The 70957-nt window shown below is 47.9% G+C and overlaps 2 protein-coding genes across 4 annotated transcripts; one reads left to right on the top strand and one right to left on the bottom strand.

Moving 5' to 3' along the window:
* Positions 1-15518: 15518 nt before the first annotated feature.
* On the bottom strand, positions 15519-26162 carry LOC124250198 (atherin-like). Its single transcript, XM_046682034.1, has 5 exons — positions 26065-26162; positions 25466-25884; positions 21853-21932; positions 20426-20490; positions 15519-15797 (listed from the first exon to the last, which is right to left on the bottom strand). Exons 1-5 carry the CDS (start codon positions 26160-26162, stop codon positions 15752-15754), a joined length of 708 nt encoding a protein of 235 aa, XP_046537990.1. The 3' UTR covers positions 15519-15751.
* A 1242-nt stretch (positions 26163-27404) lies between these two features.
* On the top strand, positions 27405-48869 carry IRX5 (iroquois homeobox 5). 3 transcript variants are annotated; one of them, XM_046680304.1, is made up of 5 exons: positions 27405-28145; positions 29211-29616; positions 29790-30569; positions 37630-37824; positions 38973-39330. In XM_046680304.1, exons 1-4 carry the CDS (start codon positions 27897-27899, stop codon positions 37773-37775), a joined length of 1581 nt encoding a protein of 526 aa, XP_046536260.1. In that variant the 5' UTR covers positions 27405-27896; the 3' UTR covers positions 37776-37824; positions 38973-39330. The 3 variants fall into 3 exon arrangements, with proteins under 3 accessions (XP_046536260.1, XP_046536262.1, XP_046536261.1); XM_046680306.1 differs by lacking the exons at positions 37630-37824; positions 38973-39330 and adding an exon at positions 48825-48869 and having other exon boundaries at positions 27406-28145; XM_046680305.1 differs by lacking the exons at positions 37630-37824; positions 38973-39330 and having other exon boundaries at positions 27408-28145; positions 29790-31129.
* The last annotated feature ends 22088 nt before the right edge of the window (positions 48870-70957 follow it).

The raw sequence follows: 70957 nt of genomic DNA on the forward strand, positions 1-70957 counted from the left end.
ATTGACATGGCTATCCGGTTTGAGCATTTTATCAAGTATATGCCTTTACTGTCTACTGGCCTAATTTATGCATTGCTGTACTGCCTACTACTCTATTGACCTTTGTAGTTTTTCCCGTGGCTGTGAAGTCCAGACAGTACTCCAGACCACGGACATGGGGACCCTCCAAGTCCCTAGCCTCATTTCAGTTTAGGAAAAGCTATAGTCTACTCTCTCCAGCTCCAAAATCCACACAGCCCACCAAAACACAGCAGGACGCTGCTGACATCACACAGCTGTTCCACCGCAAGGCTTTAGTCCCCAGGTAGCTTCATAGTAATAATCTCATGTGTCTGTCTCATAAAGACCTGGTTGAGGATGAACTTTACAAACACACTCCACTCGTATAGGACATTTCAGGCCTCTGCAGCTGACGGGCGAGTAGTGGCAGATTACTCATTGTTTATGCTATTTTGGAAGGGAAAAAATTTCTAGAGATTTAGAAACTCTAAAGGTAAGCCTTAGGTTGTTTAGAGACAGGGCAGAAGAAGGGGTCCATTGTCTCTCCTTTGAGCAGGAGTTGGCAAACCACAGCCTGTAAATGTTATCAGAATGCTTTTGTAGAAGTGTCATCGGAACACAGCCACACCCACTTGTCTATGGCTGCTTTTGTGTTGCAATGACAAAATAGTTACAACAAACACTGCGTGCCCCACAAAGCCTAAAATGTTCACTATCTGGCTCTGTATAGACAAAGTTTGCCAAGCCCTACTTTCCCGGGTCTCTCTCTGAGAAGGATGGGAACCCCAGGAAAGCTGCCTCCACCCTGGATGGCTACCCTCCCCCACCCCCAACCACAGCCTCTCCCACGTCTCCCCAGCCCTGAGACGTCCAGAAGCCAGCATCACTGTTATTTGGTAGTTACTCCTACCTAATGGCCTAAAACACACCCCCTTTCCAGTTGTGGGATGCCCACTGAAGACACAGGGCCATGAAATTATCAGAGGTGTGGATGAATTTCTAGCTTCCAGCTCCACACTCACTCAACACTGACCGAGCACCTGGGCCTGCCCCTCCTGTTCATTTGACATCAAGTACAGGAAAGCCCCAATGAGGAAGATGGTAGAGGATGTGTGGGTTTCACCAGACAACAGTGGGGGGGGGGGGGGGGGCCTTCCAAACAGAAGAGGCAGCAGGTACGTAAGCATGGAGGTGGCAGTGCATGCTGGGGTCTGCTCCAGGAAAAGCAGCCGCTGGCTGTGTGAGAGCTGGACCCTGGAGAGGTGGGAACGAAGCAGAGGAGACCGCAGGTCAGGCGGTGAGTACTCTTGTGTATGGTGCTGAGAAGTGAGGAGCGTTAGGCAGGAGGATATTTCTAAAGGATTTAAGCAAGGGCGTGGTATGGTCAGATCTCCGTGTAGATAGCTCTGACAGCAGGGGTGAGTCGGGGGGGGATGGCTATGTGCTCCCCCATCCTGCTGTACCCTCCCCGCCATGTCCACTCTGGAAACCCCTCAGCAGCCCTCCCTCCACGCTCCAGGCAGTTGGACTGTCTTCCCTGGGGAACTCAGGGAACCTCTGGACAACAGCAAAAATGGGATCATTTCCACCTCAAATCATTTTTCTCGACTGCCTCCTTGTCCCACGCTACTCCATCTATCTGTAGCGAAGGACCACTTGTTTGTTGTTTCTTGTTTCTAATTTCCAATCTTCTGCAGACAAGTATTTTTGTAAAATACAAAATCCTGCACGTGGATATCATGGCAATGTCAAATTGCTATACAAGTTTCTAAACACTCTCTCTTATTTTTGGTATTTATCCTGTCACAGGCTGATAAAAAATGTTTGTGTGAATGAATTCAGTAAAGTTACAGGATACAAAATTATACAAAAATCAGTACCATTTCTATACACTAATAATGAATTTTCTGAAAAAGAAATCAATCCCATTTACATTTGCATCAAAAACAATAAAATACTTAGGAATAAATTAAACCAAAGAAGCAAAAGGTGTCTACTCTGAAAACTAGAATACACTGATGAAAAAACTCGAAGATGACACAAGTAAATGGAAAAGTGTCCTGTGTTCGTGGATCGGAAGAATTAATATTGTTAAAATGTCCATACTACCAAGAACCATCTACTGATTCAATGCAATCCCTACCAAGATTCCAATGGCAATTTTTATAGAAATAGAAAAAAATACTCCTAAAATTTATATGGAACCACAAAAGACCCTAAATAGCCAAAGAAATCCTGAGAAAGAAAACAAAGCAGGAGGCAGCACTGATTTCAAGTTACACCATAAAGCTGTAGTAATTAAGACAGTGTGATACTGTCATGAAAAACAGACCAAAGGAACAGAATTGACAACCCAGAAATAAACCCCAGCATATACAGTCAACTCATATCTGACAAGGGAGCCATTGTGAAGTTCGGGCAAGAGGCACAAGCTCCCTAAAAGGCCGAGACCTAATCCTAAGTCTACAGAACGCTTCCCCTCCCCCCACACCCATCACAACATATTAAAGGCCGACTTACAACAGGTCCTTCACCCAGTACATCGTGTCTGGCTGCCAAGAAAAAACTACAAGGCACACTCTAAGGCAAAAAACACAATTTGGAGAGACAGAGCAAGCATCCGAACCAGACATAGCAGAGATGTTGAATGGGAATTTAAAACAATTATGATCAATATGCTAAGAATGCTAATGGATAAAGCTGAAGGCATGTGAGAACAGATGGGTAACGTAAGCACAGAGATGGAAATTCTAAGAAAGAATCAAAAAGAAATGCTAGAAATCACAAACACTGTATCAGAAATGAAGAATGTCTTTGAAGGGCTTCTTAGTACACGGAGGAAAGAAATCTCACAGCTCAGGAAAGAGCCTCTGAGGTTGAGGATATTGCAGTAGAAACCTCCAAAACTAAAAAGAGAAAAAGACTGAAAAAACTGGAACAGAATATCCAAGAACTGTGGGACAACTACAAAAGGCGTACCTATGCATAATGGGAATGCTAGAAGGGGAAAAAGAATAGAAGAAAGATTTGAAGCAACAATGACTGAGAATTCCCCCAAATTAATGTCAGACACCAAACCACAGATCCAGAAAACTTAGAGAACAATAAGCAGGATAAATGCAAAAAAAAACCCCAAAACCCCAAAAAACTACACCTGGACATATCATATTTAAATTGTAGAAAAGCAAAAATAAAGAAAAAGTCCTGAAAAAAGCAGAGGAAAACATACCTTACAATAGAGGAGCAAAGATAAGAATTACATCTGACTTCTCAGAAACTGTGCAAGCAAGAAAGTAGAGTGAAATATTCAAAGAGTTGAGAGAAAAAAAACACCAATCCAGAATTCTGTGCCATAAGAAATTATCCTTCAAAAGCAAAGAAGAAACACTTTCTCAGACAGACAAAATGTGAGATAATTTACTGCCAGTAAAGCTGTCTTGCAAGAAATGTTAACAAAAGTTCTTTAGAGAGAAGGAAAGTGATAATAGGTTAGAAACTCAGATCTAAACATAAACACAAAGAAAGGAAAATATTGGAAAAGGAATAAGTGAAGGTAAAATAAAAACTTTGATTTTCCTTTTCTTAATTGATCTAACAGATAATAGTTTTTGCAAAACAATAACAGGAACAATATATTTGATTGCGTATGCGTATATATATGCTTATGTATGCATACATATAAGTGAAATACATGACAGCAAAGACACAAGAGACAGAGGGAAGAATTAGGATTACTTTCTTATTACAAGGTAGTCGCACTACCTGTGAAGCAGTACAGTGTTATTTGAAAGTGGACTTGTATTAGTTGCAAATGTATATTGCAAACACTAGGGCACCCACTAAAAAAAGTAAAACAAGAGTGTAACTGATGCACTAAGAAAGGAGAGAAAATGAAATAATATAAAATGGTCAATTAAAACCATAACAGGCAGAAAAAGAGTAGAAGACAAAAATAGGAACAAAGAACAAGGGCAATAAATAGAAAACAGTGACAAATATGGTAGATATTAATCCAGCTATATCAATAATCACTCTAAACATCAATGGTCTAAAAACACAAATTAAAAGTTAGAGATTGCAGGAGTGGATTAAAAAAAACAAGACCTAAGCATATGTTGTCCACAAGAAACCCACTTTAAATATAAAGACATATAGATTAAAAGCAAATGGATGGAGAAAGATGTACCATGCTAACACCAATAAAAAGAAAGCAGGAGTATCTATAGTAAATTCAGACAGAGCAGATTTCAAAGCAAGAAAAGTTATCAGGGCTAAAAAGGGGCATCACACAATGACAAAGAGGTTGATTCTCCAAGAACACATACCGATCCTTAATATGTATTCATCTAACAACAGAGGAAATACTGATTCATGAAATACTGGGGCAAAAACTGATAGAACGGAAAGGAGAAATACATGAATCCACTATTACAGTTAGACTTCAACACCCTTTTATCATAAATGAATAAACCCAGCAGGTGGAAAATCAGTGAGGACATATTTGAGCTCAACACCACCATCAATAAACTAGATATAATGAACATCTATTGATTACTTCTTCCAACAACAGCAGAATACACATTCTCTTCAAGCTCACATGGACCATTTACCAAGACAGACCACGTTCTGGGCCATAAAACACACCTTAACAAATTTAAAAGAATAGGAATCATACAAAGCTGCTCTCACACCACAGTGGAATTAAACTAGAAACCAATAATGGAAAAATCGTTTAAAAACTCTAAATACTTGACTATTAAACAACGTACTTCTAAGTAACACATAGATCAAACAAGAGATCGCAAGAGAAATTTAAAAATATTTTGAACTAAAAAATGAAAACACAACTTACTAAGTTTTGTGGGAGGAAGGGAAAGCAGTGCTTAGAGGGAAATTTATAGCCTTGAATGCATATGTTAGAAAAGAAAAAAGATCTAAAATCAATAAAATAAATTTCCACCTTAGGAAACTAGAAAATAAGAGCAAATTAAATACAAAGTAAACAGAAGAAAAGAAATAATAAAAAGTAAAGCAGAAATCAATGAAACTGAAAGGAGGAAATGGATGAAACCAAAAGCTGGTTCTTTGAAAAGGTCAATAAAAGTGATAAGTCTCTAGCCAAGCTAATGAAGAAAAAAGGAGAGACGACACAAATCACTAGTATTAGAAATGAAACAGGAGACATCACTACAGATCTGATGGACACTAAAAGGCTAATAAAGGAATACTATGATTGCCACGCTCACAAATCTGATAACCTAGATGAAATGGACAAATTCCTTGAAAGACACAATCTGCCAAAACTCACACAAGAAGAAACAGACAATCTGAATAGTCCTATATCTATGAAAGAAATGGAATCAATAAATAATAACCTTCCAAAACAGAAAGCACTGGGTCCAGATGGGTTCACTGGTGAATTCTACCAAATATTTAAGGAAGAAATTATACCAATTCTCTACAGTCTCTTTTGGAAGACAGAAGCAGAGGGAATACTTCCTAATTCACTCTATGAGGCCAGCACTACCTAAAACCAAAACCAAAGACATCACAAAAAAGAAAACTACAGACCAATATCTCTCATGAACATAGATACAAAAATCCTCAACAAAATATTAGCAAGTCAAATCCAACAACCTATAAAAGAATTATACACCACGGGTGTATAAATATACACCATGGGTGTATAAGTGGGATTTATGCCAGGTATGCAAGGCTAGTTCAACATTAGAAAATCAATTAATGTAATCCATCACATCAACAGGCTAACGAAAAAAAAATCACATCAATATATGCAGACAAAGCATTTGACAAAATCTAACATTCATGATAAAGACTCTCAGTAAACTAAGAATAGAGTGGAACTTCCTCAACTTGATAACCACCACCTACCAAAAAAACTGCAACTAACATCATACTTAATGGTGAGAAACTACAAACTGTCCCACTAAGATTAGGAAGAAGGCAAGAACGTCCCCTCTCACTACTTCTTTTCAACATTTTACTGGAAGTCCTAACTAACAAAAGGAGACAGGAAGAGGAAATAAAAGGTATACAGAGTGGGAAGAAAGAAATAAAACTATGCACACAGAAGACATGATCATCTATGTATAAAATCTGAACAAATCAACAAAAAACTACTAAAACTAACAAGCAATTATAGCAAGATAGCAGGATACAAGTTTAATATATAAAAGTCAATTGCTTGCTTACATACCAGCAACGAATAAGTGGAATTTGAAATTAGAAATAAAATATCACTTACATTAGCACCCCCAAAATGAAATTCTTAGGTATAAACCTAACAAAGTATATACAAGATCTATATGAGGAAAACTACAAAACTCTGATGAAAGAAATTGAAAACTTAAATAAATGGAGAGATGTTCCATGTTCATGGACAGGAAGGCTCAATATTATCAAGATGTCAGTTCTTCTCAACCTGATCTATAGATTTAATGCAATCCTAATCGGAATCCCAGCAAGTTATTTTGTGGATACTGACAAACTGATTCTAAAGTCTACATGGAGAGGCCAGAGACCCTATTTTGGGTCAACACAAGATTGAAAGAGAAGAACAAAGTTGGAGGACTGACACTACCCGACTTCAAGACTTACTATAAAGCTACTGTAATCAAGACAGTGTGGTATTGGTGAAAGAACAGACAAATAGATCAACAGAGCAGAATAGAGCCCAGAAATAGACCCACATAAATCTAGTCAACTGATCTTTGACAGAGGAGCAAAGGCCAAGCATGGAGCAGAGAGAGCCTTTTCAACAAATAATGCTGGAGCAAGCGGACATCCACATGCGAAAAAAGGAATCTAGACACAGACTTTATGCCTATTATGAAAATTAACTCAGAATAGGTCACAGACTCAAATGTAAAACATACAAGTATAAAGCTCCTGAAGGACAACAGAAGGTCTCGGTGACCTCGGATTTGATGATGACTTTTCACATACCACCAAAAGCATGATCCATGAGAGAAAGAATTGAGAAGCTGGACTTCATTAAAATGAAACATTTCTGCTCTGTGAAAAACAACGTCAAGAGAATAAGAAGACAAGCCACAGACTGGGAGAAAACATTTGCAAAGACACATGTGATACAGGACTGTTATCCAAAACATACATACTACTCTCAAATCTCAACAATAAGAGAATGATCAACCCAATCAAAACATGGGCCAAAGACCTCAACAGACATCTCCACAAAGAAGATATGGAGATGGCAAATAAGCACATGGGAAGATGCCCCACCCCATATGTCATCAGGGAAATGCCAATTAAAAGAATGATGACATACCAATACCTACCTATTAGAATGGCCAAAATCCCAAACAGTGACACCACCAAATGCTGACAAGGATATGGAGCAACAGGAACTCACATTCATTGCTGCTGGGAATGCAAAGTGGTACGGCCACTTCTGCAAGACAGTTTGGCAGCTTCTTATAAAACTAAATACTCTTACCGTACAATCCAGCAATGACGATTGTTGGTACTTACCCGAAAGAGTGGAAAATTTGTGTCCACACAAAAACCTGCACACAGATGTTTATATCAGTTTTATTCATAATTCTCAAAACTTGGAAGCAACCAAGATGTCCTGCGTTAGGTGAGTGGATAAACTGTGGTACATCCAGACAATGGAATATTATTCAGCCCTAATAAGAAATGAGCTACCAAGCCACAAAAAGACATGGAGGAAACTTAATGCACATTACTAAGTGAAAGAAGCCAATGTGAAAAGGCTACATACTGTTTCATTCTAATTATATGACAGCTGGAAAAGACAAAACTGTGGACAAAGAAAAAGATCAGGGGTTGCTAGGATTAGTGGGAGGAAGGGATGAATAGGAGGAGCTCAGAGAATCGTCAGGGCAGTGAAACTATTTTGCACGATACTGTAATGGTGGGCACACATTATTATACATTCGTCCAAATCCACAGAAAGTACAACACCAAGAGTGGACTATAGCGTAAACCATAGACGTTGGGTGATGATGACGTGTCAATGTAGGTTCATCAATGGTAACAAATGTACCACTCTGGTGGGGGATCTCCTTATTGGGAGGCTGTGCATGTGTGGGGCAGGTGATATCTGGGAAATCTCTGTACCTTCGCTCACTTTTACTGTGAACCAAAACTGCTCTAAAAATAAAGTCTATCAAAGTAAAGAGCTGTGTTCTGTCACAGTCTATGGACCACATTTAGAGTTGTACTGTAGACTGTGGACTTTCGAGGTACAGAGACCTTGATTCCTCAACCCTGTGTCCCCAAGTATCTCTGAGAACAGACTAAGGTGGGGGATTTTGAGAAATTTTAGAATAAAGAATTGACCTAACCTGGTAGAGTCTATGAGAGTAACACTGACCTGATTTGGTAACTGGGGCAAGAGTGATGCCATGAACCAAGATGAAATGTTCAGCAGGGCAGAGACAGAAGGTGGCTCAGGGCAGAACAGACAGCGGAGGGGTGATCAGGAGCTGTCCCACTAGACAGCTGAAACTGAGACAGGGCTCAGGCAAGGGAGCAGTACTGAAGCAGAGGGCAGCGCCCCAGAGAGCAGCAACCTTTGAGGGGCACACCAAGGGAGGGAACCTGCAAAAGCGACAGTCAGGGGCCAAAGAACCCAGGGACAGCAGCATCTCAGAAGCCAAGGACACTGTCACGTGCACAGAGAGGTTAGGTCGGGCGAGATCTAGGCCTTTAGATAACTAGAAGACCAGAGGGCATGGGGACGAATGGCCAGTGAGAGCGGACAAAGCTACCATAAGCACATTTCTACAAACGCATCCTTCTGCAAGCTCGGCAGTTAAGACGGAAAAGATTTCGAGTGGCGCTTAGAGGGAGAGACTAGGTCTAGAGGGCACTTGTAGAACTGGAGTGATTGAGGAAGAGAAATGAAGAGCGGGGATGTTAAGATCCAGAAGAGAGCTAAGAAATCAGGAGAAAATGGAAAAGAGAAAACAAGTGGTTAGCTGGACAGGAGAAGGGATACCCATTCCCCTGAAAAATGAGGGACAGTGGTAAGTAAGGTTGGGCACAGAAACGGTACAGAAATGTGCTGTGGTTTGCTCAAAAAATGATCTAATTTGGTTTTAAAATCAAAAGTCTGCAATAGTTCAGCTTCTCAATGGATGTCAAGGTTTTCAAAGTCAAAATGTGAAGGAAGTACCAAGTTTCAACTTCCTTCTAACTCTAAAACAAGCGTATTCGATCTCAACTCTTTTTGTCCTTATCCTTTTGGGCAACCAAACCATCTTAACTTCTCAGCCCTTCGGGAATAGCCAGGAGCGACTGTCCACACCCGCTCCAGGTTCCTGCCATGAGGAACAGTTCCACCAGCCCCACCTCATCAGGCAGAAAGTCCCAGGAGCCCTGACCCTTTCTTTTTCTTCCTCCTGTGAACATGGCAGTGTCCTCTGGAGGTATAAATGCTCACTATTATGGGATTCCGGAGTCATAAGTTGTCCTCATGAGGTATGTCAATTATATTAAGCAGACACAGACAGGAATATCATAAAAAGCTACCTTCAGGATTTCTAATCTACCAGCTAGACTCTAAACTCTGTGAGGGAGGACCACGCCCACTGTGGCCTCTACTCTGTGGCCCACACTGGCTAGTACCTAAGACCTAGTAGGTGCCAAGTAAGTACTTATGGAATGAATGTTTGAGGTAATAAGATCCAGGTAACAGTCCATACTAATCACTTAAGTATATGTTGTAATTCAAACTCATCAAGTTTCTAAAAACAAAAATATTCTCCAGAGCTTTTTTCTTGGAAATGTTTCACCTCTCTCTCTTTAAATCTCCAGGCACAATTGAAATTTAGTGCACTTAATTCACTGACATGTTTGGGGACAACTACAGCTAGGAACACTCACTTTCCTTCCTTTACACACTTCTGAACCTATGCTTTTCAAAAAAAGCCCTGCCCAGTAATATTGAACAGTTCATCTCAGACTTTCTTTTCACAGGATAATTACAACTGCATCATACAACAATAAAAAATTAACAATGAAAGAAAACACATTTTTTGAGAAATTTGCCCTTTAAGAGAAAAAAAAGTTGCACCAATACGAAAGAATGTTCCCGGCCTGCTGCTAGATTGTGAGTTGCAAGCCCCTTGGATATTCTAGCAGCACCTCCAAAGCAACTGCCCCGCCCACAGAGTGTCTTTTCCCCATCAGACCTGCTTCTCCTCGGCTCCCCGTCTCACACCACCACCGCCACCACCTCATTGCTGAAGGCCTCTGGACAGCCTCGTTGACACGGGACGCCTTTACCTTCGTGCGTCACCAGTCCTCACTCGTCTTACTTCCCGCATCTTAGTGTCCCCCATCAATCCCACAGCCTCGCCCCTTGCCCTGGCCGCTCTCTCGGCTCAGGCAACTGTTCTCTCACCTGAACAATTACTTGCAAAGATCACCTAACTGGTCTCTCACCGTCCCAGCCTGCTGGCCTCCACTGCATCCCACCCGCCACCCAAAAGTGGTATCTCTCAGCACAGAGCTCCTCAGGCGAAGGAAAGATGCAGCCCAAGCTCCCCGGCAGGCACACGAACGCCCTCTGCAGCCTGGCCCCTTTTCCTCTCTCTCTCCCACCTCTGCACGCATCCCTCCTGCAGCTCCCAAACTCCTCGCAGACCCCCAAATGCACCCTGCTGGCCCTTGTGCCTGGCCTGTGCTCCCCCGTGTGAAGCCCTCTTCCTTCAGGGCTCAATTCCAATGCCCCCTTCTCTGGGAGGCCTTCCTTGACCTTGCCCACCCTCTGTCAGGCTCGGTTAGGACTGTGCCCCCGTGGTCCCACAGCACCCAGCCTTTCCCTCTCAGCATGCTGTGCTGAAATGGTCTGTGTATGCCTTGTCTCCACTGTAGATGCTAAAGCTCCAAGCTCCACAAGGGCAAACACGGCATGCTGTTCACCATCTCACCTCCAGGCCTGAGCCCAAAGTGCACTTTGCTGAATTCAGGAAATATGCTGCATTCATATTTAATTCCCAGATTTATCACAATGCTAAAACACAGCAGGTATGCAGAAATAGCAATGAATAAACGAAACATTCTATTGGTTAAAACTCAGTTCTGAGATCAATACACTTTAACTTGCTACTTGTATCCATATTAACTTGTTACTTGTACTTGTATTTGGAGCCAAAATGTTTGTATGACACGTACAGATGGCAAGTAGACATTTATTTCTGACGTCTATAGAATAAAACATTACTAAGAATAGGATTGTGATAGAAGCATCTGTAAATTGAATTTCCAGAATTGGGGACGAGCATCTTCAAGTTGGCAGCATTTGCTTTGGAGTCTAAAGATCCTCATTATCACTTAACAGAAAGTCATTTCATCTTCCTGAGACTCAGTTTCTTCATGTGAAAAACAAGTCTTCTCCAGCTTCAAAAGCCTGCAACTGGAAGTAGCATGCTATTTTTATGCACTGAGTTTGAAAGGTATTTTGAATAAGAAGGCTCCTGGAAAAAATTACATAGTGTCCTAGCACGTCTTGCAGCTGACACTTATTCATACACGAAGTTTAAAGATGGCAAGTGGGTTAAGGTAATTCAGCAATAAGTTGCCCTAAACACATTTTGTGGAGAAAATATACATAAACAATTATAGACAAAATTATAAAGTGCCTGGTGTTTTAAAGGAATACACAGAGAATACAGCAATCACGGCCGAGTCAGGAAGTCTACTGGTAACCAACCTATGATTTGCAGGATTTGTAAAATTTTTTTAAAAAAACTGTCCAAAATTGCACCGTTTTCTTTTCCTTTTATTTTTTTAACTGCTAAACAGTATTACAAGATGATTCCACAATGCCTGGTCATTACATACACTCTGAACTTTCAAGTCACCAACCTTTCACAAAACACAATGCATTTTGGCCTCCTCATTGGCAACGCCATAGAGTTGAGGATATTGGAATCGATATTATTACATTTAAAATCCCGATTATCTTACTTTTGATGCCTTTTGTAACCACTTTGGTCAAATCTATGATTCATATAAATTCAAAGAAACTCTAATAGACCCTTCCATCTCTTCCTTTTTCCAAGGTCTCAAGTTAAAGGGACCTCGGTCATATTAGAGCTTCCTACTTCAGCCCCTAAAATTGCATGCATATTTAGAAAAGGCTCTTCTCTCTCTTACTACCTTGAACACTTTAAGAAAAATGCACAGAAATAGTTGTATTTTTTTAGGTTGCTCAAAATAGTTTCTTAGCAAAGCCATCAGCTCTCTATATAATCTTACAAATGTACTATTCTTTAGGTAACTTTTTATCTATATGAGATCTTGCAATTTTAACTTTGGAGCTCTTCCAAAAGAACTTTAAGTTCTTTTGTTATTTTACGCCTAAAATAAACAAAAATTTTCAAAAGTATTATGGTCTTATAGATAATGCATTTAAGACCCCAGAAAAGTATAAAACATCTTATTCCTTATCAAACATAAAAGGAGGAAAATAATATTCTGTCTTATACATAGACACATACAAACAGATCGAGCTTCATTACCTGAAATATACTTCCAAGCCCTAGTTTTAGGCGGAAGAGTATCCATTTGTTTTTTTACTCAAATCCACATATTTAAATTCAAACATTACTCAAAAAAAAAGCTTGCTGCATTTCTGGCAAGTTCCTAAAACATAGCAAGCTGTTAAATATACTTTGGGGCAGTGACATAGCCCTTTGATGCCCCAGGAAATTCTAGCCAGACCAGATTCCACTGCACTTCCAACCAACCACACTGCAGCTCATCTCCCCTTTCCGATGGGCGCCCTCTCCACATCGCACAGGCGCACAGCGCTCCTGCAGAATTCCAGCCTGCTGCTCTCTGTGAGGCCTGCTCCAGGGTCCCAGCTCCCTGGTCTCTCTCCTGAAGCATGAAGGCTCTGGATTTGTACTAACACATAATCATGTTGGTCTCTCTCTTTTTCTTTTTACTTTTCTCCTCTCCCCACCCCGCAAGCAAAGAGCCATGAAAACCAGGCTAAGAGAAGAGGGACTGTGTTGCTCTTCTTTACTGTTAGCTCCTAGTGCCTAGAACTGCTGGAACCTGGGGCGCTTCCATTGCTGCTTAATGACCAGTGACCACTGATACTTAAAGATTCCAAGTGTACACATATCTTTTATTTAGGTCATTTTTAAGGGCAAGGACTATTTTATTATCTTATGTCATTTATATCACTATGGTCATGACCACAGTGGGCTAAAGGTGAAATTACATTTAGAAGCATTGAAAGATTGAAAGAGCCTAGTGTCTCACTCAAAAAAGCTAAAGATTGATAATATTGGCTTTTGTTAGAAAGATCACCATAACTAGCTAATGATATCCAATGTTTCTAAAAAAGAAATGGAACTGCATCTTCGGTGAGAGTTCTAAAGTCAATATATATGGTAGAAAATAAGAGTAAAAATTACCCTTGAAAATCTTTCCAGTGGGTCTCCCTAGAAATATAGCACAGATGGTTTTGTACATACCTCACTAAGTCTCAGTAAGCATAACAGTATAATTTCCAGGTTTGGAACTAAGCCGTTTCTCCCATTAAGCATCTGTAAAGTAGTTGCATTTTCAGGAGCCATACTAGGAAAAGATACTTTTCGTTTCTTCTTTCCCTCTTTTTCCTACTAAGTGTATAGAGTTGAACTAAATGAGCGTTAAATGCAATTCTACTGAACACAAATTGTAAAGATAATGACTTAATTCTACACACAAAAACTATGGGGGAGAGGACAGTGACAAACGCTAGTCTCTCAATTCAGAAACTATCACAAGGCATTCTGGAATGTCAGGTCTCTGTCAACACCTGGAAAATCCCCCAGTTTTTCCAAGTAACCTGTCAGCTTTGCAACATCTTTTCTATAGTGTATGTCTCCCTTTATTCCATTACACAAACATTTTACCCCAAAAAGAAGCAATTTTTTTCAAAAGCACTACTCAAAAATAAGAACAGAATCTAGGTTGTGGAAAATGTTTTTGGATATCTGGCTACACGTTATTTAAGATAGTCTGTATGTTTTAAAATCATAAACAAATGCAGTTAAAGTAAAAATGCCACAAAAACGTGGATGTCCTCCTTGTCTCCGCTTCCACACACACAGAATCAAGGCGAGTTTCAAAAAGCAGTTCTCTATGTAATTATCAGATGAGCCACAACTGCACTCCTGGGCACTTATCCCAGGGAAATGAAAACTTACATTCACACAAAAACCTGTACAAGAATGTTTACAGCAGTTTTATTCATGATAGTCAAAACCCAAAAACAACACTGAAGCTCCCAACAGCCCCAATGGTGAACGGTTAAACGAACCGTGGGACAACCAGACCACGGAATACTACCCAACACTGAGAAAGAACAAACTCTTCATACAGGCAAGTCGAATCTCCAGAAAATTATGCTGAGAAAAGCCAAAATTCCAAAAGGTTACAAACTATATGATTTCACTTATATAACATTCTTAAAGAAACAAATTATAGAAATGCAGCACAGACTAGTAGTTGCTAGGGTTAAGGTGGGGAGGGGATGAGGGGAGGGCAGGAGAGAAGGGAGTACGCATTTAAAAACGCACTTCAAGGAGTGCTTGTGGTGATGGAAATGTTCTGTATCTGGACTGTATCAATGTCAACGTCCAGGCTGTAATATTACACTAGATATTGCAAGATGTTACTGTTGGGGGAAACTGGGTAAAGTGCAGGGGGACCTCTCCATTCCTTAGTACAACTGCATGTGAAACCTATAATTCTCTCAAAATACAAAGTTTAATTAAAAATAAAAACAGAAATACTCTAGCCTAATAAATTTATTTTGCCACATTGAGATCTGAGCTTAAGAATTCATCACAGCACTTTGACCCTTTGTAAAAACTACAGAAGTGGATGAAGTACAATCTGGGTCACTCACAAAACAGCAACTCCCAGCAGCGTCTACAAGCGTCATCAGCATCTGTGAGTCTGCCCAGCTCCCTCGCCAGGGGCTCTCTCCGGCCAGACAGACCCCTTTCTCAGTGTTCACACCACAGAAGCCGGAGGCCTGCCTGCCACAGAGGAGTCCTTCCGTGTTCCTACAGCTGCCACAAAGGCCACAACAAGGAATTTCCCAATGGCAAGGCAACCTGGCATTATTCTACCCAAATGTAAGAACTCTGTGAAAGAAATGGATGTCAACCTTCTTTATGTAAATCAAACATTCAAACACATAACAAATGCTCTGCCAATTAGGGCAATTTTTTCTGGTATCTGAGTTGAGCTAACAGATTTGTCTCAGGAAGAAATGTTCTATTCCAGGGAGACTAATATGGAGAATAAAATATATATACAGATGCCTTTCAAGTCTTTTTTCTCCCAAGAATATACCAGAGTCATGTTAGAAGGTGATTTTAAACCTACTCTAATAATATCAGATTGCCAGAAGAATTGCTAGGATGGAGAAAGGCATTTTTTAACCCTTTTTTTTCAGGTATAAACATTCGTTCAATCCAATAAAGACATTTTAGAAAAAAATTCAATATATAAAATTGATTTAATTTTTTCTATACTTTTGACTAAAACAGAAAATGGTGATACTCTACAATACTAAGCATTTCAAATAAAAGTGGTGATCAAGAAAAACATAACCTTCTTCTGCATGACAACTGAGGATTTTAATTGGAAAAATGCTGTAGTCTATAAATAGGAACATCCAAACATATTTAAACCACTTGAGCACTTGATTTTTCCATGTCCTTTGCATCTAGAATGAACAGACCACAGGAAATTTCAAAGACCGATAGCTGAATCTAAAAGGAAAAAAAAAAATCCATTTAGTTGTCACGATCACTGTCACCATCAATCCCTAATATCTTATACTTCACCGACCGCACTTAACTTCGCCGCGCTGCTTCATGCTAGGGGAAGACAAATCACTAATCAATTCTGTACACTAATTAAAAATGCTACCTTTAGGAGGCATTTTAATAACTTCGTAATAGGGGTGAGTATTTCCTCTAAATGCTTATTTTAAAACATTTTGATAACACATTAGTGAGGGCACACGGAACATTTGCAAACACTTAAAGCTACAGTCTCCATAAACTATCAAATTGCTCCCCAAAAGTGGTGGTACAATTCCGCAACTGGCTGAGGTCACGTGGAAAATAGAATTATATGCTAATTTGTTTCTATATTAAGTTATCATCGGAGGTCAGACCAAACACAGTAAAATGAATTCTGGAAAAAAATTAACTAAGTAGATCGGTATGTACCGTATCAAAGTCAACTATTTATCTTAATAGATACAAATACAAGAAAGACTTTTAAGACAAGGGCATTTTCTCCTTTTCAAAAAATAAATGTTTTAACCAACCCCAGGCAATAACTTGCATGATTTAAAAACACTTTACATAAATAGTTTTTCCCTAAAGGAGAACAAGGGCAGGACATTCTTTTCAAGGGGAGAAAAGAAACGGAGAAGGGCATAGTATCCAAAAGAGAAGAATTTCCCCAGAAAAAGCTTTACTTTATCTACACATTTATTAAATTTAATTCACGTAAATAGGTCTACACATGTACTGTGAAATGAACACACGGGATTAAAGGAACGATGGGGTCACGAGGTGCTGACTGTAACACAGTTATTATTTTACTTCAAGATAAACTGGATGACAACACAGATGCTTTCCTGAGCGTGGATTTGTCTGAAGAAATTTGTTTTATTTTAAAAAACTATTGAGGGAAAATCTTGGTCCCTTTTTCTCCCACAGGGCTAGCTATGGATGGGCCTGCTCCTTGGGCGAGGTCTGTGGACGCTCCATCCACTCAGAACTACACACTAAATGAACGGCTGAAGAATCTGGGCTACCGGTTTCATATATGATGATGGTGCATCCCTCATATTTTTATTTTCAAATATCCTTTCATAGAAAAAGGGAAAGGATTTGGGGAGGGGCGACAAAGAAATGAACTCCCACAGCATTTGAAACCAGGGGACCAGGAGATTTGCTCAAGCAGCCAGCTTCCTGCAGGACAGAAAGCAGGGGAGGGACAGAGAGCGTCTGTGTCATGCCCTTAGGCAAATTCCGGGGAAAAAGAAAACAGTATTTTTTGTTCTACAGTTCATCCTTTTTTCCATTAAAAGTATGTTTATATTTTTCATTTTATTGCAACATGTCCAATGCCACGCTCCAAGAGAACTAGCACTCACAAGGAGCCATCTGAATTTCCTTTAAATCACAACTCATTCTTAATTTCTAAAGAGACTTTACCTATTGCTTTTAGTAAGATTTTATTACTATTAGTTATAAAATATGCTAGGCTCCCATGAAACGTCAGTCTGACATCCTGCTCACATGCCTACTTTTCTGCTATATATCACCGGCATCGTTTACCCTATCTTGTCCTCACCGACTTAGATATGGAGATACATATTCAGGCATAGAATCTTCAGGTTCCTTGAGGGACTATAAAATAAAGCTATATACTTCCCTATCATTCTCATTTGAAGGACCTTATGTATTGGGATCTTAATCCATAAAAAGTTGAGAATTACATTAAAAAAGGGAGAAAATTCCGACAAAAATAAAAACATGCACTGATGCCTAAAACATCATGACGTAAGTACATTAATCTTCATTCCCACTGAGAGCAATCTGATGTCCCGGGACTGGGGACTATTCCACCATGAAATACGGCACATTAAATACTACAATAACCCATTTGAGATGTCTTAAGATAATTACTATGTCATCTACAAATGACTGTACATATAGTTCTATTTTAATATTCATTACTGGAGGTTCCAATGTAAAATACGTTGAAATGGAAAAAATATTCAATCAGTTAAAGATAAGATCAAGCAAACCAGTAGCCATTCTATGACTAAAGTAAGACTCCAAATAAGATTTGAAAAAGAATCGATAAAAGCAAGGGCAAAATATTTGGACCCTGGTTATCACAAACAACCTATCATTCCTGATGGTTTGCACAGAAGACTCCTCTCCACCAGCTAGCTGAAAAGAATGAAAAGCTTCTTAGAACCAGCTAAAAAGAAAGTCTTTACCATGCTCCTTGAAAAAGCTCATTTTCACATTACTCAGGCTTCATTATGCTAAATCAATATTCGTTTAGTCACTGGGGTTATTGACATATTTTAAAATAAAAGTATACCCTTCAGCTACTGCACTCATTACAGGTAATTTGTCTTGTCAGAGAGCAGGGAATATTATCCTAGTCTTTCAGGGGCTGACAGCCCATGGAAATACCTCCCCATGGTTACAACTGTAAATAATTTTAAGGTAAAATATTGAAAAATCAATGACTGTTTCCTACAATCTGTCACAAACAAATCAATCATAATCTGTACTGCCAGAGAGTATGACGTGAAGGAGACGGGAGCAGATGCAATGCTTGGCTGGAATCTCTCATTTCAGAATCACTTCACATAATGGTGTCATCATTTAAACACTTAACAGTCAGTGCAACTGCCACTGTAACATCCAGTTGTACAAAACCACAAGGAGGGGGAGGAGAAAATGCCATCACTATTATGTTAACAAACATTTAATTTAAATGGTTGCTGCATTAGTAAAGTCCAGCTGAAAACAGTTTTACCTGCCTCCTTTCACAGTCCTAAATTAATCAAAGCTGATTTTTTATGTACTACTGCTTAATAAATCAGCCCATGACTCAAAATTTGACTCTCTAAAGCACATATACCTTTTATTTTAAAAGTCCATTATAGAGAATAAAATTTGGAATTAATAAATAAGACACTTGGGTTGTAGAATATCTATAATTCTATCTATATAACACAGACAAAAGATAGTGTCATAGATGTCAAGATTATACTTTTAAAGTAGGTTTAAAGGTCTCAGTTACCCAGATATTAAATTTTATTCTTTCTTTATATTAATACACATTACATTTCAATTTTGCAATATTGTAGCATATTTTAAGATGACCAGCAAGACCTGGTCAATTCGAAAGTACCCTTGCATTCCATACACAAGCTGTACCGTAGACTGATATTTTAAAAGCTGGAGTAATAACCCAAGTATATGAGGTGTAAAAGTTGGTCAAGGTCATAATATTGAATTGTTTTGCAAATGTAAACTGCTTTCCAAGTAATCACTTTGATATCATCATTTTTTCTAGGCTCCACTTTAATGGCTTCCTCAGCTGCTTATAACCTCTGCCCAGGCATTAATGAAAGAATTTGAGCTTGGTATATTTCCCCTTGCTGCTGTGTTAACCAAAAACATTATTTGATTTAAAGAGTCTTTTTCCCGAAGGTTTTTGTTTTTAAATGTATATTGGCCTTTTGAATGGAAGAAACTGATTTTAGCCACCACATTGCTTACCATTTCCTAACTGTATAATTAGACACCATGAAGCCCTTTATTGTTCTATTAATATCCATCCAATAGATACAGTTCAGGGAGTAGTTATTTTTGTTTACTAGAAAAGTATATTGTTTTTCTTAAAAAGGAAAAAAAATAGATATAAATACGAGTACACAATTTAAGCCTGCATAAACATTCTTAGACACAGTAATTGGTCTTTTATAAAAGGGTTTTACTCTGTTTTCAATTTAACCTGCATATGCAATATGGCGACATAGCATAAGAAGATAAAAGCTTTTCTTATTGATACAAATTGAACGTAACTGTTGTTCCTCAAGACTCTTAGATTCATTCTTTAACACCAACATTAGGTTTTTGAAACTGAAAAAGCACATGGGTAAATATCAAAGACATCGTCCAGAATAAAGCAGCTTCCATTCCACGAGAATCCTGGTGACAGCTGCAAAGGAAGCAGCAAGCCAACCCAGCGAGAGGAGAGGGAAGTGTCACCGTAGCCCAGGATGACACGAAAAATGGACAGGGACCTAAAGCTGTGAACCCGGAAAAGCACCATGTGTACCAGCTCCCGGCCTCCAGCCCACGGGAGCCGCCCAGGCTGGGCCTAGCTCACTCCCTGGCAGAGCTCTGCAACCAGTTGTCCACCACCAAGGCTCCCACTCAGAGTCTGGCTGTGGCCGCCAGGAAATGGCCCTGCAGAGCGCAATCCCCCAGAGAAGGCACGAAGCCTGGGAGGGCGACCAGGACGGCTGAGCAACACGCTAGCTGCACGTACCGTACGTCCACCAGGCGGAAAGGAAAGCCAGCAGAACTGCGCGGGCCTCGATCACAGGCCGCGTTCTCAGAAAGCAGCTATTTTAAGGGTGCTGAGCACGCCTAGATGAGATTCCTCAGCTCTCCCAACACAGCCCAGAGCCCTCGAGAAGCAGCTCACAAACTCCGTGCGGGAAAATCACACCGTTTTCATACCCCGAATTTAAAGAAACTGCTGTGTACTAGATAAAGTTCTTATATGTAATAAAGGCTCGGGATTACAGAGGAAAGAATTCTTTTAAAAGAGATAATATTACCTCCCTATCTTCAGAATCTCCTCCTTCCACAGCCAGTACAGTAGCTCCATTATGAACTGTAGGTTCTTAAAAAGAAAAACAGCAATAGTTAGCTTCATCTTTCCCACCACTTCCTTCCTTCACGGAATTACAATTTAATTACCAATACTTCAATTGATTTATTCCTGAATGATACATTTCTCAAAAAGCATACTCTAGCTGTTTCCACTAGAGAACGTTTAGTACAACCTTCTCAATTAATCAACCGTGATCCATTACTGTTGAAAGCACGTTTTCTTCATATTTTCAAAAGAGTGGGGAACCCCACACCTATTTTATTTAAAAGAATTAGTTTTAATACTTTGAATACTATTAATACACATGAAATATGAATGAATAATAAATTTTGGTGGACAACAGATAAAAAACTCAACCAATTTGTTTACATGTTTAGATTTTTTCCTATGTTTATCCTTAGGAAGAAAAAAACCCCCAATCTTCCTGTCTTTGAAATTCAACTTTACACGTGGTTAAAAACAAAAAGACTGAGCTTAAAGGCAAACAAAGAGAAATCAGGTTGCTCACTGCTTAATATTTTCTTTCTATCTGTGCTGTATATTTTCTAACTTGCTGTAATGCTTGAGCTCTTGGTCAGACGTGAAACCTCTTCTCCATATGACTCAGTGATAGGGAACATAACTAGTTTAAAAACAATTACACCTTGCTTCCCAGTACATTAGAAATCACTTTAACGCCTCTGAAAGTATTCACAGAGAAGCATTCGGTCTACTGCAGGCTGTACTAACTAGAGTTGGCTTCCATAAAATTACTTTTTTTGGCCATACAACCATCTTTTTTACTTAACAAAATGTTCTCTATCACTACACCCAGTTCCTTGCTCTCCTCACTAGACAACATGAATATTCTGCAAAGTAATTTCTTCTCATAGCTTTTCTCATCTCACCTTATTTTGATGAGAAATGACAAGTTTTACACACACCTGGGCACTCTGTCACTAAGAGAGTTTGGTGCCTATGACTGAAGCTGATACTCCCACTAAATTTATTCTTAAAAGAACTGGGTAATGAAAATAATCAAAAACTGTAATTTGGTATAAATAGATTATTTCCTTTAAGTAACAATTCTGTTTCTATAAAATATCATAACCTTAGTCTTGATTTTTATGAAAAGCACTGAGTTTATAAATTTCACTTCCCAACGATATCATTAAAAATAAATTATTCACTGGATTTCCATGAATCAAAAATTTTCTATTTATGGAACCTTTGTTTAATGCATTAATAAAATTTTAATAATCAAAGGCCTCAAGTGACAATCTCTACATTCTGTACTTAGTCCCTATTACCAACATAAATACTTTGGTAAAACCAACACGGATGTTACTTTGGGTTTACTCCACACACAGCACACCATGTGCACACACTCACTTGTGGAGGAGCCTGGGGAGGTGCAAGGACAAATTTCAGCCAACATCTGGAGGAACCCCAGAGTCCAGAAGTGAACTTAGCTGAAAACATCCAAATATATTATAGAAGCATCATACTTATCACCTACACAGAAAATGGAAATTATTCTGTTTAAGGAAAACACAGAAGACTAGTTAAATACTTTGGGGATACTAGATATGAATATCTAATCTAATTTTCTCCAAGGTATCACTCCATATTACTGCAAATAAACAAATAAAGGCTGTATCAAGGTGTGGAATATCATTAGCCTGAGAAAAGGCTAGAAAAATGGATTATATAAATGACAACTGCAGGAGAAAATTATATTCCCTTCTCCCGAACAAATGTGAAGTGCATCCTTACTAATAAAGACGCAAACTCAAACTACATTAGAATATACTGGTTTTCAATTCTGAAGCATCTAAGTTAATTTGCCAAGCTGAACTGGTACTTAGATATGTTCTAGCTATAAAAATACTGCAGATTTATGCAGAAATAAGTCATGAGTATCACACTTTACAGCAATGCTGTGAAAGCAAATCAGAGTCATTATTGGATGAGAAAAAAAATAATTCCAAGATTTTATATCTTCTTGGAGTTGCATCAGCTGCTAGTCTATTAAGAACAATTATTCTCTATAAAACGGCTAACAATTATACTAAAAAGATGTTAAAAATACAGAAGCCAACACAATGTAGAAATTGAAGGAAATATACAAAGATACTGAGGTACCAGTAAACAAAACAGGCTGTGCTATCTCAGAGTTAAAGCATTATTCCAAAATATGATAGTGTTTTCATACTCTATTTTAAAGAACATGTTTAATTCACTCAGGAGCATATGATTTCACTTAATTGCACATTATCAACTGGAGAACACAAATTTTTCCTAGGATTTCTATAATGCAAAAATATATTCACAATTATTTGGCTTTATTCATTAAAACAGATGATAGGTAATTAGCTCATATTCCCTATTTCATTTCTTTGAACACAGCACATCAAATGTGAAAATACTACATGGATGACAGCAGAGGATGCTGATCTTTGCTGCTAGAAAAAGAGGTTGATGGGGGAGCTGGGGGATAAGTGAAACAATTATCTCAAAATTAATGCTCGTGTTTTAGTTTCACCAAACAAATCTAAATAAGTCTTTCTTTGATTTTGGTCTGCCATGTAATTCTAGCCAGCTAATTATCCTTGGACTCACAAATGAGCTGTGACTCCACACCTGGCTTGTCCGATCATACGCCTATGGCCTCCTCCACTTTCATTTCCTCTTGCTACAATAAGTTTCAATATTAAAGAAAAACATTCACACATCTTACATACACACTGATGGACAGCCAGCTTCCAGGAAATCGTGAGCTACAAAGAGAGGGGGGAAATCTTAACGCAATACTTATGTTAAAGGGTATTAGGTGCTGGGTAAGCCAACGGTAATATAATCAACCACATCCGTCTTGCTATTGTTTTTGCATTCAGAGATTTGAAGGACAGGACAGTAATATTATTTTAGTGCTCGCCCAGGTTATGATTCAGATCCCTATACTAATAAGAGGCTAAATGCACGGTCTTTCCTTGCTCATCAATTCAAATTGGCAGAATAATATTTTGGAAGAAATAAAACAGTTTCCTTCTATTTCTGGAAATAAAAAACAAGGCACTCCATAAACAAGGTAGCTAGGTACTTGATGATATGAAAAAAGAAACTGTTTTAGATCATTAAAACATTCCAGGAGACTGCTTTCCAAAAAATGAAGTGGCATAAATTTCTCATATATTTTCCTTTTTATTGTGTCCCTGTTTCTGCACATTAAGCATGCTTTCCTCTTTAGATTTACTCTGAACGCTACTAAACGTTTGCTTAATAACATGCTGCCCTACTTCTGCTTTTCTTTCTAAATTAGTCACCATTATTCCACAAAGATAGAGCACAAAGAAAGCCGACAAAGGCACTGCCAAAAAGCCACAAGTAGTATTAGTACATGCCAGAACGCTTAACATTAAACTATCATTTCTCTCTAAAAGTCCTGTTGCCAAAGTGCTCACAAAATCTGGAAGCTCAAAGACACGTTTCGAGTGTAATTAAATTCTCCAAAAGCAAAACTGTACAAAAATATGCCGCCCTTCTTATGTCACCATTTTATAGACAACATTTTCTCAGGATCTTAATTAAGATAACGATGCACACCTGTGTCAACATTCTCTGGCAAGACAGCCTTATCAATCATAATCCTTTAAGTACACGCCAAAACAGCAAAGCGATATGACAGGAACAATCTGTTGCCTTTCCTAGGGTGGTGGTGTGTCTCTCCCACAAGGAGGATGAGATCTGTAAAATACAGCAGCCCTACTTTTATGAGTCTTTAAAGTTTTAACTGTAAACAGTTATTACACTAAATAAACAGGAATAACCTCTTTTGCACTTGATTTAAACAATGACAACTGCACAGCCAAAACTCCAAGGGCAAGCTCTCAGCCATGTCTTGGCAATACAATTGTGGATCTTATTTGAAAGCTTTAAATTTTAAGAGTTGTGCATGATTGGATCGTTGCAGACATGACAAACCAATAAACCCTTAGCAAGTTTAAAAAAAAATCAGAATTGTTTGAAGTCCTACGTTAAAAACAACCAGGGCATACCTATCCCTAGTCTAAGTTAAAATGTTCAGAAAGATACAAATGCAATACTAAGCCAAAAAAAAAAAAAAACAAAAAAACAAACAGTCCTTTTGGTAACCTGGCATACGAGAGAAGAGAGCTCCCACCTCTGCTGGGGAGAAGGCTTCAGTGATCAGAGCCCAGGGAACTTCTGCTAACAAGTAAGCACGTTCCCAAACGGGAAAGCTGATGGACAAACTGGGAAGAAGAGGCGGAGAGGGGAAGATATCGTCACCACTACCAAAATAAAAAGTTAAAACCTCGTGCTGAGCAGCAAAAACGTGAAAGCTTTTACATGAAAACGGAGAAAACCCGCCAGATGCTATCTGAATCCCGTCTGCCTGCTAATGATCAGTTCTTCCCTTTCACGTATTAACACAAGTCTATCTCAGACGCCGGCGGCCGCGGCCAGCCGAGCAGCAGAGCCATCAATGTGCAAATAAAGCAGAAAATAGAGACATCCTTAAGAAATGAGTCTTAAATTTGACGTAGAGCGGAGGTGACAACCACAGCAACACAACCATAAATTCTCAATGCTTCAGTATCTTTCAGGATTCTCTCCAGTCCTCCCCGACACCAAAAAGAAGACAGTAAAAAGGAAGGGGTGGGGGAGAGGGGAGGGGGGCAGAGCCCAGCGGCCCAGAGTGGCAGGATGATGTAATGAGGATGTCTGTGTGACAGACTCGGATTCTCGGTGGCACAAACCTCCATGGCTCCATTTCAGAAACCAGCATCCTGGACGAGAGCCGAGAGGGTGAAGCCGCCGCGCGTGGATGGAGGGGACACGCCCACGCGCGCCCGCCCGGGGACCGCGACAGCAGGAGAGGCCCGCCCTGCACGCCCGCGGGCCGTGCCCACGGGGCGCCCGGCGGCGTCCATCGGGGCCACGCGGGGACGCGGATGCGCCGGCACGGGGGACGCGGGCTCACCTCTCCTCCGCCGCGCGGGCCGCGGGCCGCGGACGCTCCCTCGTGGCTGGCGCGAGCTCCCGGCGGGCGGCGCGCGCGGGCCGCTACCGACCGTTACCGCGAGGGGCTGCGCCGGCGGCGGCGGCGGCGGGCGGAGCCGAGGGCGGGCGCTGCGGGCTGAGGGGCCGCGAGAGGCGGGAGGAAGGAGCAGGGAGGACACGCTTGGGGCGCTGCCCGCGCCCGCCGGGCCTGGGCCGAGCCGGGAGACAGCCGCCACCGGCCGGCGGCGCGCTCCCTCCCGCTCGGGCCGTCCGGGCCGCGCGGCCTCGCCCACTCGGCCGACTGGCAGCCGCCTGCGCCCGGCCGTGCCCGCCGCAGCCACCACGGGCTTCCCGTCTCCATGACAATAGCGCGCCGACGCCCCGCCCCGCCCCTCGGCGCTACCACTCGGAGGGAAGGGGACTTACGTCGCCGGAGGGCGGGGCCAATCGAGGCCAGCGTCCAATTAGAGGTGGAGGTTGGGAGGGATGGGGCGGGGCGGACCAGGAGCTTCACGGAGAATGTCCGCTTGAGGGGCGGAGCCTGGAGGAGTGACGGCGGGGAGGAGTCAGCGCGCGTGCGTGAAGTCGCGCTGCCCAGCGAGTGCGAGGGTGCGGGGTGGGTAAGGGTGCGGGGTCTGGGGCTCGGGAAATAAAGCGTATCTCATCTGCGGAGCCATTGCGAGAAACTTTGTGTAGAGTCATGCTTGAGCGTGCGCGGGACCCCACCATGAAAGGCCACAATGTCCCTGATATACTGAGCTCCAGCGGAGTGCCCAACACTGTGCCAACCCCTGTCCTGGTTCACCAGCGCCCCTGTCTGTCCCGGAGTTCGAGTGCGTCTGTGGCTTCTGTGGCGGGTGGCGGCGCGAGGAGGAGAGGCGCGCAGAGGGTCTGTTTTGCATTCTAACTGCGTGGCCGTCGTGGGCAAGCGCTCTGCCTGTGACTCAGTTGTGTGTGTTTGCCTTGCCAGCGCCTCGCTGAACAAACAGTGGTTGGGTTGGGCACTGCTCGGCGAAGTGTTTGCAGTGGAGCGTGGGCGGGTGCGAGAGTGCGAAGGGGAAGGGGGCCCGCTCCCTCCACCGCCACCACAGCCTGGCCGGGCCAGCTACGGAGGGAAAGCCCTGAAAAACAGACAGCGAGGCACGGCGGGGCGGGAGCGGGTGTAGTGGGGTCCGGAGACCTACTCCAGTGTAGCTGCTTCGTCGTCTGGCAGCTCCTGCCACTACTTCTCCTCTAAAAAAAAATAGGTTACCCCTGTACTCCCAGGCCCCCCGGTGTCTTCTCCCTCGCCATCTGGCAGGGAGTTGGTGGAAAGGAGGCTGGGCCGCGACGTGCAAACGTCCAAGGCCTTGTCACTCGCCCACCTGCTGCTGCTGGCTGCCCAGGACTGTCATCCTGGACTCCCTACGCTCTGGACGCGGGCATCCATCCGGCTCTCCCAGGGACTTTCATTCCGGGTCTCTAACTCGCTCTCGGGCCCCATGGCTTGTGGGGAGAAGCCAGGGCGGGTGGACGGCGATCCGTCTTGGAGCTCAGCCTCCTGGCGAACAAGAAATCCGCTAACTCCGTGATTTACTGTGGCGAGGAGAGAGCAGCGCGTCCGCTGGCGCGCAGTCCGCGGCCTCGGTCCCTTTGTGCTTCGGAGCGGCCCGACCCGCGACCAGGGCCCGCCGTGCGTCGGAAGTGCCGCTCCACCCCAAATGAGCAGGGGAGGAAAGTTGGAAGAGATCGGGGCGCCTGGGATGTGATTGTCATCCTGGGGCCGGCGCTCGAGAGTCTGAGAGAGAGAGAGAGAAAGAGAGAGCGAGAGAGACGGGGAGGGGAGGGGAGAGGAGAAGAGGGGAGGGGGGAGAAAAAGAGGAGGGGGGAAAGGAGGGCTGCGGAGGAGAGGCGGGCGCGAGGGAGGGGCGAGGGGAGCGCCAGCGAGCGGGAGAGGGAGCCGGAGAGGAAGAGGGAGAGGGCGAGGCGCGCCTGGCGGCCGGGTTGGCTGCGGCCGCCCAGAGGCTCCTGCCAGTCCTCCCACCGACTACACCCCGGGAAGGAGGAGCTTCAGGCGCGCACAAGGCGTCAGAATCCTCAATTTCCAACTTAGCATCTTGGCAGGACCTTTGCGAAGCCAAAAGCAGAGCCCCCCAGTGCAAAGAGCGAGGGGGAAAAAGAGAAAGCAGCAAGGGAGGGGGGGAAACCCAGCCGGGGCGAGCGAGGCGCGCAGAGGAGCGGGCTCGGCGGTCGCAGCCGGAGGCGCGCGGGAAGCGAGCGAGGAGGCGCCGCGGGCCGGAGCCCGGAGCCGGGGCCCGAGGAGCGGCGGCCCGGGGCAGCCGGAGGCCAGGTGCCCGCCCGCTCGCCCTCGCAGGGCGCCGCCCGGCTCGTTGGCGGCCGCGGCGCGGCGCGCCCCATGCCCGTGTGTGGCCATGTCCTACCCGCAGGGCTACTTGTACCAGCCGTCCGCCTCGCTGGCGCTCTACTCGTGCCCGGCGTACAGCACCAGCGTCATCTCGGGGCCCCGCACGGATGAGCTCGGCCGCTCGTCGTCGGGCTCCGCGTTCTCGCCCTACGCCGGCTCCACCGCCTTCACGGCGCCCTCGCCGGGCTACAACTCGCACCTCCAGTACGGCGCCGACCCCGCGGCCGCCGCCGCCGCCGCCTTCTCTTCGTACGTGGTGAGTGAGCGGGCGCCGCGGCGGGCGAGGGCTGCGGGGGCCGCGCGGGGCGGGCGGGGACTGTGGGGCACACGGGCTCGGCGCCCCCCGGACCGCCCCGCCAGGCCTCGAGGCCCCTGCAAACTTGGGCGATTGTCTCGCTCGGCGTCGCCCGGGCCCCGGGCTCAGGAGTTGCTCGGAGGGGAGAGCCGCGTCTCGCTCGGGTCGCTGAGTTGGCTGGAAGGGGTTTTTGGGGAGAGCTCGCTGCAATTAAAGAGCAGCGTTTGGTTCAAACGTGAGCTCCAGGCCGCCCTGCAAATTTTATTTCACTTAATTTTTTTGGTTTTGCCATTTTGGAAAAGTAGCTCAAAAGAAATAGACCCGAAATCTGAGCAGAAGCGTGCTAAGTCGATGTAAATGTGTTTGGCCTCGCCTTTAATTAGTCCTCCAAAATGTTGCAAATCCGTAATCCTATCTTCGCAATCCGATTTGGAGGTATTAAATTTCTGAAAAGTCGGCCGCGCTGCGGTGCATCCGGGATTTTTCGGCCGGGTACACTTTCTGGGAAAGCGCCGTGGCTTCGGTTTTGGGTAACGTTTTTGGAGGGGTGGGAGTCCCGGGACAAGAGTTAGCTTTTCGTTTGCCTTTCTCTGTGGGGGAAAAAATGCCTTGACTTCCCTTGTTCTCCCGCCTTGCGCCTAACGTGCAGCCACCCGGGCGCGGAGCGCAGAGTCGCCGCCGCTGCCCAGGCCTCTCTCTGGGTGGAGGGCCTGGCCTCGGTGGCCGGATCTGCGCACGGGGGACGGACGTGCCCAGGCAGACGGGGACCAACAGGGTGCCGCGGAGGCCAGGAGGACTTCAAGCGCCCCCGAAGGACCAGATTCAGGAGTTGGTGCCCCCGCTGCCTTCCGAGGAGGAGGAGGGTTTCCCCTTGGGTCTGAGCCTGCCAGCCCTACCTCGGGGGAAGCCAGAGTTGGGGCCTCGCAGCCGGCAGATCCCTGGGCGCAGGGAAAGTGTGCCTGGGTAGCCCAGGTGGCACTGGGGACCACGGCCCACGCTCACCTTCTCTTCGCCTGTTGCCTGCAGGGCTCTCCCTACGACCATACACCGGGCATGGCAGGCTCCTTGGGGTACCACCCATACGCGGCGCCCCTGGGCTCGTATCCCTACGGGGACCCCGCGTACCGGAAGAACGCCACGCGAGACGCCACCGCTACGCTCAAGGCCTGGCTCAACGAGCACCGCAAGAACCCCTACCCCACCAAGGGCGAGAAGATCATGCTGGCCATCATCACCAAGATGACCCTCACCCAGGTGTCCACCTGGTTCGCCAACGCGCGCCGGCGCCTCAAGAAGGAGAACAAGATGACGTGGACGCCGCGGAACCGCAGCGAGGACGAGGAAGAGGAGGAGAACATTGATCTGGAGAAGAACGACGAGGACGAGCCCCAGAAGCCCGAGGACAAGGGCGACCCCGATGGTCCCGAAGCAGGTTGGTGGACACGGGAAAGGGAGTGTTGAACGGGAGTAAGAAGGAACAGGGGGGCCTGACGAGGGGGCGCACAGGGCTTGGAGGATGGGGGCAGGGGTCTTTGCCTGTGTGGGCGGGGACCTGGGCCCCGCCGCGCGGCCTCCACGCCCTGACGGCCTGGGTTTCGCCCGCAGGAGGAGCGGAGCAGAAGGCGGCTTCGGGCTGCGAACGGCTGCAGGGGCCGCCCACCCCCGCCGGCAAGGAGGCCGAGGGCAGCCTCAGCGACTCGGATTCGAAGGAGCCGCCGTCCGAGGGCCGCCTCGACGCGCTGCCCGCGCCCCCCCGCGCCGGCGGGCCCTCCCCGGCCGGGCCGGCGGCCTCGCGGCTGGCCGAGGACCCGGCCCCTCACTACCCGCCGGGCGCGCAGGCTCCGGGCCCGCACCCCGCCGCGGGCGAGCTGCCCCCCGGGCCCGGCGGGCCCTCGGTCATACACTCGCCGCCGCCGCCGCCGCCGCAGGCGGTGCTTGCCAAGCCCAAACTGTGGTCTCTGGCAGAGATCGCCACATCCTCGGACAAGGTCAAGGACGGGGGCGGCGGGAGCGAGGGCTCTCCATGCCCACCGTGCCCCGGGCCCGTGGCGGGGCAGGCCCTGGGAGGCAGCCGCTCGTCGCCCGCCCCGGCGCCTTCGCGCTCGCCCTCGGCGCAGTGCCCCTTTCCAGGCGGGACGGTGCTGTCCCGGCCCCTCTACTACACGGCGCCCTTCTATCCCGGCTACACGAACTATGGGTCCTTCGGACACCTTCATGGCCACCCGGGGCCCGGGCCAGGCCCCACAACCGGTCCGGGCTCGCATTTCAATGGATTAAACCAGACCGTGTTGAACCGAGCGGACGCTTTGGCTAAAGACCCGAAAATGTTGCGGAGCCAGTCCCAGCTAGACCTGTGCAAAGACTCTCCCTATGAATTGAAGAAAGGTATGTCCGACATTTAACGCGGGCTGCGTCGGTCCAGGACTTTCCTAATTTATTAAAAAAACATGGCCTTGGCAGTTATTTTTCCATCAACGAGAGAGAAAAACAAAACTCCCCCTCCTATTAAAAAGTTTATAGTTCGTGGAGGTGAATGACATAAAAATGTAAACATCTCCACACGCAGAAAAATGTCTTAACCAACGGAAAAGAAAAATTAAAAAAAAGGTTTGTATTAAATCTTATTCTGTATATTTAATGTAGCATTTTTGTATTTAAATTGATAATTCAGTATCTTTGAAGTAAATTATGAAATTAAGACACCTGTACAGGCATTTAATGTTTTTTTGTAATATAAATATATACATTTGTGTTTCCCCCAAAACTGTTTCATAGTTTAAAAATACAAGTTTAATTTAATTTTTTACACCTATTGATTTTTCTGGGTATGAGCTAAAGTATTATTACAGAAAGGAAACAGGTTATACTCTTAGATTTAAAAAATCAAAGAAACTGCAGCCGCCTTTGTAAAATGCAAAATATTTAATTAAAAGAGATTTTAACATAATCAGAGCCACTCATTACTTTTTAGAAGCCTCAATAAACTGTCCGTCGCCTTGGACAAAAGGTGCGAACTGCAACTTTTTTTCGAAGTGGAGAATCGAAGCTTCTACAGGACCTCAGTGTGCCAGGGGGAGGCCATAATTAGGCTGCAAGCTCCCGGGAACCTGGCGCTGCCCGGAGTGCAGATTTGGATCACTGATGCGGGCTGCTGGGGGGAGACTGGACCGTGGAGGAAGGAGGAGAGAGACTCAAGTGTGTGCCCAGGAGGGAGAAAAGATGGCAAAGCCAGCTAGGGACACGCACCACCCGAGCTCCATCGCTTAACCTAATTATTTCCAATCAGTGTCGTGTTTTATGCAAAGCAATCAGCTGGTGAACTTTGCTAATGAGTTCGATTTTATGCCGGATTTAGCCCTTATTACTATTTCAAAGGTGCTGTGGGCTAATGCGAGCGGGGAGCGGTAGGGGATGCCAAGGAGAAGGCATTCCCAAGTCACTGTCTTCTCTACCCCTTCAAAATTGGGCATTGATCTCCTCGTTGGATTTGATTAAGTTAGTAAATGCTCCATCCGCGAGGGTGCGGATGGTAGGCGGCCCCGTAGAGCCCCGCGCAGCCGCGGGGCTGGAACTGCGGGACCAGCGAGGGGACGGTTCCCCCCTTTCACAGGTAGGTGTCACACTTGTCCTGAATTACAAGCCTGCACTTTGCAGACTCGGAGACTGGAGAGAGAGACGGCGGAAGGGGGCGGGGGGCGGTGGGGCGCCCCAGGCGCTTGGAGGAAGCGTGGGGAGGCCCGCAGGAACCCAGAGAACCCCCCGGCCCCCCCACCAGGGGCCCCTTTTTGGACAAGTGGCATTCAAAAGTTCGAGGACGTTTGCCTGGATAATGAGGCCGTTGTGGACTCTAGCAGGCTTGTCGTCGCTTTAGCACTTTTCTCGTGTCAGATGCGAGTCCGAGTAGCTACGAAAGTATTTTTGAGGTTTTATTTTCTCATTTTAATCCCGCACATTTCATCTCAAAATGAAAAGCCAGGATGCGTCTCAATCCCAAATGAGGAGGAGGCAGCGCCCCGCGCCGAGGCCCGCCAGCACTGCCCGTGCTCGCGTCTCTGTTTTGCGCCCAAGATGTGGAACCGCGGACAGGTTTCACTTCGTGGGAAATTTTCGGTGGTCGGGGGAGGGGAGGGTTTCCAGCAAAAACTTACTCCAGCGCGGGGAATTAATTTGCTCTATTAAACCCAAGCCTGAGTGTAGAGAGAATGTGTTTGCACATAACACTGGTTTAATTAGGCTAAATCAAAATGCACATATTTGCATTTGTACTCAAGATTACTTTAACCCTACTTGGTTTTTTAAACACACCCCAAACTTCACCGGAGTTTTTACTTTTGCTAGTTTTTTTTTTTTTCAAACCTGCAACGGGTCTCCTTTAGCTTATACGAATTTAAAGAAGTTTGAAAGCTGCATTGTCCAGATGTTTTTGCGAACAGCAGTCGACTTCAGAGTTTAAATTAGTGAGAAAATTCACGCAGGGAAAATGATTTCAAAGCTGGAAGTGCGAATGATTAAATATGCATGAGACGATCGTATTTTATTTTGTCCCTTTAATTATAAATGATTTTTTTAAACAATTGAATTCCAGAGATGACTCGCCCAACCCCCCGCGCCCCAGCCCCCTCCGTCCACCCCCTGACAGCCTCATTCACAATCAGCTTTTTCCCCCCTGTTGAATATGCAGCCCCAGGAGTCACCTTGTCTTCTAGAAAAGTCAGAAGAATAGGCCAGTCCCCTTCTCTTAAGAGAGAGTTTAAGGACGACATCAGCTCTGCGGGGTTTTGGAAGCACTGGCCCTAAACCCTGCCCAACGATTTTGAAAAGAAAATTACAGGCCTCCTTGTGTTCCCCGGAATATGCAAATGGCGCGGCGCGGGCCTCCCGAGTCTGCTCGCCACAGGCCGGGGCTGGCAGCCGAGCGCCCGGGGGCCGCCTGGGAACGGGGACCGCGCCGGGGAGCCCGCAGCGGTCCTCCCCAGCGAGGGGCGGCGCGAGGAGCCTCCCGGCTGGGAGCGAAACCGCCAGGGGCTGGCAGGCTGTGCCAGGGTCGCTGCCCCCTGCTCGCATCCTTCCGCCCTTGGCCCCGGCAGGGTCTACGGTTTTCTTTGCGTACTTCATCTTGAGAACAAGCCCCCAATTAAGTTTCAGGTTCTCTCCTTTGCGGAGCTGGGTTGCGGTGGCCAGTGGCTTTTCTGGTGTCTAGAGACTTCTCACGTTGGGGGAGGCCTGCCGGGCAGATCGGGGTTCGGGCATTTAAGAACTGCCTCCCGCCTTTAATCCCAGAAGTAGTTTTGTGTCTTTACAGCCCCAAATCCCGCCTCGAGCCTCCGCTTGGCCGCGTCTTGGGCCATCTCGAAGGCGATGTGTCCTGGAGGCACTGGGGTCGGAGTTTTTCCTAGGCTTGGACTGGCGCGCGGAAATTGCGGGAAGCAGCGCCTGAGACACCTCAGTGTTGGGGCTGCGCCGGCGTTTGCCACCTGCGCTTGGCTGCGCCGGTTCCGGCCCTCAAGGAGCGCCTAGCTTGGCACTCAGGGACTAGGAGGCGCTGAATCCCTGGCAGCAGGGGCTGCAGGATCACTGAGTAGGGTCTATGCAGTCAGCCCCCTGAGGCAGCGCCAAACTGGGGGCGCGCTGGGTCCCTCCCTTACCCCTCTCTGCGGGGCCCAATCAGTTCATGGGATTTGGGGCCGAGGAGCCCCAGCCAGGTCCCGAGGACGCATACGCGGACATTGAGGCGAGGCTGCGGAAGGGGGCCTTCAGCTTCCCACTCCTTGGCTCGGGGTGCCAGCGTGCGAAATGTTCTTCCCCCGCCTGGGTGCGGGGCCTGCATCGAGGCCTCCTGGTTTGCAAACCCCTCGGGGCCTCTCGTTCCGCGTGGTGCGCGCAGCTCTTCGAGCCTGGAAGGTTAGGGGAGGGTCGTGCGTGCGGTTTCAGAACGGGCCGTGCCTCCCAGCCCACCTGTCCCCCACAACTAGCTGCCAACGCTGGAGGAGGCACCAGCACCGAATAGCGCTTTGCAAAGCGCCCAAAGAGAAAGGAATGTGGCTGCGCTCCCGAGAGGGAGGCCGGCGCCAATGCAGTTTAGGAAGGGCGCCGCCTACTGGGCCCCGGGCGCCACGCGGTTCACAGAGAGCGGGAGTTGGGCGAGACCCGGCTATGCCCCCCACCCACCGCCCGGCTCTAGTTCTGAACCCCAAGAGGGGTCAGACTTAAACTGTTCTGTCACCTCACTCGCTGCGGCCCGGGACCCAGGACCAGTTAGCATTGGGGATTTGGAGAGCAGCGCCCGCGACTAGAACAGGTTTAACCCTACGGATTCCTGCCACGGCTTGGCACAGCCTCGAAAACCGGGCGGCAAGCAATTGAGAAATACGCCGACGACGGGAACAGCCTGCCGGTGGGGGCCGCAGCCGTGCGCAGCCGGGCGGCGCGTCGGTGCTCCGCTTGGCTTCAGGTGCACGCGCTTCCGGCTCTGCCGGCCTGTCCACGCCCGGGCTCTGGACCCCGCGCCGTTTCCATTTGCGGTTTGGCGCATCCCAGGTCTACAGCGCAACCGCGCCCCCAAAGACCGTCTCTGTCTTTCGGGCTGTGGGTTGGACATCTATAGACAAAGGAAAAACAAACAAAACTACTCTCCAATTCTTCAAACCCTCCTATTTCGAAAGCACCTTTATTGAGGTCGGCGTGGCAAAGCAGGAGGTGCTCCCCTGGGCGTCCCCCTTCACCCCCGCAGATGCGCTAACGGGTGCTATCAACTGGTCTGCTCTGGTGCAGGGATATGGGGGGAAAGCAGGAGCGCGCCCGTGGCCTGCCTTTTCGCCTCCGTCACCACTCCGCCATCGACCAGGAGGAAAATCGGGCCTGACTGGGACCTTGCCGCCTGCCCTCCTCCCACACTGGCCAAAGTTGCAGGACTGTCCCTAGACCCACTCCGCGGGTCTCCGTTTGTGACCGGGCCGGAGCTGGTCTCCTGTTCGTTTTCGCGCTAAATGCGACTGGGATCCCGGGCACAAGGCGGGGCCCAGGTTGTGGCCTAAAAGATGATCTCCTCAGGGGCGGGGATGCAGCTCTGGCTGCATCCCCTGCGCTGGCCGGCCCCTCCCGGCCATTGGAGGGTCTCTGGCCTCCTGTCCGCCACAGGCCCCGGTCCTGGGTCCCCAAGGCCGCCCGCCCCGCCGCGCTCGTTTCCGGCTCCCGGACGAGCCCGGCGCGCCCAGACGACACTTTTCCCAGTGAAATCTGCTTTTATTTGCTCCGAGCAAACCCCGGGCTCTCAGCGCTCCCGCCTGATGGATGCAAATGTAAATGTGCACTTATTTAATTGGATCAGGCCCCAAGATAAAAGAGATAAACGGCTCCCCGTTTGCTAACTTATTTTCCGAGGCATGCAGCGCCGCGTGGAGGGGAAGCTAATGAAGGGGATGCGCCGTGCTCGGCGTTCGAGCTCTCCGCGGCCGGCGCGCGCTGGCCAGCCAGCGCGGTGTGGGCTGTGCCTCCTCGTCGACCTCCTTTGCGTGGGCCCTGCCCGCCAGGTAGGGTCTCCGTGGCGCCTTCTGTGCACTGAGACAGGAAAGGGAGATGACGCGGCGTTGGCTTAGCGCTTGCAAATACCTCACCCCTCGCACAATTTTCTCCGGCTTGTTCCCCTCTCCTTTCTTATCCAACTCCCGGTGCTGGAGCCATTCCGGCCGGGCCCATTCGATAGAAAAGCCTTTCTTGCTCACCTCCCCAGGCATCATCTTTCACCCCAGGTGGTGGTTTCAGAAAGACGTGAGGGCCATGAAAAACACTAGGCGCGTCCACGTGGGCCACTAGGGCCCCGTGGAGCCGCTCTTTAGACGGAAGGATCCTCTTCTCTGTTCCCTGACGGCCGGCTTTTGCAGCCTGGGGTTTCTTTGAGAATCCGCAGGAAGCCATGGATAACTCCCTCCCTCCTGTAATGCAGGCACGCAATACACACAGCCCTTCAATAATTTCAAGGGGTCGCGGAACCCCGACATCCAGACATTAAGAGGATAAAGAGCTGCCTGGCTCTTTCCTCCCCGGGGCTGGAGTGCCGAACTTCAGCGCCCGCGCGTCCTCCTCCGCCACCCTCAAGTTCGTTGCCAGTTTGGGGCCTCGGTTTTTCCCGCGAAGTTTCTCTTCTGTTCAGAAGGTCTGGGGAGGAGGTCGGGGTGGGCGAGGACCAGAGGCTGGACGAGACGACCTGCGGAGCATGGGTGCAAAGAAGCCTGGGAATGGGGGCGCCCTAGACGGACACCCTCGCCAGGTAGTCCCCAGAGACTAGGTCAGGCAGGGCTGGGAGGGCCGGGTGAGGCCCGGCCGCGTCCCGTCCCCAACGCGCTGATGGATTGGCTTGTCAGGAGAGCTCCGTGCGCGGAGCCCATCAGAAAGCACTTACCTCGCTAAACTGAAATTACTGTCTTTTCAGGGGCTAATTTGTGTAACTCCCATGGAGGGGCTTGGAGGGGGTTTGATGAGGCATAAAATGATGATTAATGAATTTATTGGCCGCTGCTCATCAAACAAGGGCTGGAGAGCTCTGGGCTGCACCGTGGCCTGGCTGCGGAGCTCGTCACAGCTGGGGTCCGGCCTCCGGGGCTCAGCGCCTGCAGGGGTTTCCCCCAGCATCAGGCGTGGACGCGGGGCGCTTTCCTTGACCTTAGCTGCTTTCCTCCGAAGGGCCCGGATTCGGGGCGCAGGCTCCAGCCGTGCCGCCATCGCCCCCTGCGGGCCGGCTGCTCAGGCCTGGGGGAGGCCCGGGCTCCTGTGGCTGCAGGCCCTGAGCGGATGAAGGCCTCTCTGAACTGACTGTGACCAGAGCACCCCAGGCAGCGTGGAGATGGAGACGTGCGCTGTTGTCCAGAGACGTTAAGGCTTACTAGTTGGGTGCTTGGGCCTTGGTGGCTCGGTCCTACCTCTGCAACCTACTAAGCTGTGTGTCTTGGATAGATCAAATGACCTCACTGAACCTCATCTCTAACACGGGGTGGGTGTTAACTAGTGGGTGGCACAGAGTTGCCCTTCAGTATAGTTATTAGGGTCATGCTCTCTTAAGACTCCACTGTGGACACTAGCCAAGGCCCTGGGTAAGCGGTAGCCATTGAAGACAGAGGATTTGGGTTCTGACTTGGGGAGAATCCCACCAGAATGGCTGATGTCCCTTAGCACTTCCCTCCTACCCTCCGCCTGCTCTGGCTACGTCACTCCCTGGTGCTTGATGGGAAGACACTGGGGCGCCTGGGGAGGCTGTTAGACAGGGGAGCGGCCTGATCCGAGCTGAGCTTTCTGGAGATGACTCGACCTGCCTGGGGGTAGAATCCAATGTCAGGTCAGTCCACAGGACAGTTCAGAGCTCCTCCTGCTCATAACCCCCTTGGTCTGTGGCTCTGTCTTTTGGAATCTGTCCACAAGGGCCTTTCAACTCCTTCCCCTGGTCTCCTTCCAGAACCTGCAGCCCCTGAACTTATCGGTCCAGCTGGGACTCTACCTCCCCGCCTGCAGCCCCGCAGTGCCGCCCCTCATCTCCCAACAGTCGGCTCTTCCTTTGACCCCCCAGGACACCCCGCCCTGCTGGAAAGACCCCGGCACTGACCTCTCCAGTGGAATGCTGAGGCTGGCCTCCATGTCAGTGCCATTCCACGTAAGCTGCTCCCTTCCCTTCCTCCAACATGTACTGATTGAGCACCTGTGATATCCCAGAAGCACTCTTCTCTGTGCCGATGGATGATGCAGCGATAAGCAACACAAAGTCCCTGCCCTCTGGGAGCTTACATTTTAGAGGGGGAGACAGAAAGAAGACAACCCAGTGTGATAACGGCTTATCCCAATATCCAGGTCATGAGTGTTAAGGGAAAAATTAAGGTGGGTAAGGACATGAAGGGCGTGTGCTCTTTTAGCGAGGGCAGTCTTGGAAGTGTCCCTAGGGAGGTGGTATTTGAACAGAGACCTGAAAGAAGTTAGGGAATAGGCCTTGCAGATATCTGGGGAGAGCAAGTTCTGGGTAGAAGGAATAGGAAGTGCAAAGGTCCTGAGGTGGGAGCAGGTTTGGGCAACAGCAGGGAGACCTTCATGGGAGGGGATGAGGCCAAGGCGAAGCCAGGTTGTATGGGGTCTTGTAGGTCCTGCTGAGATCTCTGGGTTTTATGATAAGAGAGAGAGGGGGAAGAGAATGAGGGTTTTGAAAAGAGTGACAGGATGTAATTTATGTTTTAAAGGCATTCTCAGGTATGAGGAGCTAAGACTCGGGGAGGGAGGCCATGAGGAGCAGCAGGGACCAGTTAGGAAGCTGATAGAGAATCCAGGAGGAGGTGATGCTGCCTTGGACCAGAGTGGTGGCCAGAGGGTGGGGAGAAGTGGTCAGGTTCAGGCTACCTGTTGAAGGTAGAGACAACAGGCTTTGCTGATGGATTGGAGTGGGAGACGAGAGGAGGGGGGTTCCGGATGCGTCTGTGGCTTGGGCCTGAGCACCCAGGGGCATGGTGCAGCAGGGTGGAGAGCGTGCCATTTGCTGAGATGTCAAACAGTAATGGAGGAGCAGGGGTCTTTTTTTTTTTTTTCAGAGGGGGGGGAAGTAAGATGCTCTTCAACCTGCCCTTTGGGTTGGTTGGCTTGGAGACCCCCCAGTCCCTTGGCACTCCTGGCCATGCTGGGTATCTGGTGGCCGAGTCCACAGAGTCCAGCACAAACCCAAGAGGGAGCAGACCCTTCCTCCTGAAACCAGAGATCTCAGTGTTCTCTGACCCCCACATCGCTCCTTTAATTTCTGTTTTTATTTATTTTTTTAACCAGTGGAGAAACTGAGGTTCTGAAAGTGAAAACGACTTCCCCAAGTTCACGTGAGTTTCCAGGCAGAAGCAGATCGGAAGCCCAGGTCTCCTGACTCCTAGGCGGCGTTCTCCCTCTGCCTCACCCAAGCCCAATTCTCCAGGATATCTGTATTTCAACAGAGAGCTCCTGAAACAAAATGCCTTAACAGAGAGGAATGAATTTATAATGGTGGAATCTCAGACACTGTGACAGGCTGTCAAGGGAGATATTTTTAGGCTGGGCTAAGAAACATCTTAGCCCTCCTCGGATGCTGCTGGAGGCCCGCTGCCTCCTTGGGACTCCGTGCATGAAGTACAGATGAGGGAAGAGCCAGGAGTGGACCAGTCCTTCCCACTCTCAGCAGCAAGGAGGCACTGGGACGGCTGCCCCTGCTGGGGAGTGGTTTTTTCCCCTAAATAATTGCTATCTGAAAAGATTTCTCATTTCTCCTGCTGGAAGCCACTGTCTGCCCACCCACAATTATCTCATATAGTACAAGCAAAAATTAATATTCCTTTGCCCATCATTTTACAGAGAAAGTCCTGTCAAACAAAGATTTGGGTTGGGGGCAAGGCCCAGAATCATGGGTCTTTCATGCATTCATTGTGAATTTCTTTTTTTGTTTGTTTTGATGTCTCAGCCTGACTGTTTTTCCCTCAACCCTTTTCTTGAGTCTTTGTGTTATATATATGGTCGTCATCTTGGGGATTTTTTTCTGTAAAACTATCAGTGGCTTTTGTCCCCAGGGGAACCCACAGGCCCTTAGGAACAGCATCTTGACATCTTTCAAACAGAGTGAGACATCTGTTAGCCCGGATTCCAAATACCCTCACGGTTCCAGAACAGCCCAGACGCCTTCCCAGCGAACACGGTTTGACATCAGACTTACCACACAGTTGTCATTTCTGAGACTTTTTTTTTTAGATCCAAACCGCAAGGTTTTTTTTGTTTGTTTGTTAGTTTTGTGTGCCTTCTATTTGTATCCAACATCTAAATCCAAACCCTGTGGTCATAGGTGGCTCTTTTTCCAAATACTCATACGTGCAAAGATGTTCATTGGTAGTTGAGGACTGATTTTCCTGGATCACATAAAAAAGTGGATTAGTGGCAAGGTGGAAAAAAGGGCTCATTTGGAATAAACACAACCTCTTTGCTGTTAGGAAGAGTGTGGCAGAAAAATCGTTGGCCTGGTTTATTTTGGTCGGTGGAGTTCTTTCTCTCTCCAGATTTTTTTTTCTTTCTTCCTTTCTTTTTTCTTTTTAATTTTCCCTTTTAATCTGGTAAATGCCTGACAGGTCCTAGAACCTGTAGGAGGGATGTCTGGGAAGGCTCCAGAGCACTCAAGACTGCGAGGAATGAGCCATTTCTTTGCTGAATGTTCCTCAAAACTTACTCCTTCGAGCCCCACCCTCCACATCCTATCATAGCCTCTGATATTGAAATTGCTATTTACAGAAGAGTTTCCCTCGAATTTTGTCACCATTTACTAATTTTGAAAGGAATATTTAGACTGCCACTGTAAGCGAAAATCTTTTATCACTTGCCATCAACAGAAAACAATTATGAAAAACCAATTAATTCAATAAAGTTGTTTCTCCTGGGCTTTGAAGGCGACTGGCATCTCTCAGGGGCTGTGTGCCCCTCAAGGTTTCCCTAGACCGACTCCTTCAGCTCTGCAGGCTGCCCTCAAAGTCATGTGGGCCACGCAAGCGTCACTTCTCCGCCACCCAGAATCATCCGCGTTCCCCAGAGATGTGCTTAGCACACTTGGAAAGATGGTAACTGCGCACTTTACAGAGAGGGGAGCCGAAGCCCTGAGAGGTGAAGCAACTTGCTCAAGATGGCGCAGCTGGCTGGGGACAGAGCCAGTGTGGCTGCCTCCGCGTCCCCACCCTGCTCCCGCACGCCCCTTTCTTAATAAATCCCTTGCGCTCTAACCCTCATCTCAGGGCGTGCTTGGAGGGGGCAAAATGGGAGGATTTCATAAACCTGCTGAGCTATTGTTCCTTGCATCCCACTCGTTCTGCAGGGCCAGACCCTTTTGTCCTGTCTGGGGGCTCACTCACTGGGGTAAGAGGCCAAGACCTGCCACCCAATATGGTTTTTGACACCACAGAGGACTCTAGTCCTTATCCTTTCCTTCTGCAGGGGGAGAGGGGGGCTGGAGCTTCCAGCTCGGAGACGAGTTGGGGGGATGCTGCTTGAGAGGGTGGGTGCCATCTCCCTGTGAGAGCTTTCTGTCCAGCAGTCCCTTACAGGTGCGGGGTTCCCATCCCACTGCCGTCCTTCTGGAGGCCAACCACAGGGACATGCGCTGACTGTTTAGTGCTGACGAGTAGGGGGCTGCTGGGTTCCTGACTGTAATGTCATTCAAAGTCATCCCCACCCCCGTCCCTTTCGGCTCTCTTTTCTCCCTGGGCGGGGACCTCGGCACAGCTTGCTGATCAGCTAGGCCCTCCCCCACCTGCCCTGGAAGGCCTGCCAGGACCCTCTGCGGTGCTGCAGCACACCTGCCTCAGCATCCAGCCCCAGCTCTCACCGCTGCTCTGGGCCACACCTCCGACGGCTTGAATGTGTATCTCCAGGCCACAAGCAACTCAAATTCAAAATGTCCCAATGTGTTCAAACTGAAGTCACCCCCTACAATTCCTACCCTGACCCCAAGCCCAGACCTCTTCCCTTCCTTCATCTGGCCACCCACTGGAAGGACTTTAGAAACATACCCCACATGCATTTGCTCCCCAAGTCCCGAAGATCTTTCTGAGGGATCCCGTCGGATTGCCTTCCCTCCCCTGCACTAGTCTGAGCTTTTCACCTGTGGATGGACCATTGTATCCCCTCCTGGCGGTCTCCTAGCCCCAGTCATCTTTGCAGCACCAACGTAGAGCCCAAAGCCTGGTGTGTCCTGGGCATTCAGTACATGTTGATGGAACGAAAACAAATGGATGGGTCCCAAGCCAACATGCTTGTTTGTATTTTCTCACAGAAATATGAATTTTGAAACAGCTCTGGCGGCAGACAGATGTGAGTTCAAATCCTGCCCGTACTCTGTTATCTTGGGTGTGTTAGTGAGCCAGGTCAAATGACGGAGAATCTAAACAAGGTGGACTCTGGTGCCAGACTGGTTGGATTCCATTCCCATCTGGGCCATTTGCCTAGCTGTGCACCCCTGGGAAAGTTCCTTAACTTCTCTGAAATTCAGTGTCCTCATCTATAAACAGGGATATTAACAGTATCTACCTCAGACTTGAGGATTAAATGAGATAATGTAACCAAAGCCCACCAAAACTCATGGTTGACTCTCCAAATGTAAGCTCTTACCATTATTACTTGATAAATACGGTTTGATGTTGTTGAAAGTGACTTCATCTGAGAATTTCTAAAATTGCGTAGTGTGTTTCGCCCAGTTCTCAACTACCTCACATCTTTTTGCTGATCAGCAATAGTTAAGGTGTCTAGAGTTAAAAAAAAAAAAAAAAGCTTATTTTAAGAATCACTCCTTGGAACATTATTTCATTACTTAAACTTTCTGCTGACTCATCTGTTCCTTGGTAACTGAGTCTTTCTTTACCAATCACTTTAATTGCATCAATCACTCATTCCAAAAACTGCTGAGTAATGAGAAGTCCTGGGGGTGACACTGTGGACTTCTGTCACACAAGCAGGGGCTTGTGGAGGTAGAACAGATTTTCCTTTCCTTTGCTTTCTTTTTTATAGCAGTCAGTACTTCAAACCAGGGAAATATGTGAGATTTCATTATTTACTATCTGTGCGTCTCCCTCTCTCTCCTCTTTCTCTCTCTCTCTCTTTATAATTAGCCATCTTCATAGCAGGAGGCTTGACAATTCCTAATTTCTTGAGTGGAATGGAATGGACTTTCTTTCACCTGACATTTCTTAGTCATAAGGCCCGTGTCTCCATCTTAGGGGTAAAATAAATGATGTTTGAGAATTCCAGCACCAATGCCTTGGCTAAAAGCTGCTATTTGCATCATTCAAGGGTTAACATATGACCTAAACAATTATTTTGTTATCTATAATAATAGCTACCTTGTTAAGTTCTTGGTATATGCCAGTGGTTGTACTAAAGTGGGTGTATGTTCACACACATCATCTCAGTATGCCTCATCAAACTTATGGAGGAGGTACTATTCTTATCCCCATTTTACAGATGAAGAAACTAAGGCACTGAAAGTTTTATTTGCCTAGGTAGGTGTCAGTGTGAGACATAAACCTGGAAATGTCTGCCTCTCATTTCTGTGCCTCGATGGAGCTGGGAGGGAGCTGCTGGTTGCTCTTTGCTGCTTTAGATCTTAGCTGTTCTTCTGGCTGCTCCTGGCTCAGTCCTGCTGTGAGTAGAACAAGGTACCTGCTATTCGCTAAGCTTGAAATGCTATTTGATCTTGCAGGGAAGCCGTGATCCTCAATCTGGGCAGTGTAGGAAGTGGGGTGGGGTGGGGGCACGCACGTCACAAAACCCGGCCCCAAACTGCATGCTCTTACCCTCCCCTCCCCTCCACACCCTGTGCTCTCCCTCCTGGACGGTGACAGCAGCCTCCTCATGGGTCTGTGTCTCCAGGCTCTCCCCCCATCTTTCCATCTACACACACTCCCCTTCTTAGCCTGGAGACGGAGGCCAGGGGAGCGATTGGAAGGTTGAGGAGCAGGAGAGTGACAAAATCAAGCTGCATTTCAGAAAGAGTAAAGTCCCAGCTCCTCTCTGTGTAGTTCAAAGCTCCTCTCTCTCTGTGTCCACTCTCCGCTGTGGCCTTGTCTTCCCAGACCCTCCATGGGTGTCTTGTGCTGTGGTCACACTGGCTGAACAGTCACTCCCAAAGCCCTTTTCCCAGCTGCTTCCTCTGCCTTAGAGTAACCCATCCCAGTCACCTGTCTAAATCCGTTTGCCCTTCAGAGATTGAGCTCAAGCGCTTCTAGAGGCTTCTAGGGTTTTTGTAATGGCTCCAGCCCACACTGCTTCCTCTCCATGTGGGGCTGCTGCTGAGGAAGAGGCAGCAGAGTGCACCAGCTCTGGGGTCAGGAAAAGCTGGATTTATGTCCCACCTCTGCCATGTACCAGCTGTGTGACCTTGGGCAAGTGGCCTAACCTTTCTGAGCCTCAGTTCTGCCACAGTAAATTAATGATGATAATATCTGTGTCCCGGGAGTTTGGGTGGGATATGTGTGAGCATGTCTGTGGGGTGCTTTAGAAAGTCATTCATTCTAGCACTGCCCACAAAGCCAGTGTGTTCGTTGGTCACATATTGAGGGCCTGTGTGTGGGACTGGAAACAAGATAATTCCAAAAAGCACACATTTTTGTGAGCTCTGAACTGATCTTTCATCTTTGCATGTATAATCTGGTTCTGAGCTGTCCTGGTCTGTTGGTCTGGAGCCGGTACCATACTCTTTGTCTTGCTGTGGCTTTGCAGTGTGTCTTAAAATCTGGTAGGGCAGTCCTTACTTTTGCTTTTTTTAAAAAAAAAAACTATTTGACTTAGCTATTCAGGGGCATTTACTCTTCCAGGCAAATTTGAAGACGAGTTTGTCACGTGTTTAAATCATTTATCCTTCTACCCTTTCCCTCAACACTGTGCCAGGCAGAGTCTTAGCTTCAGGGTAATGGGAGTGAGAGCACCAGGTGATTCTCTGAGGATACGGGTGGAAGAAGTAATGAAGTGCCTGCCAGAGCTCCAGCAGGATCTGTCTCGGGCGCGCTGTCAGTCCTGAGCTGAACCTGAGGGTCCAGGTGTCTTCCCTCGGATGGAGGGGAGGAGCAAAGGCCCCTTGCGGCTCTAAAGCCCGGTGAGGGATGAGCTCCCTTCCTGCTCCTGGCTGGTAGTGCTCAGCTGCACCCAGTGCTCTTTGCAGGCTGCTTGAGGACTGGGGACTTCTGGTGTACCCACACCCAGGGAGGGGATTTCCTCACCTCGACTGGGGGCCCTGCGATGCCTCTGGCCCAGTGCTGAGTCCTGACCTTCCCTGGTGGATGACAAGTGCAGGGGAGTCAGAGCTCACTGTGACTAAGGGTGCAGGCTGGGAGCCAGGCTGCCTGGGTTCCTGTCCTCTACGCTCGCCTCCCACGTGTCCCCCCTTAGCGAGTGACCCCACCATCTAGCAACCTGGGAGCCAGTCTCAGCTTTTCCCATCTTCTCCAAATTGTCAGCCCCGGTCACCAAATCTGGATGCAGATTTGGTGGAATCAACGTGCCCAGTTTTTACCTTGAATCCCGACTTCCCTTCACTCCTACCACTGTCACTGTCATCCAGGCCCCGTCATCGCTCACCTGCTCAGTGGCATTCCAGTTCTAGTCCCGCTCCCTGCAGTGAGCCGAGTTTCCCTACTGAAGATAGACAACTGCATATAAAGATAGACCACTCTCCCCTCCCGGAAATACTCCATGGCTCTCTACTGTCCTCACACATGGTCCAAACTCCTGAGTACGATGCTCTTTCAAACTTCATGCTCTAAACCTGTAAAGCTGTTGCCATCTCTAGGCGCTATTTTGCCTCTGGGCCTCTGCGCATCCTGTTGCCTCTGCCTGGTACGCCTGTGTTCTCATTCTCTACTCCCATCTTTCTACAGTCAACGCCTATGTAGTAAAAAGTCTGTGCTTAAAGCTCCCTCCTCCTCAGTCCTCTGCCCCTTTCTATGCTAAAGGTGTAAAGTAAGGGATAAGCAAAACTTACCAGCTGTGTGACCTTGAGTATTTAATTCGCCTCTGAGGCTCAGCTTATCCATCTGTAAAATGGGACACAATATAGCGATGAGTCTATTCCAGGTAGACACACTTTAAAAGTTAGTGTATGACCCACTGCCACATAGGATTGTTGAGAAGATTAAAGGAAGTTATTGCTGGCACATTTCACAGACCACTGGAGGAATAAACAGAGGCATAAAGCCCAGTCCTAGCCTTAAGGAAATTTCAGTGAGATCAGACTCATACCACCATGGCTGACAGCTCCTTGAGAGCCATTCGCTTCTTTCTTTTTTCCTGAAGGAACCCCAGCTTTATTTAGGGTGTCAATGTGCCAAGCCCTAGGGGATGGGCCATTTATGCCTAGGTCAGTTGGGATAATTCCAGTCTCCTTTGCCAGAGGTTCACTTTCCCGGCCTCCCTTGCAGCTAGGTGGCCATGTGACTGATTCTAGCCAATGAGACATGAGGAGACATCTACTAATCTTTCTGAATCTCAGTCTCTTCTTTTGTAAAATGAGGAGGTGGGATCAAAGATCAGTGATGTTTAATGCCCCTGCTTCTTCTTCTTTTTTTTTTTTTAAAGCAAAGGACTCCCTTTTTTGGTTCCAAAGAAATCTTACATGGAGTCCTAATATATCTAACAGACAAAGCACAGTGGCTCTAGCTGAAAGGGAGACAGAGTGCAGGAACCCTGTCCTCATCTTCGCTGGCAGCCCCAGAAGCACGCCTCCAAAATGACACATGGAAAACCGCTGGGTTGGAGGATCTCTACATCCAGTAGTGGACGTGTCTTATTTTATTTGTGTGTATTTTTGGACACTTATTCTAGTCCAGTATCCTGAATTTCCCTCGGGAACCACCTCTCCTCTCCTCCAGGTCCATATGCTTTTGATGAAGTTTATTTGGTTCTGGTTCCAGGACTAGACATATGATTTAGGCCTGCCCAACAGTCCATCCCCCAGACACAGTGACTGGTTCAGGAATGTGCACATGACCCAATTTGGGCCAGTGAGATTGAGGTCTATAATTTTTATTAAATTTGAAGAGAAGGAGAGGCTTTCTTTTCCCATTGAACTTGAACCCCGGATTATGAAACCTTGAATGAAGTCCACATGGGAGGGAACAGAGCTGAGAGATGGAAAGGGACCAGATTTTAGAGATTCTGTGCCCTTGGATTAAGCATTGCCTGAAGACAGAAAGATCTACTGCTGGACTTTTGGGTTTGTGAGTCAATAAATTCCCTTTTATTAAAGTAGTTTGAGTTTCACCTTCTATTTTTCCAACCCAAAGAGTCCCAACGCCTACAAATCCTTCCAGATCCGGAATCCCAGGATGCTCTAAGAGGTAGATATGAAGGCTGTTCACAAACGTCCCAGTCTTTCTCCTCCTGGGCCGATGTTGGGATTGTCCTTCCCAACTCACTCTGCATGAGGCATGGCATGCAATTTTGTGGGCAAAGGAAGGAAAACGTGTCACCTCCAGGTGGCTCTTTAAAAGTCAGTGCATGATTCACTTTCCCTCTCTTTCCTTCCCATAATGATGTTCCAGATGGCAGAGGCTCCATCGACCTGCGTCCCAGACTGAGGACAGTGTGGAGCAGAGACCCCCTGCTGACCCTCGATGGATATGTACCATGAGCAAGAAATAAATTTTTGTTGTTTTAAACCATTGAGATTTTGGGTCATTTGTTATAACAGCATAACTTAGCCTGTCCTGAATAATATAAATATACTCAGAATTATTCTCCTCTTCCTCCTCCTCCTCCTCCTTCCTCCCCCTCCTTCTCTCTCCTCTCTCTCCCATTGCTGCTTGCTCTGCCCTGCAGTCTTATATAACTCTATTTCTTAACTTATCTTCTGTCAACAGACTGTTAAAAGGCTTCCATGATTGCTCATTTATGGCCTTCCCAGTGGTATCCAAGTGGACCTTGGCAGGAGATAACCAGCCTGCCCTGACAAAGCTGTGCCCCTGGCATCACCAGCAGTGCCAGTCAATCACAGCTGTCAGTCAGTCATCCTCCCCAGCACTGGCCTCAGCAGGCCAACTTCCTAATCACACTCCTGGACTCACAGGACTCTGAGTTCTGGAATAAAACCTTCTCTAGGAATTCCCACTCATTATCCTATGTAAATTAACAAGACCCAGAAAATTAACAAGATCCAGAGCATCACAACATAATGCTCTGCCAAGATGAAAAAAATTGACAACTAAAAAAATTATATACATTGGCCTTCATTGTGAATAAGAAATTTCTGGAGCTGATCAGTTAAGTAAGCTGAGGCACAAGATTCTGTAGCTGGGGTGGAGGTCTGGCCATGACTACATTCTTTGGAAAGCAGAAAAGCAGAAGTAAAACATTCCTAAAGCTCGAGAGTCATCATCATCATTAACATATATGACACTTATATAGCTCAGGAGTCTTAAACTTAACTGCCGACGGGGGACAGCCAGGCCATGTAGGTGGGCGAAGCAGGCACATGGGGGTGGTGGGCCTACAGGGAACTGCAGAGCGATACCTTTTCTACATCCGGCTCTAGCTAATTGTCACCACGCAGGAATGCAGACCCAGTGTTGGCAGTTCTTTCGATTTTTTTTTTCAGGGAAAGTTGAAATCCATATAAATTGTCAACTATATCACATTTTTCCTGAAATACTATAAGGTCCAAACTGAATTGACAACCACAGGTAGAATGTTTGACAGGACATCCTATGCTCAACCTTATTCTCTCTTCCCATTCTGCATTACCTCCATTTTACAGATTTGGGAAACCGAGGCTCAGAAAGGTGAAGTGAGTCACCCAAAAGGACATAGTCAGACTCTAAAATCAATTCCATGTCTTCTGACTCCAACTCAACTACTTTCTCTTCCTCCTGTATCACAGCGATCTCCTCACGGCTCCCGGATGTGGCAGAGAGGTTAACTGTCTGCCAAAGATTTGCGCTCCCACTTCTAGAGTATAGGTTGCCCGGGGGGAAGCAGCTACCAGCCAGGCCTATACTTCCCAGCCTCTCTTCTAGATGAAGTCATGTGACTAGTTCTTGCCAACGGGACGTGATAGGAAGTGGTACGTGTCATGTCCAGGCACCAGCAGTTCAGAAATGGGTGTGCCTTCACCACCCTCTCTTTCTCCCTCCACAGCTCCTTACAGATGAGCACAGACACCTGGGAGACCATCGTTGAAGGGGAAAGGACCGCAAGATGGAGTGAATCAGGCTCCTGAATCATCCTTTGGAGGAAAGCTGCCTCCAACCGGGAGCATCCTTTTTGGACTTGACATCAGGGATAAATAAACTCCCATTGTATTTGAGCCATTATACATTTTGGGTTTTATTTGTTACAGCAACTAGTATTATCTAAACCATACAAATATGGATGGATTTTTAACAATCTTTCCTTTTTTCCCCTTCCTATAACATGGGAGGAGTTTGTAAGAGTCAGGGTCATCCATTTGAATCCAGTGGGTCCTGGGTGAGAAAATGTCGCAAATTAAGTTTGGTTTCTGGGGATAGGGGTGTAGTGGCCCTGAGTGTTGCTGCATCTTGTCCCCGCCCCACAACCCGGCTTTCAAGAGGGACTTGTGCATGTTTCAGCTGGAGGTGAACATATTATCATTGAGCCCTCCTGGAGGAAGACGAAAGACAAAACAAGCATTTGGCCTGTCTGGGCCACACACTCTCAACCAAGATAGGAGTCAACATGTTTGGGAACTTCAAAGACAGTGTGATATGTTAAGCATAAGGAGATTAACATTTACAAAGGTTTGCCTCTCGGCCTGTTCCCAGGAATCCAGCAGACAGAGCCAGAAGGGACAATTAACATCACCCATCACACTGGGGTCTTCTGGCATCTCATCTTAGAAGATTTTCTTTTGAGCTTTCTGCTAGATTCAGGATGGAGGAGGTAAAGTCGGGTCTCCTATTTAAGCAAGAACCCTCCAGACAAGAGAGATGTTAAACTGCATGGGGAAATACTAGCGAAGGGATAAAGTCCTGGGGAGAATTCAGCCCCCACAAGTACAAAGCCACTCGCACTCAGAGTGAGTCTGGAACCATCTTCTTATAGTCAGAAATGGTCGGTGCCCCCCTGAGCAGGGCTGAGACAGTCTGCATGGATGGAGGAGGGGTGAGGCCCTGGTTTGTCTCTTTGAAGCAAGAGGCCAAGAATATCTCAACATACTCCAAGTACCAGCAACAGTAGGCAATGGATGGGGACCAAAATCCCTTACAGCTGTTGGAAACCCTACCCTATTCAGAGATAATTGGCAATTAGTTAAACAACTCCCATTTAAAACACTCCTCCTTCCCACCCCCAAAGACAGCTGTGTTTAAGAAGGGGTGGGGAGGGACTCCTCAAGAAATGTGGAAACCTAATCTTCAAGTCGATAAAACGAAACAGGGCTCTGGCAGGAAACGAGTTAGAGAATTAAAAATATGCATAGGCAACGGAGCATCTTTCGAAGATCAACTGCTCTGTTTTTCTTTGCAGTAGAACGTGGTGGTGAAGGACACAAACTTGGGGGTCAGAAAGGCCTAGCTCTGAGTACCCGCTCTGCCACTCACCAGCTGTGTGAACTAGGCAAGTTTGTGAAACTCTCTAAGCCTGTTTTCTCATCTGCAAAATGGGGATGGTAGTAATCATATTGTGAGGATTACATGAGATGATGCTTGGAGCCTGGCATAGAAAGCACTCAGAAGTGTTAGCTCTAAGGCATGCATGTTTACTCAAACCCAGATTCCTTAACCCGGCATTCAAGGTCCTCCGCAATTTGTCTCCAACCTGCTCTTCCAAATTCTTCCCCACTTCCCATCCCATATTAACTAGCCACCAAAAGGACCCAGTCCCTAGGCCTCAGCTTCCTAATTTGTGAAAGGAAATAGATGAACTGGATGCTCTCTAAGGTCACTATTGATCCTTTCTTCCCATCTCCGCATGTCAATCTTTCCAAGTCTTCAAGGTCAGGGTCAGACGCCATCGTGAAGCCTTCCCTGGGAAGGAATTGATTTCTTCTTGTAGAGCTCAAACCAGAGCTGCAAACTGGTGGCCCTTTTGATTGACCTGCACTATATTTTTAAAAACCAGAATATAGCACAAAAAAATTTGGATTTCTTGATTCTCTTAAAAAAAGTCAGAAGACCTGGTAATCCTAGCGCCGCCTTCCCGGACACAGCTGTCTGGAGATGGGTCACTGCTGCCCCCTGCAGGTGGGGCAGGATTTCTGGATTTCTCCACTTCTGATGCTTCTTCCCTTATTGACTTTGCCTGCCCAAGCCAGGAAGGCAACTGAGATCCCCTCCTCCCACCTCCTCCTCCTCTTTCTATTTTTTTCTTGTAGGGGCTATTTTTCGCTTTCTACCTTATGTCAGAATTATGGATGTTTATAGGTATCTTCGTCTCCTCTGCTACAGACTATGAGACCCCTGTGGGGGCAGGAGTAGGGGGCCTCTCTTTATTCGCTGGTGAAGCCCAAAGGCCGAGTGCCTGGCTTCAGAGAGGGAATGAACAGGGCCCCTGCATACATGGGAGTGGCACCCCCTGGAGTTCTGTAAACCAGCCTGTGATGGAGTGAGCTAGACAGTGAGTGAAAGGATGAATGAATGATGAAGACGGGCACTTAAGTAGCACCTTTTATGTGCCAGGCACTGTGCCAAGTACTTTATACATGCGAACTTCTTCATAAAATGAATGAATATCAAATTGATGGGTCCCCGGGCTTGGTTCTCAGCCCGAGGCTGGAGAGCCCTCCTCTCTGGAAGAGATAACAGATATCCCAGCTCAGAGCCTGGGAGCTCTGCGGGCTCCCTTCAAGAGCTGGGTCTCGGTCTTAACAAGATCCACTGACCTCAGTGGAATGGGGCTAGGGGAGACTGTGATGGTTCCCAGCCTGGAGCATTGTCCATTGTCCAAAGAGCTGCCCCAGGCCTCAGGGGAACCCCAAGGCCAGGAGACAGAGGTCACTGTGGCTGCAGAGCTGGACACTGCCTTAGCTTCCCCTCCAGTGTCACCCAGAGCATCTGCTCGAGTCTCCTCCCTTGGAGTGAGAGTAAAGCACTCTTTGTGCTTGCATAAGTATTTGCACCAATCTGTTTCACGTGTATGATGTTTTAAAGCTTCAAAATACTTCCTCAGTCATTTTCTATTTTGATCTTGATGAATTATCCCATTTCTCTCTCTCCTCCCCACCTCCATTATGAGGTATACAAAACATCCATTACCTTGTACCCATTTTACAGATGAGAAAACCGAGGTCAACACGGAGGAAAGGACTTGCCCTAGGTCACACCGCAAGGCAGAGATTATAAGTTGGACCTCTGGCTTGACTCTTTTTCTATGTTTCATTTCAGAAATTTCCTTAGGTGGGGAAAACGTACCACTCCTCTGGCCACCATTGTCACATCAACTGAGGCAGGCATGGTGGTTCTGTAGAGGGAGAGTGGGGAGAGAAGACGCAGGGTGGAGAGGCCGGCTGGAGTGCAGCTGGGGAAGACCCTGAGGGCAGGGGTCGAGGGGAGAGGGACATCAGGGGACACTAGAGTGCAAAGGCCAGGGGATTTGATGCTTAGAGAATCAAAGCGGAAGAGAGCAGGAAGGGGCCTTGGCAACCACGACAGGAGCGGGCAGAGGGACCAGGAGCACAGCAGCTGGAGCTGGGCAGCCCTGGGTTCAAATCTCCCTCACTTCTAGCTGTGCGATCTTGGGCAACTGACTTAACCTCTCTGGCCTCACGTCGCTCATCTGTAAGCAGGGATTGCGACTGTCCCCAGGTTGTTGTCAAGATGAACTGAGACTGCACGTGCTAAGGGGTCGATAATTGGTAGCTGCTATGAGTGTCAGCTACTTTGAACTTCCGGCTGCCCGTTTCGGGGAAGGAACGGGCTTGTCTCTAGCCTCACAGTAAATGAGAGGCAGAGGCTGGGCCTCCGGCCTTCCAGCCCCCTGCTCTTCCGACACGTCCCTCAGCATTCTGCGGGGGTGGTCCGGAGCCTCCTGAGGGGGAAAAGCCCACTCCTCAGCAAACAGATGCTGCGACCCCATCTTCACGAGCTTCGGCTCGCCCCAGTCTTGGCAAAATTCCTTGTTGGCCTAAAGGCCGGGGTAGGAGTCCCAGCAGGAGATGACATTTTAAGCCACCTTCAATCTCTCTCTTTCCCCCCAGAAATATGTTCCTTCTTCCTAGGCTGGGAGGGTGGGACCCGATCCACCCTCGCTCCACTGATGTCCCAGGACCACAGGAAGCAGCTCAGCCCTCCCTGGTCCCGGCCCCAGCCCCTCCCCTCTCCTCCAATCACAGCCCTGCAGCTGCCGCCTCCCTCTGCCCCCGTGACAGCCCTGCGTCCTAAGCCTGCTGCCCTGACCCTCGTCCTCACTAAAGTTCAACTGCACCCCTGCCTCTGAGGCTCCGAAGGGTCAACCATCAAAGAGCCATCGACAAACGCAATAGAAATTAGAGCCGGTGGGGGTGGGGGGGGAGAGGCAGATACATAATTTATGGCATGGCAGAGTGTGAGTGACGGGCAGCAGCGGGAGGCCGCAGCGCCTCATCGATCCTTTCAGAAAACCCGAGAAAGGGCCCCGTGCTGAGGGCCAGGGGAGGCATCGAAGGTGCAGGAGGGGGCAAGGCCATTAAGGACGCACTGCGACCAAGCTGGCCGCCGGGGTGGGCGGGGGGCTCCGGCAGGTGGGGCGCGCACACACGCGTGCCTGCGATCGATGGCACCATGTCAAAACATAAAATGCATGCTTTGGCTCTTAAGCCAAATGTGCGTGAGATTTTTTAAAAGCATTGATTCAGGATGGATCAATGGAAATCAAGGCAGATTTTTTGTTTCCATGTGCAAAAAAGCGGGTGATAACGCTCTGCAGAGAGGCCCCCGGCAGGGGTGGCGGGAGTAGGTGTTCCTGGGGAGCGCCTTCTCCTCCGCCGGCCGCCAGAGGCTCTGGGAGGAAGGTCAAGGTGGAAAGTCAAGGTGTTCACCTCAGCCTGCCCTCCTGTAGTGGAGGTGCCCACCAGAGCTAGAGGGTGAGGGCTTCCTGGTCTGCCCCCGAGGCAGGGTCTGCATTCCCTTCAGCCAGCACTCACTCTGCCATCATCCAAGGATGATCCACTCTTTCTCCAATTCCTAAGCAGGTCCGGCCAGCTGTACCTTCCAAATACATCCAGGAACCCCCAGTTTTACCATCTCCACTGCTTCCACCTGGCCCATCTCTCACCTGGACCATTGCCTCTATGTCCACTTCCCACACAGCAGCCAGACGGCTCCCATCCCACCCAGAGTAAAATCACGGTCTGCGTGATCTGACCGCTCATCCTCTTGGCCTGACCTCACCGTCCTGGCATTCCTTTGTTTGCTCACAGACTTTCCGCAGAGACTCCTTCCCTGACTGTGCAACCTCGTTGTGCCGCCCTGCCTGCTCCCCCACCCTGCCCCACCCCACGACCCTTGTACATTTTTTTCCCTAGGGCTTAAGACTAAGGTATTGTTGTTCGTGGATTTGTTTATTGTCTGTAATTTCTTATAGAATGTAAATTACATGAGGGCAGGGACCTCGTTTGTCTTGTGGCGGGCTGTATTCCCAGAGTTTAGAACAGGGTTTGACACACAGTAAGTGCTCAGTAAACATGTTGAAATAAGGGAGAGAAGGAGGCAGGGAGGGAGGATGGGTGGGGCCGCCACACCCAAGCAGGAAACAGCAAGACCCTGTGAAGCTGCCCTCAGCTCTGCTGCTATAAAATACACAGACCAACCAGAAGACCCACCTTCATGACCTGCAAAGACTTTCACAGGCGCTGGTCATGTGACTAGGCGTGCAACCAGGAGCTCTGAGGGTCGGATTTAGAGTGCTCGAGCAAAGTGTGTTATCAAAATTGCTCTTTTGGGGGGATAAGCTCACCTTTCTGCCTGAGTCCAATGAAACTCAAGCAGCATCATAAGCTTGTTCCTCCCGCCTGGCTCTTTTCGGGGGGTGTAATTAGGGGGGAACCTGTCTTTACCTGGGGTCCACGAGGGTAGCAGACGCTCCTGACCTATAACGGTGGGGCAGAGGGCTGCAGATTTTGCTGGAGTCTCAGGGGGGCCTGGGCTCCCTGTCATCCTGTGGGCTGCCATCCAGGCTCCCACCTGGGGACGGAGGCTGGAGGCCTGCTTTATTCCTCTGCTGCCCTTCCTGGAACCACCCGTCGTTTATCACTGCCGTGAGCCCTTACCAGCCAGGATGGCCAGATGTGATGATGAAACGAACCTTCACCACCCGTGGGAGAGAGAGAGCCCAAGAGGTAATTCCACCAGCAGGCCTGTGGCCTGGTCCCCCTCCCTTCCCCCACCACCCGGCCCCATCTTGGGATGAAAAGGGGTCAGAATCATTTTATTTGGCCAGTGCTCACAAAGACAATTATTTAATTATTTCCCCCAATCATTCTCCAAGACGCCCATCTCATTTTATTTGTTATTTATGGGGTAACTTAATCACTAACTTTGAGGAGAGGGGAAACAGGGGTGAGACGAGGGCTGTTGGGGGAGGGGAGATTAAAAAGGGCTGGCTCAAAATTGTTTTCTTTCCTGGGGCTGGCCCTGTGGCCGAGTGGTTAAGTTCTTGCGCTCCGCTGCAGGAGGCCCAGTGTTTCGTCAGTTCGAATCCTGGGCGCGGACATGGCACCACTCATCAAACCACGCTGAGGCAGCGTCCCACATGCCACAACTAGAAGGACCCACAACGAAGAATATACAACTATGTACCGGGGGGCTTTGGGAAGAAAAAAGGAGAAAAAAAAAAATTGTTTTCTTTCCTTTCCTTTTCTCCGATTGCTTCAATATGTCTCTCAGAGTTCCCCTTCTCTCTCAAGCCCTCCCACTCCCCTGGTCTGTCTGCCTCCCTGTCTGTTCTAATAGTCCCCCTCTCATCTGCCCACTTCCCCTGCCTTGGTCCCCAGCCTGGCTCACAGACAGACTTGACCCCTAATGATTTCTGATGGTGAGATCACCCCTGTGCAGAGCAACAGCGCACCTTCCCCAGCAGTATCTCTTACTGGGTGCATCCCATGGTTTCTGTTAGTGACAGCCCAGCCCCTGGGAGCCTCGAACAGGAGCCGCTTGTTCCGGGGTCCCTGATGTCCCAGCTGGGGTGCCTCTCGACACTGAGCTGGGCTGCATCAGGGCACGCAGCCATTCATTGTTGCTATTGAGGGTCGGGAGCAAGTGTTCCCCCCATCGAAAAGCAGGAGGGCTCTGGAGCCAGACTCCACCCACTTAGCAGCTGTGTGATCTTGGGCACACTGCCTAACCTGTCTGGGCCTCAGTCTTCTCATCTGTACAATGGGGGTAGGTTGTACCTCCTGCGTGGGGTTCCTGGAAGGATGTGTTAATACTTGGAAGCACTTAGAACAGTGGCTGAGGCATTATGAGTACACGGTCAATGCCAGTTATTGTCAGTACCCACCATCTCACATCTCCCTCCTGGCGGGATAGATGTGAGCTATGGGAGGTGCCATCTGGCCTGGACCCAAGTGGAACAAGCCTGTTAACTGCTGCTAACAAGGCCTAAACTTTGGGTAAATCACTTTCCTCCTCAAATCTCAGTTCCGCTATCTTTACAAGGCTGGTGTTGCTAGCACCCTGCTCCCGGAGTGTCAGGAAGCTGAATGAGCTAATGCACGTTAAGAGCAAAGATTCTAAGTCAGGCCTTGTGAGTTCAAACCTTGGCTCTACCACTTATTAGCCGTATGATCTTAGCCAAGTTACTTAACCTCTCTGTGCCTCAGATACTTCATCTGCCTATTACCCCTCCCACCCCCGACCTCATGGGGTTATTGGGAGGATGAAATGAGTTAATTCACGTGAAGCACTTAGCACAGCGTCTGGCACAGAGTTGCACCTGGGCAAGTGTTCGTTATTACCGATTCCTCCCAGGAAAATGTTTCTCACTGCCTTCTGTCTCTGAAAGATTTCTTCTCCTCTCTTCACTCTTCCGGTTAGGTGGCTTGGGGCAGAAGTTCCTAGTTTTTCACCAAAATCCAAATCGTTCTGACAGACTCAGACTAGCAAGTCTTACCTCCGGAGGCAGAAGGGGAGGTGAGCTGTCAGGAGGGGACCCTGGTCAGTGAGAAAACGGAGAAGGTGACGAGGAGATGACACTGGGAGAGTCAGGCCTTGGGCGCTGGTCCCGGCTGGGCCAGCCACTCCCCGAGTGACCCTAAACAAGCCCTTAGAGTTGTTTGGCCTCGTTTTTCTCATCTGTGAAATGAGATGACTGCTTGTCCACTTCCCACATTGTCACAAAACTCAACTGAGAGAACCGGGAAGATGTTCTGAGACTGGAAGCAGTGCTACAGAGCTGCCTGCTCCAGTAAGGTTCTGTTGGGGTCAGGAAACAGCCTCACTCCAGGGCCCTCACGTCACGGAGGGCACATGGGCAGGGGCCAGAGAAGGTCCTAGAAAGAAGGATAGGCATGGAAGGGAGGCTCCGGCCCTACGTCAGGAGTGCGTGGATTAGCTGCTCTCCCACCCTTGGAGGCTCGCTGGGGGTCTGCGTCTCCAGTCTCCCGGAAAGTACCTAGTTCCTCCACTTTTTCAGAGTTCTTGCTCCCTTAAAACATCAACTTGCACATGCCCTTGCTGGGCTTCTTGGTCTTTTCTCAACACACGGGTCACAAATGCACTTGCCCAGGGGTGCAGGCAGCTAACATAATGGGCCAGTGGGCCAGGTGGCAAAGTGATGCTATCCAGCATCTGTGCCATCTGAAGGGTGACTGGTCACTCACCTGTTCCCTCTCAGCTCCACCCGCCTCCCTTTTCCTGCTGTGTGCAGCATCGCAGGTGTGGACCCCTGTAAACTACATTGCCCATGCTCCTTTAACACCCGGTTTCCAGTGAGGCTCAGCCTACAGGAGTTGCTGGTTGGAGACTGGGGGCAGGAAGAAGGGAGAAGCCGGGGTATTTCTGCCCCTCTCACTGTTGGGGGTGGTGTCTCCAGCAGCAGCTGTATCTCCCCCGTGATTCCTCCTTCCACTGGCTGACGCTTGTCCCCACCATCCCAGCTTTTGCAGGTCAGGCCCTCCATGATCCTAGCCTCTGCTGGTGGTCTTCCTTCCTGATCTCTGACAGCAACACCTCCTCCCGTTGTCCTTCTAGTCCCAGTTGCTAATCTCAACATTACCTTACCTCCTCCTTGTTGTCTTTTTTTTTTTTTGGTGAGTAAGATTGGCCCCGAGCTAACATCTGTTGCCAATCTTCCTCTTTTTACTTGAGGAAGATTGTTGCTGAGCTAACCTGTGTGCCAGTCTTCCTCTATTTTGTATGTGGGATGCTACCACAGTGCGGCTTGATGAGCGGTGTGTAGGTCTGTGCCTGGGCTCCAAACCCACAAATACTGGGCCGCCAAAGCAGAGTGTGCGAACTTAACCACCATGCCACCAGGCTGGCCCCTCTTCATTGTTTTTTTGGCTCTTCTAACACCTTTGTAGCTGACTACCTGCATTAAATTCCCTCTCTTGAATTCCTGAAGTGGCTTTTGTCTTCCTGGATGCACTCTGAGTGACAGCAGCTGCTCAGTGCCAGCCACCTGTTGCCCAGCAGGCATGTGGGCTCAGCATTGGCTAATCTTCTGATCTCTCAAGCAAAACCGGATATCTGAATTTTATGATGTCTGATCTTTACACTTTAGCAACTAATTCAAGTTTTAAGCTTTTATTCTGAAGACAAAGGTAAACAAGCTCACAGTTTCCAGTCTGCAACCCTGCTCTTGATCGTCACCCAGTGTTTCTGCCACTGCTTCCTTCTCTCGGTGTGTCCTGGGCCAGACCCCAAGGAAGGGAAGGGGGTGGGTCTGCTGTGTCTTTAGGCCGAGTCTCTGGTCACTCATTGGATTCACTGCTTTTGGGTCAGGAGCCATCCTCTGGCCAGGGGGCCTAGGCAGGGGGTGGTCATGTGGGACAGAACCAAGTTGATTAAGGAATATGAGGCTGGATATCTGAATGCGTGCAAGAGGCGGTTTGACAAAATGGCTTGACTCCCAGCCCAGTGCTCTTTCCATTTTACCACTTAGGCTTTCTCTAGTTATTCAGCACTGTTTTGTTTTTGATTTTGTTCAGAATCGAAGACAGTGCTGTAACTCGGTTCTCCTGACTTGGATGAGTCTGTTCTGGTCTCAGGACGTCAGCTTATTTTTCTGAAAGATGAGAGGCCTAGACCTCCTTTCTGAGGATCACTCTAGGCCTGATGGTCTATGGTTCCACAGCTGCTCTTTCTGTGACATCCATCCACCTATTCACCCATCTACATCCATCATCCATCCGTCATCCATCCGTCCATCCGTCATCCATCCGTCCATCCATCATCCATCTATCCATCCATCCATCCATCCATCCACATATTCACCCATCTATCCATCCATCAACCATCCATTATCCATCCAACCATCCACCTATTCACACATCCATCTACCCAACAAATATTTATCAATTGTCTACTATGCACCAGGTACTGTAGTATGTACTGGATAAAATAATAAATAAGACAGACTAGGACTACCCTAATAGAATTACATTCTAGTCAGGGGAGAGAGCCAATAAATAAGCCAATAAATACATATATCGGATAATTTAAATAGTGGTAATTGCTATAAGAAAAACATAACAGAATAGATGCAAGGGCCAAGGGTGGAGGAATGCTTTAAATTGGCTGGTCAGAGAAATCTGTTTGAGAGGTGACATTTGAGTTCAGATTTAAAAGAGGATCAGGAGGGGGAGAATGTTGTAGATAGAGAATGTTGTAGATAGAGAATGTTCTAGTTAGAGAATGTTCTAGTTAGAGGGTTCAGCAAGTTGGAAGGTACTGAGAGGAGGGGGAGGAGCAGAAAGAAGGCCAGAGTGGCTGGAGATCGTAATGGGGAGAGAGTTACAAGATGAGGTTGGAGATGGAGCATGGACCAGATTTTCCAAAGCCTTGTGGGCCGTGGAAAGAACTTGGGTTTTTATTCCGAGTGCAGTGGGAAGCCATTTCTGCTCAGTGAGGAGCTCCCTTGCCTGTTATCTCACTGTGACCACTGCTGGGGTTTTATATCTCCACAGAGACCAGCACCAGCTGATGCGGCCAGGCCAGGTCCCAGAAGTGACTGTGTCAGGATGGAGGGTGGCCCTGGGCATCCTGCCATTGAAAGCTGATTGGAGCTGGACCAGCTTAGGCCAGTCTAGAGCTGAGGAGGTGTGTGTGGGGTCCAGGGCTCTAGATGTCCTCCTCAGCCTGGATGAGGCTGACATCTCTCCTGTAGGCAGGGGTGGGCATGGGGAGAAGGCTCATGACATCAGGCAGTTCATTCCGGCGGTTAAGGGCCAGCTAGGCCGGGTTTGAATCCTGCTCTGCTGGTTACTGGCTGATGACCTTGTGCAAGCTTCTTCCCTCCTTGAGCCCCAGTTTTCCCATCTGTGAAAAGGACACCATCACAGTGCCATCAAAAGGATGAAATGAGATGATGCACAGAAGAGCTGAGTGCATAGAGCTCAGTACCTTTTAGCTGTTTTTCTTATCATTATAGTATCATCAAGAGCAGGACCCTCTGGAATGTGGGTGTTTGTGGAAAGAGGTGAGTGGGGGCTCCTGGGTCCCATTTGGTGTGAGGCCAGTGCTCTATCAGAGTGGAAGTGCTGTCTGAAATAGCCGTCTCTGCCCTGACTTCACGTGTGGCCTCAGGTTCCCCATCTGTGGCATGAGGGAAGTGGACTCAGTACCTCCTTGGTCCTTCCCCTCCGGCATGCTGAGACTCATCTCTGAGCACCCCCAAAAGTGGGACTGAGTTTGCCCTCAGTCATGGCAAAGTTGATCAGCTCTTGAGGCCCACGACTGGGCAGAGGGTCATCTGCAGGCTCGGGGTGACTCTGCACAAGCTTCCTTAGCTCCCAGTTAGCTAAGCCTAAAGGTCTTCGGTTCCCAACGGGGAGAAACTGGTCAGGAGCAAATCATGATTCCACTGCTTAGGATGCAGTTGTCACCAACCAGGCAGCATTTATCCATTCACCAAAAGCCCAAGTTCTGGTACATGCTCTGTCCCCAGCATGGCGCCAAATCACTTCCGGACAACTCTGGAAAACAGATATCTCCATTCTATAGATGAGGAAACTGGGTCTGAGAGGTTAAGTGAATGGCCCAAGGTCGCACAGCCAGCACGTGCTGGGTCTCAGCTCTGTCCTCTTCCCAGTATGTTCGCTGCTTCCCTCTAGTCAAAGCCATCGCGATCTCCCCACTGGAAGACGTAACAGCCTCCCCACTGGCCTCCTGGCGTCCACGCCTGCCTCCCTCCCATCCATTTCCCCTGGAGAAACCAGAGCCGTCTTTAAAAAATAGAAAGGTCACGCCTAGTATGTGCCAGGCGCTGTTCTGGTGCTGGGGCTCCAGCCGTGCAAGCTACACTTGTGTCACTCCAGCAGGACAAAAATTAAAATACCAAGTGTGGTAATGGGGGTAGGACAACGGGAGTGGTCTGCCCCAGGGGCCGGCAATAAGGGGTTCATTGTTTGCATAGAATGTAAAAACAATAAGGAAACCAACTAAAACTTTGTCTTTTTTTATTATCACCATGCACCTGCAGATCTAGACAATGTCTATGTAAATAATAAAATGCTCCTCCCCACCTTGACCTGAAAGTGGGTGGCGTTATAATTTATCGCCCACACTGGGACGTTGGAACAACAGATGTAAACTGAGACCTGTAAGATCCTATGGGGTCTGGCCGCCACCAGCCTCCCTAATGCAATTTCTTCACACTTTCTACTTCATTTAAACTAAACGACCCATTCTTGGCTCCACAAATGTTCTAAGCTTCTTCCCGCCTTGTGGCTCTGCCCAGAATCTGAACGATGGGTCCTGGCCAGGGGGTCGGGCCGCAGCCAGAGGGAGGGTCCTGCCTGAGGGCTTTATGGCTCTCCCCTTGGGCCTTGTCCAGGATCTTCAGGCCATGGAAACACCTTAGAGTTTTGGCTTTCATCCTCAGAGGCCCTCCCTACCACTAAGCCTAGAACAAGAAGAGGTCTCTGGTACAGGATTCTTCCCCTTCACATCGGTTTGTACAGTGGGGATTGTTTTTTTCTTTGTGTGGCACCATTCTCTCCCCAGCCCTGTGGCACCATTCTCTCCCCAGCCCTGTGGTACCCTTCTCTCCCCAGCCCCTCTCCCCAGCACCCTGGAGATCGGTCCCGTGATGTGGGGGACTGGAATTGGCCACCCCATGATGTCTCTTTGGCATGAGGATTATTTTGGGCTGGTTACTTTTAAATACTGCAGACAGGAAAGAAACTCTGAAAAGTTGAATTTACCTACCCTTTGTTAAGAGATATTTACACCATAAAGGAAATCTCCATCTGTAAAGGTCCCTTCCTCTCTGTACCAGGAAGAAGTGGGGATGACGTTATCTCTAGAAACTCTTAACAATGTGGAAGGCAAGGACTCAAGTCTGTGTAATAACCTGACTCTTGTTTGCTGTACTTTTCTGGTAATCTCCTGTAAGTGACTCCCCTCCCCCCCCCCCAACATCTTCCTTTGTCTTTAGCTGAAGATGATATTTAAAGTGGAGGCTTCAGCCATTTTGGTGAGTTGCTCAGGTTGCCTGAGCTTCTCCCATGTATACACGTTATAAAGCTTTGTTTAATTTTCTCCTGTTACTCTGTCTCATGTGAATTTAATTCGTTCTCCAGCCAGAAGAACCCAGAGCGGGTAGAGGAAATGTCTTCCTCCCCTACAGTGATGTCAGAGGCCATGTCTGCTTTGGTCATGCTTGTACCCTCCACACCTGACACAGTGCCCAGCACCCACCGAGTATTGATTGAGTGGATGGACGGATGCACGTTGGAGCTGAGACCCAGACTGGCCCACGTCCTCCCACACCTGCATCCTAAGACTGCCAGCCTGGTTGGAAAAGCTGATCATATCCGGGCTAGAGATGCTCCTTATCAAAGTCAAGGCCAAGATCCATGGGAAAGGATCAGGTCACAGCAAAGGATCCAGAGGAGCAAATTCCCTTCCATGAGGCAGATGTGACCCAGCGATTCCACTCCAGGCGTGACCAAGTGCTGATTCCTCGTCTCCATGAAAGGCATTGTAGCAGGTGCAAAACCCGGAGATTATCCCAAGAATTAAGATATGAAAAGCGTGTTAGATCACTAAACTCCAATTAGGGAAATGAAATTGTGCGCATTCCCCTCCTAACACAATATCGGGGGCCTGCATCAGCTCTGGGTGCTGGGTCTAATGAAATTAGAGAATAACACTTTAATTGAATTGTGCTTAAAAGGATCATGCTGACAAATGTGATTGTATCTGGCTGGGATGCACACCTTCTCCGGCAATCATTAAATCCAATGAAATGCCAGTCTCAGGATCGCGACAGTTTCTGAAGCAATCTGTGAACCGTGCTGTATCTCGGAGCATCTAATCAATTTAGAGCCGCCTCATTAGGACTTGGCTGCTAACGGATACTTAAAAATCAAAGCAAATTACTGCACTCCGTGGATAACTAGCTAATCATATCGATACAACATGGCTGGATTGTGTTGCAACAATTCATTTCCTCTTTAAGAAGCCACTGTCACCCATAATTTAGGGATTGAGATTCATAAGCCTGATGCAGACAGCTCCCATGTCAAGGATTTTCCTGAACTCAACAGCAAGGGGTGCATGCCACCCCAGCAATTGTGAGTGAACCAAAGCCAGCCCCCTGACTCCTTTTGTTTATACCCTACCTACCCCCTAGGCTCATTCCTGAGTAATGAGCCCAAGACCTCTATTGTACAGAAGAGGAATCAGAAGCTCAGAGACGGACAGCATCTTTCCTAAGATCACACAGCAATTAGTGGCACAACCAGGATTTGACCCTTGTTGACATCACATCAAATTTTCTAGTACTTTAATAGTAATTTAGAACAATAATTATTCTTTCACTGACAGTTTACTTGGGTCCTATTTTAATATTCTTATTGATAATGAACCTCGCCATCATCATCATCATCATTATAATAGGAATAGCCTATACTTACATAGAACGTATTACAAATGTAATTCATTTAATTGTGTCAACAACCCTAGAAGTACGTTCTATGATTATGGTAGGCGTTAATGCTAGTCGCCAACTGTTTCTGGCTCTTCCTCTCCAGGTCATGCGGTAGGACTGCTCATCCTGGCCCCCTGCGGCTAGATGGATCAGGAGACCAGTTCTGGCCAATGAGTGTGAACAGAAGGGACCTGTGTTATTTATGGGCCCAAGCATGATTGCTGGGTCAAGATCTCCATCATTCTTTTCCCCTCCAGCTCATAAACCAGCAACACTTGAGGTGGGAGCTTTTCTGAATACAATGAGCCGAAACTCCTCGCCCACCCACAATGGACTTGTCGCGTGAGTGAGAAATAAACTTGAGTTATTGGAAGCCACTGAGCTGTTGGGGTTGTCTGTTACTGCAGGAGAACCTCGCTTGTCCTGACTGGTAGAATTCTCACCCCTATTTCACAGAGGAGGAAACTAAAGCACATGGAGATGAAGTGGCTGATGCCGGGTCCTGTCCTGTCACCATCAGTAGATTTCCCCACAGCCGGAAGTCTCCTTGGCTCCTGCTCTGGCTACTTCACAGCCTCTCCTCATTTTGCGGCAGCTCCCTGATACCAGCTCCTGGGCCCGCAGGTCTCACAGCGAGGGGTGGGTGCAAAGAACTGCTTTTCAGAGACTCAGGTCGGGCCTGTCCAGACCACTCACCCGCTCCTGCTCAGCTTGCGCCTGGCCAGATCTGCTCTTTAATATGCTCTTTTTATGCATCTGAACCATTGGCTTCCTCTGGGGAAGTCCCTTTGGTGTCCTCAGAGATATAGGTTGTTAAGCAGGCACTTATGAGAGCCACGCTTTACCAAAAGGACTGGCTGTTTGGTGGAGAAATTCCAGGCAGAGTGAAAGTCTGGGCAGGGACCAACGGGCAGAGACCTTTCTGCACTGTCCCCTCTCCGCCCTACGCCCGGTCTAACTAAGCCCGCAGCCGTGGCACGAGTTGTGGGTGGGGAAGTCTCTGCAGTGATGTTCTCTTGAGTGTGCCTCACCATCGGCCTCGCAGGCGAAGCTGGAGGGCTGGGGCTGGAGGGGGAGAGTCCAAGCCCCCGGCCCTGGAAGAGCGAGAGGAGCAGGAAGTCCGCAGAGATTGTACACGGCTCCAGGAGATGCACACCCTTTGCGAGCGTATCTGAGTGATTGCAGACCCTCCCCAGCACAGAGAGGGCAGGATGGCGCGCCTGCTGCTATGATGTTCTCTCAGGCACAACAGCTTATTGACAGGAGGACTGAGGGGCAGTCGTCTGGCGGTTCCGGGAGCAAGGGCTGCCCCCTGATTCCCTACTTGCTCTTGGGGCCATGGCCAGCAATCCTGGTTGGCCAGTCACAGGTGCCCCTTGCCAGGATGCTCTGAGGAGCAGCTATGGGGTGCAGATGTTTAACTAGGTTCCATTATCAGCGCCCTTTCATGCCTCAGGTCCTCCCCACCTGCCATATGTCCAGCGCAGGCCAGCACTGCCCCAGCTGGGCTGCTTCATTGGAAGGAACTGGAGGTCTGAAGGCAAGAAATCTGGGTCCTGGTCTGGACCCCATTCCTCACCCACTGTGGGACCCTGGCAGGTTCCCTCCGCTATCACATCCTGTCTTTCCACTTTAAAATAAGAGTCCCATGAGATTGGTGCTTATCACATTTAGATTATGTACCCAATCCTTCTGGAGGGACACTGAGGTTTCACACAGATTATTTTTATTTTAACATCACTTCAATATTTATATGTATATTACGGACAGCAGAAGACAATGGTGGCTAACATAAATAGAAAATGTGTTAATGAAGGATGTGGAGTGGCTAACAGACTCTCCCTGAAGACCAGGGAACAAGGAGGAGGCCTCATAACATCCAATCAAAAGGCAGAACTCGTCCTACAGAGCTTGGGGTGAGGCCACCACTGGCACAGATGCCAGAGCTGTCTCTGCAGACACCACCCGTGCTGGGCCGGCTGCAGCAGCTCCACAGCCGCCCACCCACCCTGAAATGGTCCCGCATAGGGTTTCTCCTTGTTTCCATTATGAGTTCTGATCAAAGTCTGGAGAGAGGGCATCTGATTGGCAGACCCAGGTCAAGTATACGCTAGCCACAAGGGAGGCTGGGAAAGCAAATTGCTGGTATTTTCAGCTTCTCCATTTGGAAGTAGACCCTGATTCGTAAGATGAGGATTCTACTGTCATAGGAAAGGAGTTCAAATTCTGGGTGACAAACAGATCAGTGTATCCCCTGCAAATTACAAATATAAAACTAGCTTATTGCTCTTATACAGCTATATAATGCAAAAATATTGATGAATTAAATATAAACCTTGTTAAGGGAGTAGTAACACAAATTTTAAAATATTAATATCCAAATTTTTAAAATGAAAATATTTAGGATGAAGAATAATATTCTTTTACTGAAACCAAATCATCACTTGAAATAAGAATATGGTGCTGTGACACCGATGCTGTTTTCAGTTCTGGGAACATTCCGTAATATATTTGTCAGTTGGCACTAATTTAGCACTAATGCATGTTTTCATCTTAAGTTTCTGTGTGTTCTTTTCTCCTTAGCACTTGATGATCACAGTTGTATTTTTTTAAATCACTTTATTGAGGTTATTGGTTTATAACATTGTGGAATTTCAGGGGTACATTATTATGTATCAGATTCTCTATAGACTGCATCGTGTTCACCACCAATAGTCTAGTTTTTATCTGTCACCACACCACAGTTGTGTTTCTTGATACTGATGTGATCGTAAATACAAAAGCAGGCATGACATTGGAATGTGTGACAGTTCTTAGTTGTAAGCTGGTCGTCCCAGTGGCCAGAATATTCTGAGAATAGAAATGAATGTGAGAACTCTTTACAGTCTCCAGAATCTTCTGTGATCTAAGGGATTCTCTCACATGCTTCTTCCTCCTCAGACTTTGACATGGTGGATATTAGTCCTGCTTAACAACATGCCCAGTTCTCTCCCTGTCCAGACACAGAGAAACTGCACTTCCTTCTTCCCTTAAGGCTGGGTGTGGCTTTGTGACTTGCCCAGATCAATGAGTACAGCCCTTCTGGGTGGAAGCATTTCAGAATTACTTTGCAATTCTCCACTTTCCCTTTACCTTTCATGATGGCCAGTGGTATCGCAGATGGGGCCTCTGTTGGCCTACGTGAATAAAGATGACTGGAGCAGAGCTCTGGGCCAACATATGAGAGACATGTGTGTGTGAGTGAGCTAATAAATCACCTTGCTCTAAGACACTGAAATTTTGAAGTTGTTTGTTATGCAGCATGACCTAGCCTGTCCTGACTGATATACTTAGTAAGATAGGCATTACAGTTGCTGTTACATCTTTTTATGCAACAAAGAACTCTGGTACAGAGAATTTGAGGACCTTGCTCCAAGTCAGACAGCTAGCAAAATTCAGATGCAGGACTCAAATTCCAGTCCAAGTCATTCCAATCCCATGCTTCTCCCAGCGACTCGCACAACTAAGCCAGAGTCTCTGTGACCAGCAAGGAAGGCTGATAGAAAACACAGCACGTCTTGGCGGCTGGAGTACAAAACTTTAGAGCCACCCAGGAGCGATCATTCTGACTGCCGAGCACATTTCCACTTCACAGTTGGCCGACTCTCCCAGTGAGGCATTCTGAGTATTTAAATTTAAAATGTCGTAGTTCTCAAACCCCCTCCTCCAACAGCCAGGGCGCTCAGCAGGATGACAGACACCTTTGGAGCTGTTGGGCTGCCCTGCTGAGAGGTACTCTCAGGCTGTAACCCAGGAGCGATGTGTGTCTCCACGTCTGTGGAGGGCCCTGCAGTTCTCAGGAGATGGACTCAACTTTCTGCTTTGAGGGCTCCGGCCACCTTCACGTGGGAAGCAAGCCTCTCACCCGGAGGCAGGTAATGTGGCCTGTAAGGCAGGTGGCTCAGGGTCACGGTCTCTCCCACAGGATCGTGTTAGGGGATGCAACTGGAAGGAGGCAGAGGCTGCAGATTTTAGCCCATATTTCTCCAAATGCAGCAGCATTCATGCGGGTTCAGAGCTCAACTCTGGCCTCACATTTTGAGCACCAAATGCTTCCTGCAGGTTCCTGGGCATTTCCAACTTGTGGGTTTTGCCAAGCCATCCAGGCTGAGATCAAGTGTATCAGTGTGTGTATATAAGTGTATACACATATACAAGCCTATGTGTGTGTGTATGTATACAGAGAGAGAGATTTATTTTAAGGAATTGCCTCACATGATTGCAGGGATTGGCAAGTCCAAAATTCACAGGGTGAGCTGGCGGGCTGGAGATTCAGGTGAGAGTTGGTACTGCAGGCTTGGGTTCACAGGTTGGAAACCCAGATTTCTATGTTGCAATCTGGAGGTGGAATTCCTCCTTTGAGAAACTTCAGTCTTTGTCCTTAAGGTCTTCAACTGATAAGGTAAGGCCCATCACATTATGGAGAGTGATCTGCTTTACTCAAAGTCACGTGTAAATCACAAGTAAAAAAATACCTTTACAGCAACAGCTAACAAGTGTTCACTTAAGTCTGGCCAAAGCAACACATAAAATTAACCACCACACCAGGACTAATCTCAAGAATTTGCAGTGGGGAGAGGCATGTACATGAACAGTGAAGCCATCTGAGCTCTTACAGAGATTTCTACTTCCGATGTCTCCGAGCTCCCGGGTCCGACTCCAGCTCAGCGATCCTCGGATGAGTAGTAACACTTGACAGGAGAACTAAGAGCGACAGCAGAGAGCAATTACTCAGGGCCGTGCCTTACATAGCTGCCTTCACTGAACTGTCAGGACGATCCTGGGAAATAGGGAGGGCTGTTATTCCATTCTGTAGAAATGGACACAGACATAGGGAGATGGAATTTCTGGTAGTGGGGGCTGGAACCCGATTTCTCTCATCCTCTCTTCTACTTTCCCTGGGAAACATCCCTGCAGCTCACTATGGAGGGATGTTGCCATTTTATTTTCTTCATCACGGAGCCAGAAACGCCAGAGCTCGGGGACCGAGTATGCTCACTACATGCTGCTGTCACCCTATGGTACCAGAAGCAATCGGTCCCATGGCCCCAGACAGCCAGGTTCCTTTTGGTTCTTATCTGGGAAGAAGACACGTATATGTTTGCATCTGCCAGAGCCGACAGCACCCCCGTTTCCTCATTTATGCATCCTCTTACTCATCTGACAACATTGGTTCTGTATCCACCCTGGGCCAGGTGCTAAAGTCGTAATAATGAAGAATAATGCTGAGAACGGTGGTGGAAATGCTGCTGCTGCCAGTGATGGTGCCGATGACAATACGGCACCCCAGATGGGGTCTGATCAGTGCAGGGTCAACACCTCCCTTACCCTAGATGTTATACTTCTGTACAAGCATCCTGGGCTCACATGCAGGGGAACTGATGTCCTGCCACTTGCTAATTTCACAGCAGTGCCAGCGCTTGAGCACATACAGCCGCAAACAAGTGCCATCACCACCACCATGCACAGGCCCTTCCATGTCTGCGTAACTCAGAGGAAGGAGGGGGTCCTCAGCCACAGCAGGGAGCCCATCAGGGCACTCGGTCTTGCTCTCGCACCTCAAGGTCTCGTCTACCTGCTGTCAGGACATGAGTCTCACTTGGCTGCTGATAACCAGTGGTGATGTCACATGTAGAGCCCGGGGAAGAAAAGGGGCAGAGACAGTGGCCACATCCTCTGGCCACCCCACCTCTGCAGTCTCTGCTGGACCCAAGGATCGGGGCCGCAGCATAAACGTCTGGAGTTCCTTAATGAAGGGTCAGCTACTTCTCAGACAGGACATGGTGCAGAAATAAAGATTGAGGATGATGACCGGCTTGGTCATTCCCTTGTCCCACTACGGCCTTTGCAAGCTCAGACCTTCCCTGAACGGTCCACTACAGCTCCTTCCATTCCACCTCGCCGTGGATGATCTTTGTCCTCCTGACTCCTCACTTTTTTCCCTTACATTTCTACGTCTCCCTACATGCAGGCATTTCCAAGTTCTTCAAAATGGTGAACGCACCCCGTCCTCGACACACTCTGCTTCCTACAGGACAAAGAGAAAGGGGTTCCACCACACTTTGCTTCCTGTGTCCCTAACAGCCCCCTCTGGGGGCCCTCCCAGCTCAGCCACTTCAAGCCCCCGAAGGGAACTAGGGATGGGACCAGGTGCTGTGAGTGAGGGTGAAGGTGGGCCCTCCCATTCTGCTTCACTCTCCCACCCAAGAGATGAGCACCAACGTTCTTTCTAGATCACCCGCAAAGCCAGCCCGTCCCATCACAGCGAGCATTCATCTTCTTTGGAGTCAGTCAGTTTACTCCACCCCAGGCTCATTGTGCTTAGAAGCATTCACTTCTCTCTTTCTGTTCCTGCTTATAAAGAGTGTCATGTCAACCGTAAAGTGGTCTGTCTGTGCAAGCCAGGAGGAGAAGACCAATTCCTAGCAGATGCTTTTGATTTTAGGTCTCTCCCTGAAAGGAGGGGTGGGCTCCTGCCATACCCACTTCCTTATTTATTCTCCCACCTATCCTGTGATGAATGTATCATAATCCCCATTTTGTGCATTTGAGGAATCCAGGGTTCAGAGAAGTGGAGTCACTTTCCAAGATCACACAGCAAGTAAGCAAGATTTCAAATCCAGACGGGTAAAGGTTGCATAAGGTAAGGTAACACCAGCGCTACAACAGGTAAACCTCAGACTCTCAGTGGTTTAATGAAGAAAAAGGTTTATTTCTCACTTATGTCCAGTGTCTCCGATTGGAAGTTTCTCCTACAATCCAGGGGTGCAGGCACCTTCCCTCTGGTGGCTCTTTCCTTTGCAGCACTTGACTCCTGCTGTGACAGGGGGGCCTTTCTAGTCACAGGTGCAGGGGTGAGGGTCATGGGAGAGTTCTGCCCACCGCTCGCCCTGGCCCAGACCTGTTCTCGTCCGCGCTGAGTAGTTTTGGAACCTTTTCCATCTAGCCCTGTAGAAAGTCGCTACTATTCACTGAAGTTGACACCTAAGATGAAATTTTCTGCCACTTGATTTGAGCGGGTCAAGAACACACGTCTTCTTCTACTCTGCTTTGGAGTGGGGAGGTGGGTGGGGGCAGGGACCCATCACTGTGTTGGGAGAAAGTGTGAAAGGCTTTGAAACAGGCAGAAAACAAAGTGGCTGTGTGTCCTCTCCTCCTTCTGGATGATTCCACAGCTCTCAGTCTTTGAGCTATTTCTCATCTCC

This window comes from Equus quagga, chromosome 13, assembly GCF_021613505.1.
Source record: "Equus quagga isolate Etosha38 chromosome 13, UCLA_HA_Equagga_1.0, whole genome shotgun sequence".
Taxonomy (NCBI): Eukaryota; Metazoa; Chordata; class Mammalia; order Perissodactyla; family Equidae; genus Equus; species Equus quagga.

Coding starts and splice junctions, on each gene's coding strand:
- IRX5 (XM_046680304.1), top strand. CDS start 27,897: ATGTCCTACCCGCAGGGCTACTTGTACCAGCCGTCCGCCTCGCTGGCG. Junction 28,146..29,210: donor CCGCCTTCTCTTCGTACGTG/GTGAGTGAGCGG, acceptor TGTTGCCTGCAG/GGCTCTCCCTACGACCATAC. Junction 29,617..29,789: donor CCCCGATGGTCCCGAAGCAG/GTTGGTGGACAC, acceptor TTTCGCCCGCAG/GAGGAGCGGAGCAGAAGGCG.
- LOC124250198 (XM_046682034.1), bottom strand. CDS start 26,162: ATGGCTCCGCAGATGAGATACGCTTTATTTCCCGAGCCCCAGACCCCG. Junction 25,885..26,064: donor GCTGGGCAGCGCGACTTCAC/GCACGCGCGCTG, acceptor TCCGAGTGGTAG/CGCCGAGGGGCGGGGCGGGG. Junction 20,491..21,852: donor CTCCCCAGGCTCCTCCACAA/GTGAGTGTGTGC, acceptor TTTCTTTTTAAG/AACCTACAGTTCATAATGGA.